The sequence below is a fragment of the Podarcis muralis genome, chromosome 8 (assembly GCF_964188315.1).
Source record: "Podarcis muralis chromosome 8, rPodMur119.hap1.1, whole genome shotgun sequence".
Lineage (NCBI taxonomy): Eukaryota > Metazoa > Chordata > Lepidosauria > Squamata > Lacertidae > Podarcis > Podarcis muralis.
Genome location: NC_135662.1, coordinates 37,058,539 through 37,129,988, shown reverse-complemented (window position 1 = coordinate 37,129,988; position 71,450 = coordinate 37,058,539). Strand labels below are relative to the sequence as shown.

Here is a 71,450-nt window from a genome sequence, read left to right as displayed (position 1 = left end):
GTGTTCTCCGAACACACATTCCTCACATTGACACCCCTACTATGACTCAAAAGCTCCACTGGAGACCCAGATATGTATAGTATTTCTTGTTATTTTTGAGCCTATAAAAAAAGGAAACATTTTCTATACAAACCATATTAAGCAACAGTCATAGTTTCTCCCAGCCCTCATTATTCCTCCTAATACATTCCATTGCCATTATTGCATGAAATTTTTTACCCCTGTGGGGACCAAATACACAAAAAACATTTTTGTTCCACACATTCATAGACATTTTAATCTGTACTTGAAATCAATGTCACTTGCAGGTTGTAAAACACCAAGTCCGACCCGCGATTGGTCTAAAGACGGGCATGTCACATTCTTGTCAAGAAGCTCCACTTCAAAATAAGATAGCAATAAAGTCAAAAATTGTTTAATTTCATGAACGGCCAGTAATCTTCCAGGACATTTTGCAAGTCCCATTCCAAAAGGCATATAATAATATTTTAATTTGCGACCATTGTGGTAAAAAGTGGTCTTTTCCTTTCCATTTTCCTCAAGATAGCGGTCATACTTGTATGTCTGCAAAGAAAAGTCCAAAATAATGCAGTTTTAAACTCAACATCATTTAGGAAGCATAGGACGATTTCAGATTTGCAAATGAAATATTAATGTGTGTTCATCTTCCTTAATACTTTAAATTGGATTTGTATACGAGTTCCTCCAAAAGCTTGAGTTGCCAAATGATCTACCATTCTTTTTCAATAAAGATAAAATAAATTCATCTCAGTTAATTATTGAAATACAAAATAAATTACAGCTAGCAGTTCTGTAATTATTAAAGTATTAATCAACTCTTTTGTGCTCATGAAATTGGAAAAGGAGAGGGAACATTTTTAATCATAATTTTTTTACCAAAGTTTCTGCTTGTTTGGCATACAACTGCTGCTGCTAAATGTTCCTTCCTTGCTTCACTCCAGAATGCCTCTTTTAAAGAGCTCTGGAATTCATTCAGTAAAAAAACAGCACTTGTGTGCAATAAGAGGCAACAATATTGATGTCAAGTGGTTGGCTGCAAGCACTAAGGCAATTCTGCTGATGTGCGCAGCTTTGTTTTGAAGCTGTCAATTACTCACCAGGGGATCAGAGTAGATTTCTGGATCAAAATGCAACAGCTGGGGATAAAGAGCTATGGTGTCATCTTTGCGGATATTGTAGGAGTTGCTGCCTAATTGCAAAACGAAATCTTCCTTAGCAACTCTGACTGTCATAGATGCACTGGAGAGCCTTATTGCTTCCTTGATGACACTATCTGTGTAGGAAAGAAAGAATGAGGAACCTTCAACCTAGATACAGTATACACAGGTGTGCTGCTGCTCAGATTGCAAAATTCAAAGTAATGTGATGGACACAAATAAAAGAAAGTCATTGGGGAGAACAACAAAATTCCTTGGAATTTGTATGCTTCCACCAAACACTATTGTAGTTAGAAAGAAACTGATTGTTGTCACATATTTAGGATAACGTGACTGCAACTAAGAGCATTAGAGAACTGATCACTTTCAATCGTATAATGGTTCCTAAATATTGGCATATGTTATTTTACCGTTAGTATGTAAAAGAGGAGGATTCAGGTTAAGCAACTATACCTAATACAGGCATGTCATCCAGCTGTTTCCGGTTCAAAGAAATAGGTTTCCTGGTCGAGTCTATCTTTATTTCAGCATTTTCTAACACCCTTTGCACCTCTTTAATAGCTGCTTCCATTGCTTTTGGATTCCTGAAATTTAAAAAAAAGGAATACTGAAATCATAGTACAATTATCACTATAATCTGTTGTTGTTGTTGTTGTTGTTGTTTAGTCGTCTAGTCGTGTCCGACTCTCCGTGACCCCCTGGACCAGAGCACGCCAGGCACCTCTGTCCTCCACTACCTCCCGCAGTTTGGTCAAACTCATGCTGGTAACCTCGAAAACACTATCCAACCATCTCGTCTCACTATAATCTAGTCCATGCAATTAGTGCAAGAAAAAGAAAGTGTGAGTCATTGTCTGCAGGTGTATCCAAAAGCAGGGGAGAGTTGCAGGCAGGCCTGAATTATCAAGGATGGCATGAACATCTAGTTGTTTCTTGGAGGCTTTGAGAGATCCAGGCTGGGATTGGCTGCTCTAGGTACCCTGACCCTAGCACTGAATGTTGTCTTTCATACCAACTCAGTATGAAATGACCACTTTGAACCACACCCTCCAAACATGTAACACCTACCTAAGTAACTTGCTTTTGGCCGAACCCTCATGCCCGTCCCCAGTCCTGGGAAATATACAAGCAGGACATCAGGGCAATAGCCATCTTCAATTACAGTTGGACCTCGGGTTATAGACGCTCCAGGTTACAGACTCCACTAACGCAGAAATAGTACCTCAGGTTAAGAACTTTGCTTCAGGATGAGAACAGAAATCGTGCAGTGGCAACGGGAGGCCCCATTAGCTAAAGTGGTACCTCAGGTTAAGAACAGTTTCAGGTTAAGAACAGACCTCCGGAACGAATTAAGTTTTTAACCTGAGGTACCACTGTATTTGTTTGTCCCCAGAATCTAGTTTTTAGATGTGCATCACTTCTGAACATGGAGCTACCATAACTAAGGACAACTCTGGGATAGCAGAGGGAGAGGTAAAAAGAACAAAAGAAATAAAGCTGCAGTCTTCATCCCACTCACCTGGGAGTAAGCCCCATTGAATTCAATAGGACTTACTTTTGAGTAGACATCATTAGGCTTGCACTGTCCATCACCAGTGCAGGGAAATGCAGCTCATTAGCAGCGGCATGTCCACCATGTTACTTTCCATCTGGTAAATGGTAAGCCAAAGTCTGTAGCATGGGAAATGTAGCTACTTACCTAATAAGATAGAATGAAGTCCAAAAGGTTGCAGGTATTGTGTTAGACTGTGAAGCCCACAGAACTGCAAGGTGGGTCTTTGCTTTTTCCTTTTCATCAAAAGTGGAGAGAGTATCATTGAAGAACATGCGGAGGGAAATGAGCTCAGAGATGTTGTGTCTTTTTTTAAGGGTCTTGTGGAGCAGAGCATCAGCCAGCTTCTCTCGTGCACTGTGGGCACTTTTGAACAGGTGGATTGGTAGGCCTGCCACAAGGGCCGGAAAGACTTGGTCAAATGCCTTGAAGTTCTCCAGGGTACGGAGGATAAATGCTCTGTGGGCTTCTTGGTTGGCAGAAAGGCCCTTGTCATGGCCCACTGGGTTAAAATCTGTGCCAAACAGTGTTAGAAACCCAGCTTCAAACATCACACGGCAGCAGAATTCATAAAGTTTATCAGTTACCCAGTCACTGGAGTCAATTCTCGAAGCATTTGGTTCTACCATGACATAGTGCAGGTTTTCCATCATGGACTCAGCAAGAAAGGTTAAGGCATTACCCTGCAGGTTTCTGGTGAAGGTCTGGTGTATATTCTCAGTGGTGTTTCCATCATCTGGGTCAATACTACCATGTCCAAATGCCTGTTGTGAAAAAATGGGGAATGTTAAGTGCCACCCATCACAATTTATTATTTATCTGATTCCTTCCCCCTGCCCACACCACTGCCTGCTGGCATGTGAGAGCAAAATAGTTATTCAGGCAGGCAGGCACAGTCCTTTGCATCTCATAGGGTACCATTTATGAAAAGCATTCCAACTCTGAGGGCCTTTGTTGGGAGGCTGCATCCTGAGATACAGCTGAAAAGCTTCTGTGTCTAAGCAGAAAACTGCCTGCAGCGCTTTGGATGCTGCCCTAAGTGAAGAATAATTTACAAGTGAAATCAGAGGCAAAATATTTTCTCCATAATTTAGTACAGGAATAGCAGTCATTAAACATGGATGCTGATGGATGTTGGCAGATAAAGTATGACCACTTAGAACTCCTATCCAGTATCCATTTAAAGCTTTGTAATTGTCTCTAAGAGGAGTTGGAAAAGGCTGTAGTTTTGCCAAGGAGGATGGCAAAATGATATTAAGTACTAAAGTTGAGAGTAATCCTAAATCTTTTCTTCCAGATTACGAAATCCATCATCTTAATAGCTGTATGGTGAAGACGGTTTATGTTTTACAGAGGACAGTGAAGCCAATTAACCGTCCAAACTTGCTGTTTCCAATACTGAGCAATGTACACACACACACACACACACACACACACACACACACACACACCCTGTAGAAATGTACTTCAGCCTTCATAATAACATTCCAAATTTCATAAAAGACAATAGACAAGGCTTGGACACTGAACCAGTAATCCAGAGCATACTTGACTGGAAATAAGTACCACTGAGGGCACCCTCTTTTCCATGCTTACTTTGAAGAAAGCCCTACTGGACTCATTGGGCCTTAATCTAGCTCAGCGTGGATGGAAATGGAGTCTGAATCAATCAGATTTAGGTCATGGTAAGACTGATCTGGTGAACTGTTAATCTGTGCATTGTTGCTGCCAATATGTATTCGTTTACTTCAAATTAAAATAAAATTTACCTAGACATCAAAACAAATCAATTCATAGCAACTATATCGTAAACTAATATCTATTCCAGCAATCTGTGGGTCACAATCCTATACATGTTACTCATGAGTAAAGCCTAGGAATTTAAATAGGGCTTGCTTACTGCCAAGTAAGTGCACAAAGACTGCAGCTTAATTTTCTTAAATGGACCAATATTGATTCATTTAAATATGTACTTAAAATCAATTTTCATGTACATTAAGGAAGGATTTAAGGCTCATTGTCGAGACAGTTATATTATTGAGATACGGATATTAAGGGAAACTAATTACAACTTAATGACTTGGGCTCCACTTCCAATTGCACTTTAAAAAGGTAAGAAGGATCTCCCTTAGCTCCATTAGGATCTGGCATGGTTTGGCAGCCCCAGAAACAAGAGGAGAAGGAGGAACACGGAGGAACAGATGGGGAGGAGAGAGGGCTGGACGGCTAACATGACTCCACATGAAAAAGAAGGGGTAGAAGATCGGCTGGCTCTCTCCACCATCCCTCTCATGGAGCACAGAGCCTCAGCAGGGAGCTGGGAAGATTTGACCAGTCAGGGACAGAGGCTGATCAGAGCAAGGTGACATTGAAGCTGGAGACAGAGGGGCAGGACACAGTCTTGTCTCCAATAACCAGGTGCCACTATCATAGGTGGGATCAGGCACATCTGCACAGATGGAGCATCCATGTACAGACGTGGTAGCATCATAGTGTGAGATAGTCTTGTGAGAGAGCTCACTCCAGATCTTTAAAAGTTGGTGGGAGGAGCACTTCAACTGTCAGGGCACATTCATAGCTTCCATTCAGTTATGAACTTCTGGTCTCGCTCGTGTATCTTGGAAACTTGACTTCTGGAGCTTGGGCTTGCTGCCAAGCCTGCACTGTTACTAGTCTGAGTAAAGACCATTTCAAGTAAGAGTCAATTTCAATCTGGTGGGTTGGGAACCTCCAGGCCCTAGGCCAAATTTGGCCCAGCAAGTGCCCCATTTTGGCCTGTGATGCAAACTATGTCTCACTTGTAATGTAAGCTCAAATTTGCTGTTTGGTGGCACAGTTTTTATATTGGGTATTTCTCCCTTCTTGGGGCATTTTAAGTTCAGTAAGCTGATATTTGTTTAGCTTGCTCTGTTGTTTTAAGATGCCCAATACAGTGGTACCTCAGGTTACATATGCTTCAGGTTACATATGCCTCAGGTTACAGACTCCGCTAACTCAGAAATAGTACTTCAGCTTAAGAACTTTGCTTCAGGATGAGAACAGAAATCGTGCTGTGGCGGTGCAGCAGCAGCGGGAGGCCCCATTAGCTAAAGTGGTGCTTCAAGTTAAGAACAGTTTCAGGTTAAGAACGGACATCCGGAACAAATTAAGTACTTAACCCAAGGTACCACTGTAGTCTATTTTTGTACATACTGTATTTTGTTGCTGCTGCTTTTATTTCATATTCCATAGTTCTGGTGTCTGTATAGATGAAGGATAGACCATGAATATTTTTAACAGGTAAAGTTAAATGCTACCTTTGCAGAGATTGCAAAATGGAACTTTTTCCAGTCCAGGTGTCTTCCATGTCCCATCACTGTATGATATGAAAAGGGGTCAGTGAGAAAATGAACATATTTTCCAGCCAATTTGCAAGTAAAAATGGGACCATATTTTTTTTGTCTTGTCCTGAGGAAGTTGAGAGGATTAGCGCCAAACTGCAAAGCACAGCCAAGATATGGCAGTAGCCCATTCTCCAAGGGTGGCTCACTTGGACGTCTGCAAAAGGCAATATATACAAGGTGAAGATTATGGCTGTAAATTAATATACGACCTTCAAATCTGCTGCGCAAGAATCTATTTATTACACACATCCATCACTGCTAGAAGGAATTGCCCTCCTCTGAGTAATAAATGCACTAAGAAGGCAGTAGATAACTGGCAAATAATGAGTTTGGTACAATACAGAAGCTTGTTATAGCCCTGATAATGAGAATGCATCAGACACACTGTAAATCAAATTTGATGAAATTTACCTTTGCTTTTAAACATATCACTTCTACCTTGTTTACTCTTGGTTGGTGTGTCTTTTTATTTTAAATACAAATTGTAGTTCATGGCAAAATATGTTTACCTGGATAAGTTTTATTACCAAATGAATATTACAGAGCACGCATGTGTGTTGGGCAGAGTTGAGATATAAATATGTATTTTAAAATTTATTTTCTATGTGAAAGAAGCCACCTCTGAGAGTCTGCTAAGCCCAGACTTGGCAGCTGGTTTGCTGCAATAGATGCAATATCTGTTTGGTTTGAGTGCTCTGTCTTGTTTGCTCTTTGGAACAATAGATCTACTAGTATTGCTGCTGTGTGTGCGTCTGTGTAGAAATCAAGCCTGCCAGCTTTAACTGTGTTGACTGTTCTGCATATCTACTACTCAACTACTGCTCTGATTTCAGAGCGAAGATTCTCGTGCAAAAGCAGCTGCTTGCATGTATAGCCAATGCACATGTCCACATTCACATTTTATTGCTAATTCAAGCCTCCTTGAACAGCCTGGTTGAATCTTTAGAAGCCTACACAGATGTGTTCTCTCCCACATCCAGTCATCAATAGTAATGCACATGTAAAACAGCAAGTAGGGAAAATTTAATGCAGTATTGTGGAACGTTACTGTGATCATTAATCTCATGGGCAATCAAATAATCTGAACCCATCAAAGAAAGATAAACGAATTATTGTTGGCTTCTTTCACACTTAGAGCTTCATATTTGAACCAAGGTTGTAATTTGGGGCAAGGAACGGAAAGCACATGCTGAATTGCTAAGTCTTTGGATATATTCCTCCATTTGGATGTCTGCTACAGATTACATTTTAGTAGTACAACTTCTTATCGTTCAATAGAAAGCATACACAGATAACATTCATCTCTCTCTCTCTTTAATCTAACGAGCAAACAACAGAAACAGTATAATGACAATGTAGGAAAAGTCATTAAGCATCCTGTTTACATTATGCAGACCAAACAAGCAACAGTGCTAGCCACTTCTGATAAATTAGACACTCTTTATTCCAATTCACATAATTAATTAGCTGACACAGATACTGTATGTTGCATGCATTTGTTCCTTTTCTTTATATTTATTATGTGCCTAATTTAAGTAATTGGGAGCATCTCACCTTTTTTGGAAAGCATGTACACATAAAAAGTGAATCATTAAATAAATAAATAACCTAGATACCACTAAACCAGACTGTTTTTCTTAAACATACTAATTTTATAAAATTATACATATGTTATATAATTATACACATTACTAATATATGAAAATATAATATATATCATTAATTTTAATTAACAAACACAAATGTTAATGTATTGTGATTTTAAACAGAGAAGAAAACTTCATGAAATAATGTATGAAAACAATCCTTCTTACCTCCTCCTTATTCCCAGAACAAGCCATAGCATTAAGCACAGAATCACCACTATTCCCCATATCAAAAGCAATGAAACCATTTCAGACAATTATAGTGAAATGTCAAGTATGGAACAATGATTTACACTGAAGCCCGAGACTGATATAGAAGACGACAAAGGGCCACTTTTTATATTCAGCAGGAACACCTATTCACTTAACTGTACTTAAGTAACCCATGTAAGCTATTAATTAACCATTTCTGGACAAAATTTCTGTGCCTGCTGTTGGACCAAAATCTATGTAAAGACTAAGAGAGAATTGGATTAGATATCTGAGATGGTGGCCTTGAGCTGATAACCACAGTGTCAGTGAGTGGCCAAAGTAATCAAAGAGCTTTAATAACTGATAATGTAAAGGTCTCTCAGACATGTTTTGATCTATTATGTAGATTTAGCAAGTACAGTTTATAGTTCAGTTTTAGCTGTAAGTGAATTAGCTGTTTAATGACTTTACCTCCGTTGTGTTGCCAAGTTTTGATTTCAATTTTTTGTTGTTATGGAAACAGGAGTGGCTAAGGATAAAAGTGATAGGTTGGCATGGGTCCAAGATTCAGTTTGATGAGTCACAGGAGGAGCTTAGCTGAATTGCTGATGCACTGAAATACCAAAGTCATTGCTAGATTAATGCTGATGCAGGAGAAAAACATTCTCATGTAGCCAATAGTGCTTATCCTGTTGAGTTTGTTCAGCTAATTTTTTCTGATTAATTTCTGGAGGTGTAGTGAAACTGAGGGACGCGGGTGGCGCTGTGGGTTAAACCACAGAGCCTAGGATTTGCCGATCAGAAGGTTGGTGGTTCGAATCCCCGCAATGGGGTGAGCACCCGTTGCTCGGTCCCTGCTCCTGCCAACCTAGCAGTTCGAAAGCACGTCAAAGTAGATAAAGTAGATAAATAGGTACCGCTCCGGTGGGAAGGTAAACGGCGTTTCCATGTGCTGCTCTGGTTCGCCAGAAGCGGCTTAGTCATGCTGGCCAATAAAGCGAGATGAGCGCTGCAACCCCAGAGTCGGTCACGACTGGACCTAATGGTCAGGGGTCCCTTTACCTTTACTTTAGTGAAACTGATGCTCATCACACTAGGAAAATATCTAGAAGCAACTAGGTAAATTATTATTACCATGAGCAATTCTCACTCCTTAGCATGCACAAACTTAGGAAGTGGCCATATTGTGGGGGTAAATATGAACCGTTTGACCCATGTGTGTGTGGGGGGGGGGGTAAAATAACAAAAGAATTGGATAGGTGCCTGGATTCAAAATGCGGGCTAAACTCACTGTCCAGCAGAAGAGAGCCACCAGTAGCACAGTTTAAACTCTCAAAAGTTTAGCAGTATTAGAACATGGAAATATAGGTTGTTAGACCCTTTTATCCCACTTAGTTGCATAAACACTCCCCTCTTTCTGCCTCTCTTGCAATGAACAGATCACACATTGTTAAGTAAGTTTAAAATTCTTTACTTACAAAACATTCCAAAGGTCAGGTTCATGCATTTATCTAAGCAGCAAGGAGAACACAGGCAGAATATACAGAAAGATAGCGTCAAACATGTGGTCTGAGCTTGCTTAGACATGTCTTCTTTGGTCAGTTACAAGACTGGGAAACTAAGATGACCTTAGAAATCCAAACCCAGGTGCAGAAATTGAAAATGTTGCTTTTAAAGAGTGATTTACTTACAAAAAAAACCCCATAAGCTTTACAGACAAGCTTTTTAGGAAGCATATAACCCTTTCCCTCACATTGGTTCCAGTACAAATACCACAACACACGCGCACACACACACACACACACTTGGGGGGGGGTCTGGGAAAGAGGAGGACTATTCAGTTGACTAAAGAGATTTCTAGAAGCAGAAATGCTTCTCCACTTTCTGCTTAAAGCTAAATAGCAATTATTGGTTGTTGCTCAATTGTTCACATCTGGGAACAGCACCCTAAGTAACTGAAGTAGTATTCCCCTGTCTTCGTCTGCCTTCATTTCCCACTTCCTCTGTAGTTTCACATGCATCTTTTTTCAATATTGTGAGCCCCTTTGAGTACAGACTCGCATTCTTTGTAAAGTACCATGTACATTATTTCATTTTAAATGTGTATATTGCCCTTCACTTGTAGATCTCAGGGTGGTTCACAGCATAAAAACACAAGCTAAAAACACAAAATCCACAATAAAAAGAATAAGAACAAAACAAGTAAGTAATACCTCACCCCCAACCCGCTTTCACAAACATCTTTAAAGGAGTATAGGGTGTTAATCAGCCAAAGACTGATAATGGTGCTAAATAAATAAATATTAATAATGTTCTTTCTGAGTTCCTTTCTCCCATGTTTCTGTCTGCTTGTAGCACTCCCCCTCCCCTTTATCTCCCCCTCCCCTTTATCTCCCCCTCTCTCCATCTCTTCATTATATATATACATATATAATGTATACACATCTATAATGTGTGTGTGTGTGTGTGTGTGTGTATTCACACACAGTGGAACCTCAGTTTTCGAGCATCTCGGAAGCCGAACAATTCGGAACCTGAATGCCAAAAACCCGGAAGTAATTGCTTCTGTTTTCAAACGTGCCTTGGAAGTCAAATGGCTTTTGGGGTGCATTTTTCATTTTTTCCCCATTGACTTTGCAGCCAGCCCATTGATCCTCAGTTGTCGAACATTTCGAAAGTCAAATGGTCTTTCTTCCGGAACGGATTACATTTGGCAACCGAGGTTCCATTGTATATGAGACAGTTACGGTTTCATAAGCAATCAGTTGAAGAGATATAATCTGTAAATATATGGTCCCCAATTATATATTTGGAGAATGATCCTTCCAGCCTATAGACCAGGTATAGCCAACAGGGTGTCCTCCCTATGTTGCTGTACTACAACTTCCACAAACCCATAGTTACAATTTCTCAGCCTAACTTGCCTCACAGGGTTGTTGTGAGGATAAAATGAAGAGGAGAAGAAATCGTGTCAGCCACCTTGAACTTTTTGGACGAAAGACAGGATATAAATGTAATAATACATAAAATAATAAATAACCCTCTACCATAGGCCATGGTGTTTAGAGTCGATGGGAGTTGGAGTCCAGTAATATCTGGGAGGTGGGGAGTGCAATATATTATACTCCTTTAAAACCCATCAAATATATACAAGGATTTACACATTACACATACCACATTTATTGTAGGGTGGAGATTAATAAGTGAGAACAGGGTACATATATGTGGGGGAAATGAGGACAATGAGCCAAATGTGTCATTGTTTCTGTTGTTCTATATTTTAAATAATAAACATTCCTTCTCAGGACTTAAATGTAGTATGGAAAGGGTGGACAGCTGAAAGTTTTATAGACAAAGGAATTATGTGTACCTCTTCCAATTTCCAGAGATTCCCTCATATTTTTCTTTCATTTTTTATGTAAATGAACAGCTATATTGAATATTCTTTTATTATTCAGTATATATATTGAATAATAAAAAAGTTTTTGAATTCTTCTTCCCCTCCAAACTGGCCCCTCTAGGTTCTACGAATGCATTTTCGATGGTTCCTCGATGAGATAATGAATACTAATGAAGCTTTTACTTGAAGTCTATTTCTTAATTCCCAATACACGCTCCACCATCTGCCAAGTGTGGCTTATATTTTTAAATGATTTTTACTTTTCATAATTAATTTCCCATTAATAATACAGAATAACTAATTTGCATCTGATTAAGCAGCATTTTATTATTTATCATTGTGTGTAATTCACATTATGTAAGTAAAGCATATTCATTTTCTCAAATATTCATTTTCTCAAATATCAAATAACACAAAACCCTAATCTCCAAGCAGCAACAGACTCCAGGGTTTCAAGCACTTACTCAGGGCACAACCTGAGTGTAAAATACCCCCCCCCCCCCAGATATTGCTTTAGTTTACAAGGAGAGCTCCAAACCCCAGCACAGAGCAATACATGTCTTTATGTATCCAGCTTCCAGCCTGCTTTCAGCGCACTTGCACACAACTCTCACTGTTGTTCTTTTACATAGCAAGTAGGTAAGGGGAAGTGGAAGAAAGACCAACTCATAAGTTCTATGGCACAGAGCAACTTCTTTGGATATGCTAAATTGTGGCACTTAACTAGCCAGTCAAAGCCATTACCTTGACAACGGAATTGGCTTGGCAAGCTTCAACATTATACATTCTACCCTCACAGATACAAGATCACAAGGTTTGAAAGGAGACCCAGAGTTTCATCCAGACTGCCCCCCCAAAAAAACCTCATAACACTAAACACTAATTAAACACAACTTTATTTACCTGCATTGTCAATACTTTAAGGACATTTCCACATGTTCCCCTCCTGTAATATCATCAACTGACAGATTAAAGAGCAAGTTAAAGGAATGCTGCAATTCTCTCTATGTGAACTGAAAAATCAATTTGGAATTTTACGTTATCAGTCATACACACACATATATCAAATAGCATGAAAAAAATTGGAAGATGTCAAGCTAAGATGCTACACACACCATAATACTAAAATATAATCTAAAGATTTCCAGTAGAGGGAGGCAGAACCCTAAGTGTGCTTTACCATCATTGATCACTAATTTTATTTCACTAGCAGCTATTGGCCTCTTGGTCTTTACACCACTGTTGCATTTCCTGTATGCAAGTATACAGTGTCAAGCAAAAGGGAAACATTGAAGGAAAATGCTTTACAATTTAACACTAAAGTATTTAGGAACAAAATTCCAGCAGTTAATAATTAAGCATTCAAAATTCACTGTGAAGAAAAAGGGAAATGAAATCCCAGTGTTGCATCACTTTCTAGTTTCTAGGATTTCCACTTTGCATACTGCAACATGTGACTGCTTGTGTTGTGCTTGCTCCAGCAGATGGAGCAAGAAGTCTGAAACAGCCCTTTAAAAGCATCCAACCATGTATTTTAATAGGAACAGATTAGCCCATAGCTTTCAGTTTTAATGCTGTGTACGGACAATTTGCCTCTGTAACTAGCAAAGTTGTATCACAATAGTTTTAATTTATAGAATGAAGGTTGGAAGGACCAAAAATACTGGAAAGACCAAAATGTTCCAGTGCAGGAACATTTTGGTTGGGATAGCTCAGTTGGTAGAGTATGAGACTCTCAATCTCAGAGTTGTGGGTTCAATATCCACAATGAGCCAAAGATTCCTGTATTGCAGGAGGTTGGACTAGACCGGGGTCAGCAACCTTTTTCAGCCGTGGGCTGGTCCACCAACCCTCAGACCATGTGGTGGGCTGGACTATATGGGGGGGGGATGAATTAATTCCTATGCCCCACAAATAATCCAGAGATGCATTTTAAATAAAAGCACACATTCCACTCATGTAAAAACACCAGGCAGGCCCCACAAATAACCCAGAGATTTTAAATAAAAGCACACATTCTACTCATGTAAAAACACAGATTCCCGGACCGTCTGCAGGCCGGATTGAGAAGGCGATTGGGCCGCATCCAGCCCACGGGCCTTAGGTTGCCTATCCCTGGACTAGACATTCCTTGTGGTCCCTTTTAACTCTACAAGTCTATGATTCTATTTTTCTTTTTCAGCAGTGGCTATGTTCAAACATTGTGGCAAACCATATCTTGGTGCCCTGCCGCATCTCCTTCTCGAACACAGACTTGAAAGTTAACTAACCTCACCCCTGTCCACAAGGTCATTATAGACAGGTGAACCATTCCGTATTGGTTTTGTTTTATCCTGCATTGTTAAAAGTCAAAGTATTTATTGTTTTCTAAAATATTTATACCCTACTTTTCTAGCTTCTTTAGTTTCATGGGCTAATTTAGTCTTTAATGTACACCCCACTGTAGTCTTTTGTTTCATGGTGCTACAACATACTCTCATGGCCAATCTTCAATAAAATGAAAGTCAGCTTCTGTTTTGGAAATATAGTTATTTTTGTTGCAGCCTGCCATGAAACATTGCTTGATATCTTCCAGATGCCCAGGGGTGTCTGGCGGAACTCTCACGGAAGCAGAATGCTACATTCTATGAAACATGACCTGATCTGGAAAAGCAGTGATGTTGTTCTTATAGTCTTATATTATTAGATTAGGTGGGTTACTTAAATAGGAAACTAATTAATACTTGGCCCAGTAATTTTTATCATACTATGTTGAGTATCTTTGGGAGCTGAACTAGTGAGATATAAAATAATCGATCGATCAATAAACATGAAGTTCAAACATGCAAACAAAAATGTTAAGAGACAGGGAAGAATGATTGCGTAATCCCATTACTGTGTCTTGAGGTAAAATTCCACTTGAGGTTTTAGTTACAGTAATAGCATGTTTGCTCTGCCCACTTCCTGATAGGCCTTTCCTGTCTTTGATTCTCTGACAGGGTCCAAATTCCTGTTTCTTTTTATAGTGATGCAGAAAGCAGCAGTAAGTGCATTGTCATGACCTGCTGTGCTTTTCCTTTCTTTCCTCAACATGCTGTAATTTCTCTGCTGTGTGGCAGATGGAAACGGCAATTCATGACTATATAAATAATAGTTTGTGGGTGATGAGAAAGCCACAGAACAAATGAGCTATCATTGCTCCTCTGTAATAAACACCGTGAAGACAGGTCCACAGGCGTTTAGGTGCAGCTATGGTTATAGTAATTTAATTGACCCACTTTCCTAAGTTAAACAGCATCCATAAGCCTTCAGGAGCAACCATCTCAGTCCTGAACCAGTGCTGGACATTTGTGGACAATTGGATGAGGGAGAATAGACTAGGATGTGATATAGACAACATGGAGGTACGTAATACTGGTAAGGGCAATGTCTATTTTTTTAAGGGGGTACTGAAAAGGACACAGTACTGGCACCTATTTTGGTGTTGTTGTTGTTAAATAGTGTGGCATTTCTTATAACAACTTCATGGTGAGTACCGCCACCTATTTTTCTAGGGAAAAAAGCACTGGGTAAGGGAATGTCATGCACCTGATAGAAGCATGTACCTGATTCATGGAATCTCTGTGATCTTGATCAACCAAAGAATCTGGGGGAGCATTGAAAACGAAGTTAATGTTGTTCTGAAGTGTATCTTCTTCCATCTTTGGCTAATAATAGTCCCCTCCCCCCTTCTCCCTGCCAAACTTTGTTACACTGGTTCATGTATCTGTATATTCCAGACTTGGTTACTACAATTCACTCTGCATGGAGTTGCTGCACATTTCCAATGTGCTGGGATGCAGGCACATATTCAAACCAGTTTGTGCTAGTTACTCTGGTTTCCAATTTGCTTCTAGACCCAGTTTGAGGTATTGGTTTCAGCTTTCAAACGTTACACAGCCGGGGATGTGAACACCTAAAGGACCTTTTCTTCTCAAATGAGCTCACTTACCAAACCAGATGGATATTTCTGGGAACCCTGGACTTAAAAATGTGGTATCCTACAAAGTCATTGGATTTCAAACTTTTTTCTCTGGCTACACTTTCAGAATGAAAATTTGCTCGTGCCACACTGATTTTTTTTTAATAGGAAATACATTGGGAAACAAAACAAACAAACAAACAAACAAACAAACAAACAAACAAACAAACAAAACAACTCCCAACAGTGGTTAAAAAGCTATCTATCCATATTCTGCAATAATTTTTTTATATACTATTCTATTATACTATACTATACTATACTATACTATACTATACTATACTATACTATGCGTTTCAATGTTCCTTTGACTGTCCTTGAATCTTCATGCCACACTTGCCATCCTCTCCTGGCAAACCCTTTGAGAACCATTGCAGACTGTATCACAGTAGACCCCCTATTCGGGGGGGAGGGGGGAATACATTCTCAAAAAAGAAAAGGAAAAGACCAGGGCATGTGGTGCAGCCTGATTTTGAATTGGCTAAAAGAAATGAAGTGAATGGGTGCAATTGTACGAAGTCATTATTCTGATGTTCTTGAAGTACGAGAACTGAGGGTGCATTCCGACATGGAGAATATTGGGTTAGTTTTCCTGTTTATAGAGCTAGCACTTCTGTGCTAACTTTCCTTTCACACTGCAGTTGACCTGCTGCTCTATGGAACTGTGGCTTTTTGACAAGCATAACAGCATCTTGCACTAAATTTCATTCACAACAGTGGGCGTGATGTGACATAACAACAAATATCATTGGCAGTGGTGTGCGGTCAATGGACTAGGGGACTAGGTTAGCCCCCTAAAGGGTCCAAGAGCACTCCTGCCACCTCCTCAAAGCCCACCTGGCTTTGGGAAGGTGGCAGCAGAGCTTCAGCATCCTGTCAAGTGGCCTGGTACCTCCTTCCCAAAGCCCAGGAAGCTTCTGCCCGTCTTAGGGAGGGAGGTGTGATGCTCACACATGCAATGTCTGCCCCCAACTCAGTCAGCCTTGCAAGCTGCTGCCTCTGGCCCTAACTGTTCCCCTACAAAAAAAAGTTCACCGCACACAACTGCTAACAACTTTCACTCACATATAATGCACATATAATATATGGGCAGCATTATCACTCTTTTTATTGCTTCATAAATAGAATATTTTGAGTATTCAGTTGAGTTTAATATTAGTAGTTTTAACAAGGCCTAGTTTTAGGACAGCATCTGAGTAAGCTAGCTTGAGGAACTGTAAACTTTTGTGTAATTCTTTTCATAGAATCATTATCTGGATTGTCTTAGTTATAGAGACCTAGGGTTATTTTTGGCCTTTTCTATGTATGAATATCCAACAGCATTGTTCTTTGTTTAACACTGTACAGTATTTACATTTCTCTCAGGTTGCTAAGTCACCTGTCCTTGTGCAAATATTTTCAAAGCCTACATGATAAACGATTGCAAGGAAAAGGTAGTGGAAGGTAGTGCAATGTCTACCTCCAGCCATTTTTGTTCCTCCACCTTTTCACGTTTCTTCCTGTCTTCTTGTACACTTAAGGCCAGGCCAAAATAACATTAGCAGCAATTTAATGGAAACAGAAACTAATTAAGAAAGCACAAACTATCCTACAGCTGAGTGTATTTTGTATAGGTTAAAAGGTAAAGGGACCCCTGACCATTAGGTCCAGTCGTGGCCGACTCTGGGGTTGCGGCGCTCATCTCGTTTTACTGGCCAAGGGAGCTGGCGTACAGCTTCCAGGTCATGTGGCCAGCATGACTAAGCCACTTCTGGCGAACCAGAGCAGTGCATGGAAACGCTGTTTACCTTCCCGCCGGAGCGGTACCTATTTATCTACTTGCACTTTGACGTGCTTTCGAACTGCTAGGTGGGCAGGAGCAGGGACTGAGCAACGGGAATCTCCGTCACGGGGATTTGAACCACCGACCTTCTGATCGGCAAGTCCTAGGCTCTGTGGTTTAACCCACAGCACCACCCGTGTCCCAGTTATAAGTTAGTGAGTGTATAGGTTAGTGAGGCCTAAAACACAAGTAATTACCGTAGGTTCTCTGTGACTCACAGCAACAGACAGGGAAGACTTATTCTGTGAATGGAGCTAGAACATCAAAACGTCCCTTATAGCAGTCAGACTATCTAGCCATTGAGCACAGTATTGCCTACTCTAGCAGCAAGCAACCCAAGGTCTCAGAACCAGCTCTTTCCTGCTTTCCCCAAGCTGGTGCCCTTCAGCTCCCATCATGCCTGACCACTGACAATGCTGGCTGGACCTCATGCGAATCCAACATCTCAAGGATGCCAGCTTGGGAAAGGCTGTATGATCCTGGAGATGCCAATGATTGAATCTGGGGTTGCTTGCATGAGTTCTAATATTCAGGTTGTCTCCCTGTCCCTGCGGGTAGATAGGGAAGAAACAAGTTTGGCATAGATCCTATTTGCATTTGTCCTTGATGTTTCTTGTTTCAGTGTTTCCAACTTCAGGCTGAAAGTCTAATCATACACCCAAAAGTCTCGTTGAAAAAACTGTGATTTAGCAAATTGAGATTTGCCTGCAATTATATATATATGGCATATATGTGTGTTATATTGTGTTCTTTTTCACAAGAAACAGCAGGCTTTTGTTGCCCACCTCATTTGCATGTTGTTTATATATAGAACACATCTATAAATTTAGCATGTAGCTAAAATCATTGAATAAATATTTACGCAAGCCTCCCTCAGACTGTGGGTTTACTGAACAGACTTTTAAAAATAAACCATCTACAAGTGTCCTGAATTCACTTTTGTGGTGGTAGAATAGTTCAAATGTGACATACTCAAACCACAAATGTTACAATGTGTCTGTGGTTCACTCAAGAGCTGCAAACTCATTGATGTAAAATATTTAACAGAATGCATTATTAAATAATGGGAATGGAAATAGAATCATCAGAAATTTCTTAAGCAAAGAAAACTAGTTTCAGAATCAGAGGGAAAGAAAAGGGGTGACAGGACACAATAAAGGAGAAAGAAAATATGTAAATAGGTATTAAATTGAATTCAACAAGACTTATAGAACTGAAGAGCATGTAAATACCAAATTCTTTCTGACCAAACATTCCCAATAGATTACGGTAGTTCAGATTTTTATCATCATGATGATGATGATGAACACTACAGTTTCTAGTGTGACAAAGATGCACTGTGTCAGAGGTTTCTGAAGGACAAGAAAGATGTTTAGAGATACAATTTCAAGTACTGATGGCAAGCAAGCTAGTTCTCAGGATGAGTCACCAGGAAGGCTGATCATAATGAAATAGTGCAGTATCCAGCAAAGTCATCCCATCAGCACAAGGACTTCCGACTGTGCAATGGAAATTCCTCTCCTCTCTGTGTACCCTCTTCCACATCTGTTCTGGAGAGTTGGGAGAACCCCAAGAACAGAATTGGCGAGTGCACAGGGAGAGGAAGCCCCATTGCATGATGGGACAATTTCAATGGGTACAAACCAGAGTTCAGTTTTTGTAAGAAAAATCCAGATTCTTCTAAGAAAAATGTAATTCTGACTGCAATATCCAGTAATGGATTAACATAAATAGCATTTTCTCATCACTTCGCCATCAAATACAACTGATATCTCCTGCACAAGAACATTGGTGCCCCAGAACTGTGATATAATTTGATCATGAAGGAGGTTTATTTATTTATTGAATACACTTCTACAGCACCTTTCATTAAATTGATTCCATGAATAATACAGAACAAATTAAATAAAATCTGCCATTAAATCTAGAGGACAGCAGTATCTACAATAACCAACAACCATCAAATGCTTGGGCCAAGAAGTATGTTTTTTAGCAAGCTGGTGCTTATCTTCTTTCCGAAAGGAGAGGATTCTACAAGCTGGGCAACAACTCAGAAAAGACCCTGCTCAATATGAACATCAGCAATCTGCAACACAACAGGAGGGCCTCATCCAAATCACTTAATGAATGGAAAGATATATCAGGGAGGCGCCCAAGTTGTTTAGGGCAGATGTTTTCAACCTTTTTTGAATCCACGGCTCCCTTGACCAACTACATTCTTTCTGTGGCACCCCTGTGGGACTCAGGAGCCCAGTTATGTCACCCCTTGCCTCCAGAGCTGGCAGCCTCTCACCCTCTTCAAACGCCCTCCCTTGTGGAGTGTTCCCTCAGCCTCCTCTCCCCTCTTCTTGGGAGTCCTCCGGGCAGCAGCTGCTGCCATCCCTGGTCTCTGAGCTGCCCCTCCTCCGTTGCCCCAAAGAGAGGTGGCTCTCAGAGGCACCATTCGCCTGCAGAGCCTACAGCCAGGGCTGATGCAATAAACAGCTGTGCAAGCCTTTGAGAGGCAGAGATGCAAGAGGGTGTCAGGAGGGAGGGAAGGAAAGAGGGACAGTGTTGCGCATGGCATCCCTGACCATCATTCAAGGCACCCCAGAGTGCCATGTCACACAGACTGAAAATCACTGGTTTAGGGCATTAAAAGTCAATCCAGTGGTGCCTCGCAAGACGAAATTAATTCGTTCCGCGAGTTTTGTCGTCTTGCGATTTTTTTCGTCTTGCGAAGCACGGTGTCAGAAAAGTTTTGGAAAAGCTTCAAAAATCACCAAAGTCCTCAAAAAACTCAAAAAAGGCTACCACACCGCGTACTATGAGTTGCTCCTCGAAGTCAAGTCGCAACTGTATTAACGGTGTTAAGAAAAAGGAAACAAACTTGCAAGACGTTTCCGTCTTGCGAAGCAAGCCCATATGGAAAATAGTCTTGCGAAGCAGCTCAAAAAACCAAAAACCCTTTTGTCTTGCGGGTTTTTTGTCTTGCGAGGCATTCGTCTTGCGAGGTACCACTGTAACAAAATTGTAAACTTGGCCTGGTAGTAAATTGAGATGCAGTATTGTAAGTATGAAATCAATTTTTTGTTTCATGTGTGAAAAAGAATTATCTAAAATGGCTATACTGTGGAGATGAACTGACATCAACAGTGGGCTGCTTCTAGAAATCCATGACCTTTTGAAATCAGCTGCTGTTATGAAAGTTCTTATTTGAATGATGCATAACACGCATGAAATTTGAGGAACTTTGCCGCTTGTCATGAGACTGCTTTATAGAACTTATGGGAAATTGCAGAACCTTAGTCACACTATTTTTCTAGTGAGTGAACTTGCCAAAGATAAATGCTGTTCAAAATATATTCATGTGATTCAAAGACCAATGTTGCTATAAGGTCCCCCCTTTCTTTATGTTCATGTACACCTTTATTATCTATAAAGCAAGTCCATCTCTACATGGGGCACATTCATCAGCTGAAGTGACAAACTGTGTGTATGAAAGAGCTGAGCCCCAGTTCGGCACTCCATTGGCAGCTAGACATTCACACAGGGCCAGCCCACCCATGAGACAAGCTGAGGTGACTGCCTCAGGCAGCAGTATCCCCAGGGGACAGCAGATCCTAATGTCAACATTCTTTCCTGCTTGTTCCTGATTCCTCGCCCCTTCTTCCCTGGTGGGGATGGAGCTGCAATTGTGCCAAAGTGTCTTGGGCCAGCCTTGCCTTAACACACATACACAAAGCGAGTCCCGTGCTTCGAGCTAGCTGACTTGTGCTGGGGGGGGGGGGTGCCCCACTGAGCCGAGCAGGCCTGATCAAACAAGCCTGCCTAAGACAACCACCAGCCCGTCCGCCCCCCTCCCGCCGCTGGTGGCGCATGCGCGCAGGACTCTCCGCCAGCTGGCTTGTGTTTCGCCCGACGCCGCCTCCTCTTCATAGAGGAAACGCCAGGACCCGAAGCAAGAGCCTCCGCCTCACAGCCAGCCTTGCGCTTAACGGTCCGGGAATCGAAGCCGTCGCCCTCGACTCGTTCGGTGAGCCTCTCATCTTTTAGGACGCCGTCGGGGGAGGACGCGGGAGAAGCGGGGCGGGCGGGCGGGCGAGAGGCCTGAAGCAGGCTGGGCCGGGCCCTCTGTTCTCCCTTGGCGGCTGGGCCGGGGGCGGCCCTGAGAGGCGCTGAGGGGGCAGCAGCGTCTCCCTCCCTCGGTAAAGCGGCGCGGGGGCTTCGGCCAGGCCCGTTTGAGACGGAAGCAGCCCCCTCCCCTCTGGCTCCGGCTGAGCGGGGCGGGTCATGGGGAGCGCTCTCTCCGTATGCTCAGAGGCGCGCCTCGGGTCAGAAAACGGGCTTCGGGAGGCGACGCCCCTGGTTTCTGCGCGGGTGTTTCGCGCCCCCCCCCCCACGTAACGGCGGGGGTGGCGGGGCGGGAAGCCTCGTCGGAAGCGAGCCCCTTTCCCCTGAGTCTCGCGAGGGCGAAGGGGGAGCAGCAGCTTGGCGGGGCTCCCGGGCTTTTGATCGGCGTTGCCGTGGGAGGGAAGGAGGGCGGGCGGCCCACGCGGACCTCCGTCTCCCTCGAGGGGCGGGGAACAAGGTTGAGATTGGAGGGGAGGAGTCGGGCCAATAAAGGGCAGGGGGTTTAGCGCGGGGGCGGGGAGGGTTGTCTTTTGGCTCAGAGAGCGAAGTTGAGGTCGGCGGAGGAAGCAAGACTCGGGTCCCTTCGGTTTCGTTACGTAGACTGTTTACTTTAAAGGTGGGAGAAGGAAGTATGTAGTCCTATTTCTGTGAGTGGCGCAGGGCTCTTTCCACTCATGTGATTTACATCCTCTGAAAGTCGGGATCTGTTTTGATATTCACAGCAAACCCTACAGGGATCCATCGAACCTTTATTTTGCGTTACAGTATTTAATACCTACCTTGTTCTTCATCTGCATGTGTGTACCCCACACAGATGTGACGACGACGACAACAAAACAAAGTCTTGAGACGTTTTGAGAACTTAACAGATTTATTGTGGCATAAGCTTTCATGAGCCACAGATATGTTGAATTTCGTGGATGTTGCATTCTAATGGGATGTACTGTAGTCCACAAAAGCTTAGGCCATAATACATTTGATTGCCACGAGACTCCTTGTTGGGTTTACTGCAGCAGGCCAACACAACTACCCCTCTGGAAAAATGAATGGGAATTGTTTTCTTTTTGAATTCTATCTAACACAGTCCTATATGTGAAAGTGTGTTTTCAGTTAGGCTAACTGTTTAGTATGAGTGTTCAGGATTGCAGCTTTAGAGGATCTGTGCTTTCTGTTCCAAATGTATACTTAGATGAAATACACAGTCTTTTTGAATGAAGTTGTACTTCATATTTTGGCAGACTTTTCTCCTGCCCATAACCCCACTTTTTCTCTCTCGATATAAATTGACACTTTGGCTGTATTTGTTCAGTCATTTTTTAAAATACGCAAAATCCAGCATCCTTCTCTCACAGCAGCCAACCAAATGCCTGTGGGAAACCTGCAAGCAGGACCCTGGGCACAAGAGCATTCTCCCATTCTGTAGCAACTGATATTCAGAAACATCACTGCCTCCGACTTTGGAGGCAGGGCATGGCTATCATGGCTAGTAGTCATTGGTAATCTTATTCTCCATGAATTTGTCCAGTCTTCTTTTAAAATCATCCAAGTTGATGGGCGTCACTGACTCTTGTGGGAGTGAGTTCCATAGTTTAACTGTGTTGCATGAAGAAGTACTTTATCTATGCCGAATATGCATGCACTCTTGTGATATGAGAGAAAGAGGAAACATTTTCTGCTTTCACTTTCTCCATACCATGTATAATTTTTTATAAGCATCTCCTTCATGTCATTTCTGCTCAACCTTTCTCTAAAAAGTCCCATATGCTGCAACCATTTATCATAGGGGAGTCACTCCACGCCTTGATCATTTTGGTTGCTCTTTTCTGAACCTTTTCCAATTCTACTGTTTTACTGATTAATTGATTGATTGAGGTTAGGCGGCCAGAACTGTCCACAGTATTCCAAATGTTGTCACACCATAGATTTGTATAATGGCACCATGATATTGGCAGTTTTAATTTCAGTTTCTTTCCTAATGATCCCTAGCATGGAATTTGCTTTTTTCATGGTCTCTGCGCATTGCGTTGCCATCTTCATCAGGCTATCTACTGTGACCTCAAGGTCTTGTTCCTAATCAGTCGCAAGTTCAGACCCCATGAGCATATATGTGAAATTTAAGGGGTTTTGCCCTGACACTTTACACTTGTTTACATTGAATTGAATTTGCTATTTTACTGCCCATTCATTCAGTTTGGAGAGATTCTCTTTTGAGATCTTCACAATGTCTTTTTCTTTTAACAACCCTGAACAATTCAGTGTTATCAGCAAACTTGGCCACTGTGTTGCTCACTCCTTACTCTAGATTGTTTATGAATAAGTTAAAAAGCATACGTCCCAATACTGACCCTTGAAGGACTCCCACTTTCTACACTTCTCCATTTGGAGAATTCTTCATTTATTCCTACTTTCTGGTCCCTGCTACTTAACCAATTATTGATCCACAAGATGACCTCTCCTTTTATTAAACAACTGTTAAGGTTACCCAGGAATATTTGGTGAGGTAACTTGTCAAAAGCTTTTTGAAAGTACAAGTACACAACATCAACCAGATCACCTCTATCTACATGCTTGTTGACACTCTCAAAGAATTGTTATATGTTAGATAGGACTCACCCTTGCAGAAGCTATGCTGGCTTTGTTTCAGGTTTGTTCTTCTGCATGCTTAGTGATTTTATCTTTAACAGTATTTTACACCAGTTTTGGGGGGGACAGACGTTAAGCTAACTAGCTTTTAATTTCTAGGATCCTCTCTCCCTGCCCAATCTGTTTTTTAAAAAAGTGTTACATTGACTACAGTCCTCGGGAATGGAGGCTCATCTGAGGAATAAATTGCATACATTTGTTAGAAGATCAGCAATTTCACAGTTGAATTATTTGAGAACTCTTGGTTGGATGCCATCCAGACCCAGCAATTTGTCACTTTTTATTGTGCCAGTAAGGGCGAGAACTTCATCTCTCGTCACCATTATCTGCCTCAGTTCCTCAGACTTGCCTTCAGTAAAAGTTAGTTCAGGCACTGGGACCTGTCTTGCATTGTGAAAACAGATGCAGAGAGTTCATTCAGCTTCTCTGCAATCTTACTATCCTTCTGTAGCACACCACCTCCCTAGACTCTCCTGCTACTAATATATTTTAAGAACCTTTTGTCTGCTTTCACTTTTTTGGTCAAAGTTTGTGTTCCTTTTTGTTCTCTTAATTTGGACGATACTTAAATTTTTGAAGGAAACCTTCTTGTCTCTAAGCATGCTGGCATCCTCTTGGTCCTTGTGGTACATTTCCAGATTTGCAGCTTCTAATATTGAGTTTCTAATATTGTGTTTTTAAACAACTTCCAAGGTCTCTTGCGGGGGCGGGCGGGGTGAGCGCGCACATAATCCAAGCATTTAGCTACTGGCTAATTATCTCCTAGGTTACATGCAAATCCTGAAATATTTTAGAAGCTTGGCTTTTAGTGTGAATTTTTTGTGTTTCTTTACAAACATAAGTTGTTAGTAAGGTTAATTGAACCAAGTAAACCAAGCCAATATTTGTCCATATCCTGGGGCATGTTGAGGGCAACTATCTTTTTGCTCCAACCTAATAGGGAAAGGGGAGGAATAATACTTCCTAATAAATGGTTGTAAAACTTATGTAGAAAAGAGTAGAAAAGTAGAAAGAGAGAATAATAGAATCATAGAATTGTAGAGTTGGATCAAAGGTTTTGGAATTATTAGTTCACATCTATTATAGTCATACCTTGGGTTGAACGTGCTTCGGATTGAGCGTGTTCGAGTTGTGACCGCGGCAACCCGGAAGTAATGGAGCACATTACTTCCTGGTTTCGCCGCATGTGCAGACGCTCAAAACGACGTCATGCGCGGAAGCGGCAAAACTCGAGCCACGCAGACGCGTCTTACGTTGCATTCAGGATGTGATTGGGACTCCGGAACAGATCCCGTTCGCATCCCGAAGCACCACTGTATACTGTCCCTTTGACTCCCAGTGCAGTCAGTTTGTATTGGATGAAAAGATGGAGAGGAGGGAATCTGTAAAATTAACCCAGTAAAAAGATGGATTCATTTGTAGCTCAAATTGACAACCTTCAGAAAGTGAGGATTCCAGTATGCAATCAAATATTCCCTTCTAGTGGGGTAGATGGGAAAAGATAACAACCTGAACTGTAAAATAGTGTTTTAAAACAAATTTCAGCCTCCCCAGTGCTCTTTCAGTACTCTTTCATCAATGACAACTGATAAGATTTCTGCAAGATACATTTGTGCCTACAAATGGTGACTAGCACTCAGAACATCTGATTTCTGTTGGACTGCTGAAGAGCTGCATATTTGCATTAGATATTGTAATGGAAAGTGCATGTTTCTAGTGTGATATTCATTCTAGGATAGGATAAACAACTATATATTAAAAAAACTGAGGCTCAATTTACTCAAGTGTAGGTGCAAAACATGCATGCGAAGGAATCCCAGTGGATACAATAGAGCCTTACTTTCTCCATACAGTCATACCTCATGTTACATTTGCTTCAGGTTGAGCGTTTTCAGGTTGTGTCCCGTGGCGACCTGGAAGTACCGGAAAGGGTTACTTCTGGTTTTCACCGCATGTGCAGATGCGCAAAATGACGTCACACATAGAAGCGGCGAATCGCGACATGCGCACGCACAGACGCGGGTGGCGTTCCTTTCAGGTTTTGAACTGGCCTCCGAAATGGATCTGTTCGCAACCAGAAGTACCACTGTACTTCTGTCAGTGTGAAAGCATATTGGTATGCATAGAGACAGCATAAGAGGGTATTGCAAGGAATGGAAAGGCTATTCTTTCCCCTGTGTCTGTCAAGAGTCTGTCAAGACTGTCTTGTGTGCCATGCAAGTTCCTTGTGCTGTAAAGCATAGGTAACAGTGCAGTCATATTGATGTTTACCTGGTAGTAAGACCTGTTGTATATTGCTGAACTTGTTTTGAGTAAGTTTGCATGGAATTGTGCTGTAATTTGCATGGTGCACAGATATGACTTGAAAAAAGTTAGTTTTTTCAGCATCAAGTAAAAATTTCTGAAGGATTAAAAACATAAAGCTATGCTAGGCAATTCTCTACCCAACTTGCATATAAGTGCTACTTCCTCGTTCATTTTAAGACTTTTTGTTTTATTTCTTTCAGGCTAATTCTGTGAAAATGTCGCTGTATCCTTCCCTGGAGGATCTGAAGGTGGACAAAGTAATTCAGGTATGTCAAAGTATATTTTATGGGGGAAACCAATGTTTGCTGAAGGTCAAAACAGTAACCATTTGAAAATTCTATTTCTGAAAAACATCTTTCTGTATATTCTAGACCAGCACATAAAAATATATTCTTGTATAAAGATTATCTTTTAATTACAGTGGTGCCTCGCAAGACGAAATTAATTCGTTCCGCAAGTTTTTTCTTCTTGCGAGTTTTTCGTCTTGCGAAGCACGGTTTCCCATAGGAATGCATTGAAAATCAATTAATGCGTTCCTATGGAAACCGCCTTCAGACCAGGTCCGGGGACAGTCTGTCCCCCGACCTCTTCTGAAGGCTGGGGGGGGGGGCAAGGGCTTTTCTTCCCACCCCCAGCATTTTAAAAAACCCTGGGACAGCGGAGGACTTCTCCGCTGTCTGGGGCGATCTTAAAATGCTGGCGGGTGGCATTTTAAAATCGCCCGGGACAGCGGAGGACTTCTCCGCTGTCCGGGGCGATTTAAAAGCCCCTGGAAAGGCAGGCAGGGGGGACAAAGACTTTTGCGAAAGTCTTTGCTCCCCCCCGCCTGCCTTCAAAAGCCGTCCGGGACAGCGGAGAAACGCGCTGCCTTTCTCCGCTTTCCCGGGAAGGCAGGCAGGGGGGAGCAAAGACTTTTGCCCCCCGCCGGCCTTCAGAAGAGGCCCAGGACCTCTTCTGAAGGCGGGGGGGGGGGGGCAAAAGTCTTTGCTCCCCCCCGCCTGCCTTCAAAAGCGGGAAGCGCTTCCCTGCTATCCCGGACTGCTTTTAAAATGCTGGCGGTGGGGAGCAAAGCCTTTCGGCCCCCGCCGGCCTTCCTGGACCTCTTCTGAAGGCCGGAGGGGGGGAAAGGCTTTGCTCCCCACCGCCAGTATTTAAAAGAGGTCCCCGGAGATTTCCCTATGGGCTTTCTTCTTGCGAAGCAAGCCCATAGGTAAATTCGTCTTGCGAAGCAACTCGCAAACGGAAAACCCTTTCGTCTTGCGGGTTTTCCGTCTTGCGAGGCATTCGTCTTGCGGGGCACCACTGTATGTGCATAGTTTCTGCTGTTATAATAATTATACTAAGTGTGAGCTCTGACAGTTTAGGCCTCTCCAAGTATGTGTGTGTAGATGGATGGATGGATGGATGGATATGCAGGCACCCTGTGAACCTTTCCGATGTAATACATGAATTATTTTTGCTGCTGTTTGAAACACACTCACAAATTGCCTTGAAATTCACTCTGTTTGAAAAGTAACTTTACCATGCACTATTTGAATGGGTCACAAATACAAAGCTTCTTAGGTGTATGGAACTAATTCTTTAGTATAGTTCTTTAGAGCCTGATCTGTTTTTATTTATCAGATAAATTTCCAAATTTGTATTAAGGAAACTCAGAAGTAAAGCAAAGGATAAAGAATAAAAGTATTTGTAGTACACATTCAATATGTGTTTTGATAAAAGTAGCTATTATAGAATAAGGCGTGTGTTTCCTCAGCATTATGAAGTCCCACTCCTCAAACAAAGTTACTCCTAAACAGGTTAAAAAATTGTTTTGAAAATAATTTCCCCATTTTGAAATTCACATACTTTTGTGAGCAAGCAAACGTTGTAATGTAACTTGTTACTCTTAACAACTGGAACATATTGTTTTGTAACTAAATATATATTTATGTAACCTAAAGGCATAATTAAAAGTTTTTGGCTATGCAACCCACATGCCTCTTGTATTATAGAACTATGTCTGTTTATAAACTTTAAAATGTTTTTTTTGTTTCACTTTATCTTCCTGTGCAGGCACAGACATCTTTTGCTTCAAACCCAGCCAATCCAGCAATTTTATCTGAAGCCTCAGCACCCACCCTTCAACATGGAAGTAAGTTACTTTAGTTCTAAGAAAATATGAGGTAGCAGAAGCTAAATATGTATTGCACCAAAAAAATACAACCTTAACATGTCAATAGACATAACACAAGTTCTAGCTAAACTATTTATTTCACTGGTGAGAGGTTTTTATTGATCTCTGGAAATGATAAGGATAGGCTGTATAAAGATAATTGCTTTAAAGAGAATTAAATGGAGTTGGGTGCTTGTAGGGTGCTTGTCAGTCTAAATCTGTTTGAATTACTTTTGCACGTGTTCATAAGGATTTCTGTTCCATCCTCCTCCTGCATTAAATGTGTGATTTTTTTTTGTTGAGGGGGGGGGAACCCTGTACAATATTGTTTAAAAGTACTTATGGAGCAGCCTGAGGACTGCCTTTTAATGAATGTTGTCTTCTTCTTACCTATAATACCCTTTCCAAGTGCCTAGAAAGTCTAGCTGCTGCTGCACATATTCACAATGGGAGCCTCAATTGCCCCCAGGAGCATTGGGATGTGATGACAGGGCAGGGGTGGTTTTTTTGCATATGTTGTTCCTGGGAGGGAAGGTATGTCACTGCTCCCAGTGGCATATGAAACCCTATTTTCAACACACCTGGCATCAGCTGTGCTTTGTGGCCGCTTGAAGCAGCTATTAACTTTTTTGAAAAAGTTTTTTTTCCCCTTTAAAGGCAGTCCTTGGGCTACCTTGTAAAATCCTTATGTGGATTTTCTAATCTGAGAGTTGCTGGTCAGTGATCCTAATAAGCTTTCAATATGTAAATCCAGTAGCTCCAAGTGCAGTGGTAACTGTCAGCATGTTCTAAGGGAGGATAGGATTGCTCCAGTCTGATACTTGACTTCTCACCTGTGAAATTAAGAATCATCTCAACAGGTTCTAAATAATAGTAATAGTTTAACATTATTTCTGTTTACTTTCTATAGACTTGTATCCCAAACTGTATCCTGAACTTGCCCAGTATATGGGTCTAAGCCTAAATGAAGAAGAGATACAAAGAAACATGGCAATGGTGCCTGCTGTAAATTCTCAGGGGGTAAGTATCAACCATATAAGTAGGACTAATTTAGGTTTCCTTGTGTTTTGTGTTTTGCTTAAGAAAAGAAAAGAAAAGAAAAGATAAGAAAAGATGCATGCTGCTTCTTTGGGGTTCTTTAAAATTTCAATCTTCTCCATATTGGAACATTATAAAAGCAAGAGCTGAAATATTAGGGGTGTGCATCCTCTCTGTACCCCAAATGATGATACAAATTGGGGTGATTCAAGTCCTGAGTCAAATTGTGGCCTTAATATAAGTCATAGCAGGGGGCTTCAAACCTTCCAAGAAGCACTGTTGCAACATTTTTTTTTAAAAAAAAACCACACACACCAGATTTACCAAGCTTTTCTGAGAAACTAAACCAAACTGACTGAGTAATCACCCAGAGCTTTGAGGAAAGTGGAGAGATGGGAGATACGTTGTTTGCTTTTAGTTGCAATGAATTATTTCCCAGTTTGCTTCAGGGCTGAAGGAATCCAACAACTTGGAAATAAACCCCCAATCTACAGATTGGTGTGCATCAAATGAGTCTGCCTTGGAAACCCAGTTTGTTGGATTCTGCTCCCATCAAGACCTGTGATCCTAAGGATTCTAAAATAATATAACTTTTATAAAGCACAAAATTGTTGTCCTGAAGTCAGTCATGGGTTTGTCCCATTTAAAAAAAGGCCTATACAGTGGTACCTCTGGATGCGAACGGGATCTGTTCTGGAGCCCCGTTCGCATCCTGAAGCAAACGCAACCCACGGCTGCGCGGGTCGCGATTCGCCACTTCCGCACATGCGCTTGACGTCATTTTGAGTATCTGCGCAAGCGCGAGCTGCAAAACCCAGAAGTAACGCGCTCCGTTACTTCTGGGTCGCCGCGGAGCGTAACCTGAAAACGCTCAACCTGAAGCACATTTATCCCGAGGTATGACTGTAAATGAGACTTGATTCTGCCAGTTTGTAAGGTCTACTTATTTTAAGGTCTTCTAATTCTCAGCTTGTTGCAAGCCCTTCTGCAGTGAATTACATGGTGGCTCCAGTAACTGGAAATGATGTTGGAGTTCGCAGAGCGGAAATTAAGCAAGGAATCCGTGAAGTAATACTGTGTAAAGATCAGGATGGAAAAATTGGACTTCGTCTTAAATCAGTGGACAATGTATGTATGATAAATCTGATTTTTAAATTATTATTTTTTTTAAAGTGACCCATTAATTTCAGCTATCTAGAGCTGAACACAGTCAAGTTGCTATATAATTGCTAATCCAGGTGTTAATTTTATGGCTGAATCTGCATGTTTCACTAAATGTTCTGTTTATTTTTATTTCTTTATTTGGTCATGTTAAAACTGTTAATCATATAAAATATTGTAAGATGTGCAAATAAAAATATAATAAAAAACTTTTCATTTAAAAACATCAAATTATTTAAAATAATCAAAATACAGTGTGGATATTTATCAATTTGGATCATTTCTCAACATGAGCATGTAGGAAAACAGATTTTAAGCAAAACATACAGGGTAAGATTCACCTAATGAGCCCCATCGACTGAAGCCATGCGCAAATACCATCTACATAAGATTTTAGCTTGCCAGATGAATGATTCCTAATCTAATACATACTCATAATGCTGTGCTGAAAGTATATGGCAGGTGTGGAAAGCTGCCTGCATGTGGCTGTCAACATGTTGCTGAACTTCAACTCCCATCAGCCTCAGGAAGCATGCCAAAAATCATTGGTATTCTTAAACGGAGCCCTTCCACAGACAATCAACTTTGCAGTTTACTCAACTTTCTTAAGAGAGTCTAATATTGGCTGGATATCTTGTTTATTAATTAATAATTATATTTCTAGAATAAAATGAATGTATGTGCATGTTAATTTAAACCACAACTGCCCCCCCCCCTTTTTAATGGTAGCTGTTGCCAAATGTGTATGTGATGCATGTGTTCCGTTTTTCACTGTGCTGCTCTTGCATGTTTTCTCTAAATGCATTGGAAAGATACTGGATGTTAATTTACTTTCATATGTGGACATATATTTGTGTTTAGGGTATTTTTGTCCAGTTGGTTCAGGCCAACTCTCCATCATCACTAGTTGGCCTGCGGTTTGGGGACCAGGTTCTGCAAATTAACAGCGAAAACTGCGCAGGTTGGAGCTCTGATAAAGCCCACAAAATTCTGAAGCAGGCACCTGGAGAGAGAATTTCAATGATCATCCGTGACAGGTAAACCCTCCAGAAATGTTACACACCTTCTTAGACATCTTTGGAGTTTCATACTTGTTATGGAGTGCCTAGAAGTTGAATGTGTTGGGTCCCCCCCCCCAAACCTCAGTTTCCTAGTGTGACTAGCTTAAGGTCAGGGCCTAAGGTTGTGCACACAAAGGTGTGTTAATATGCCCCATAGGTCACACATATCTGATTTTTCCATGTACACATTCATCTGCCCAAGTGCTTTCCAGTCCACACAAGTGACTGGTGCTTGATGGGATTTGCACTATGTGTTGTCTCCTCCCCGAAATTAATATTTACCCTCCCTCCCTGAGTTCCAGAAAGCTCAGGTCCATTGTGGGCATGTGTTCAGATATTTGGTTTCCTGTGCATTTGACCAATTTTATTTCCAAAATACCAGACATGCACAAAACACCTGATAAAACTATTGTTTTTTTTAAAAGTCATGGGTCATACCTGGCTCTGCCAGCAGCCTACCAAGTAGTGCCTTGCTAACAGAAGTAGGACGTGTGGCGATAGATAGCACCCAGCAGAACAGCACACACACACACACCACACACAAAAAAGCCCAACTGCCCAATGTGCTTCAGTATGTCTGGATTATACATTGGATTACAGTGGTACCCTGGTTCTCGAACTTAATCCGTTCCAGGAGTCCATTCAACTCCTGAAACCGTTCGCAAACCAAGGTGCGACTTCCGATTCCTGCGTTCAAGTGGAAGCCGCGTCGGATGTTCAGCTTCTGAAAAATGTTCGCAAACCGGAACACTTACTTCCCTGTTTGCGGCGTTTGGGAACCGATTTGTCCGAGAACTAAGCCATTCGAGAACCAAGTTGTTGTTGTTTAGTAGTTTAGTCGTGTCCGACTGTTCGTGACCCCATGGACCAGAGCACGCCAGGCACTCCTGTCTTCAGAGAGCCAAGTTACCACTGTGTATATTAACTACAGATAGGGAGAATCCAGATTGGATTGTTGCTTGGATGATGACAGTATCACATGGATGACACAAAAGGCATGTACACATGGGATGTATTGAATCTACTTTAAACTGCCGTGTCATAGAATCATAAAGGTAAAGGTAAAGGTACCCCTGCCCATACGGGCCAGTCTTGACAGACTCTAGGGTTGTGCGCCCATCTCACTCTATAGGCCGGGGGCCAGCGCTGTCCGCAGACACTTCCGGGTCACGTGGCCAGCGTGACAAGCTGCATCTGGCAAGCCAGCGCAGCACACGGAACGCCGTTTACCTTCCTGCTAGTAAGCGGTCCCTATTTATCTACTTGCACTTAAGGATGCTTTCGAACTGCTAGGTTGGCAGGCGCTGGGACCGAACAACGGGAGCGCACCCCGCCACGGGGATTCGAACCGCCGACCTTTCGATCGGCAAGTCCTAGGCGCTGAGACTTTAACCCACAGCGCCACCCGCGTCCCTAATCATAAAGGTAAAGGTAAAGGTACCCCTGCCCATACGGGCCAGTCTTGACAGACTCTAGGGTTGTCATAGAATCATAGAATTGTAAAATTGGGAAGTGTACACAGCCTAATACCTTTGGATACAGGTTAGTGATGTAGGACATTAAGTAAATACTCCAAACAATAAACTGTGAACATTTTTCTTACAGGCCTTTTGAGCGAACTATTACCATGCACAAGGATAGTACTGGGCATGTTGGCTTTATATTCAAAAATGGAAAGATAACTTCAATAGCAAAGGACAGTTCTGCTGCTAGAAATGGACTTCTGACAGAACACAACATCTGTGAAATAAATGGTCAGAATGTAATTGGCCTGAAGGTGAGTAACATGCAAGATAACACACACTCAGCAAGTAACGCATTTTGAAAAGTGGAAGTGATATTGTTCTAAATGGGCAGAAGACACATGCAAAAGCTTATCCATATAAATTTATTTGATTGATAGAAAACAGGACCTGCAATCCTGTGGTTCCTGGGAGTGTGTGTCAGGGGTCATTGCACCTTCAACCACCTTCCATGGTTCTCTGGGGAAGAGAGATTCAACAGCAGCTAAAGCATCCTGATCCTTTTGCCCTACAAAGTATTCTTGCTGCTAGACCTGCATAGATCAGGCTCTCTTCTTTCAAAAAGGTTGCTGGTTCCTCAGGCTAGTGAAAGGAAATTAAACAGAATTATACATTCACTTCCCTGTTAATGACATTAACACATAATTTTTGTCTTACTAGTTGTTCTGCTGCTTGGAAGAACCAGTAGTATGAAGGCAATGACGGCAGCAGTGGGATAAGCTGTGGGTCTGCTATAGGTGATTAAGTGAGAGCTTAGACTTTTAATTTAGCAAACTACATTTCAGAATATAGTCCATCTTTTTATGAAAGGGGTTGTTTTACACTATCTACTACCTCAGGGCATGGGGAACCTATGGCGCTTCAGATGATGTAGGACTCCTATCAGCCCCAGATGGTATAGCTAGTGGTCAGGGGTATTGGGAGTTGTAGTTTAGCAACATCAAGAGAGTCACACATTCCCCAGACCAGCTCTACCTGTATATGTGTATAGAATTTATCACCTCAATAGTGCTTAAGACAGCTAATAACAAAACTATTGTGGAAGCTACATCCACAATAACATTCGTAAGTGCCAAGTTTCAAGTCAGAATTCATGACTTTCTATCTTGCTTCATAGGATGCCCAAATTGCAGACGTACTAATATCAGCTGGAAACGTCGTGACCATCACTATCATGCCTTCTCAAATTTTTGAACACATAATCAAGAGGTACGTGTAAAATACTTCTCCATTTAAATAGACTAACAATCTCTTAAAAGAATAGGCATGCTTTGATTGTAGGATCTTCAGAATAAATAACAAATGTAATATGCATGTGGTGTTAAACTCTTATACAAATGTGGCTAACAATGGCAGAGAGTCTGAAAATCTTTTAACTATACTTGTCAAGCTGCTTCCTGAAATTTCAAAACGAAAAGGCAAATTTCAGCTTAGAATGAAGCTTATAAATGCTTCATACCATTATTGATTTTAAAGTGTCATTGGCACTAAAAGTAATTGTAGGAGTGAAGGAATGTAGAACTTAATTTTTTCTTTTGCTGCCCAGAAATGGGTTGAGAAGCTGCTGCAGTAAGCTTGCCCTCAGCTTTTGAGTTTACAGCATATGGTCTTGTGCCTTGTAACAAATGACTCAAATGTTGCACTCCTTGCTGTGATAGTTTTGCAGCTTTGGAATTAATCTGCTTTTTACACATTGTTAAAGATTCATTATTATTTTCAGGATGGCTTCAAGCATTATGAAAAACCTGATGGATCACACCATCCCTGAAGTCTAGAAATCTGTTTTTGGGTGCATCTGTAATGAGAACTACGCTAAACATGGGCTACTTAGTCTGCAACTTTTATGTTCTGCACATGAGCCTTTCTTTAAGCCCAAAGCAGATATACTGCCTTGAGTATTTACATTATTATGGCTGGGAATGTCACAATCCAACATATTACCTTGCTCAAACTATGAATTTTGTAGCCTTATACTTGTCTCACAAAAATCAGTATAACTCTTTTTCATAGAGTTATACTGTTTAATTCAACACTTTATATAAGCCATTGGAATGAAAACTAATGTATCTTGTGTCTTTTGCTATCTGTGATCCAAGCACATTGCTGCCCTTTGTACTTTTCCAGACGAATTAGTTTTTCTACTACCTTCTTCTAGGAAGGATATTTACATTTATGACTTGTAGTGCTTGTTAACTGCTGATTTTAGTGTTTACAAAGCATGCCAGTTAAACTGAGCATAACGTATCATTCCATAGACATTTTAAATAGCACAGGTGAGCATTTAGGTTTTGTCTTACTGCTGCTCTTTTACAAGTTGTTCTAATGTGCTTAAATTATGTTGCCTTAACCATGTTAAACAGAAATAAAGTCTGAAAAACAAGGTTTTCCTTTTCTAACTATACTGATGAAGGTCCCTAAATTTCTTTCCCCCTCCCCCTTCAAAAGCCAATAACTTAATTAGTAGCGGAAAGGGGGGTGAGCTGTCTTGAGGTGTGGATCCTAGCTTGGAACAGTATGTACAGTAACATAATTCATTTTACTTTTGAGAGAGTGTTACCTTAATTTCTTGCCTTTCTGAATTTTATTAGTTTGTGTACAGCTATTTGGCAACTGACATTTTCTTTGAAAGCTGCTGCTTAGGACTTTAAAGCTTTCTACAGTGGTTGAAGTTGTTTACATTGCTGGTCCCTATTACACAGCCATTTCAGTCTGCTGGTGAGGAGTTTTAGAAGGTGGGATTCTATTAACACAAAGGCCTTAACCCCCATTTTTACAGGTAAGAATGCTGCTATGTTCCTATTAAAAAGTACTTCTCTACATAACTGAATCCCGATGCTTTAAAAGGAGCATTAGAGCAGGGCTTGCAGATGCCGTTGGACCAGCCAGCAGTCCACATCTACATGGTCAGAGGCCAGGAATGATAGTTGTAGTCCAGCATCTGAAATGGCAGTGGTTCATGCTGTATGTAGCAGCAAGGATACTAGTAAAGAGATGTTTGTAATGATCAGGAATAAATTCAGAGATAGGATACACTTGTATTTTGGCTAAGGCCTGAGGTTTATCTCCATTTTGTGGAAAAATATAGACAAATAATGTTAAGTTGATTACTGTGGTTGCAAGTTAGAACCGCTTTGGTTACTGAAAAATAAGTCTTTATTTGACAAGCATTACAGGCAATAATAACATTCATAAGGAAATACAAGTGCATACTGTAGTTCAGCATTGTAATATTTGCAGTTTTCAACTAGACAGTGGAGCTAGACCCAATCTCAGCTCTTTGAACTTCAGCAGGCATTGCTACTTGCGAAGAAAGTCCTTTAAAAAGTTCACTTTAAAATATCCATATGTGTTTGAGTGAGAAGGCACTTCTTAGTATTGCTGTTTCCAGAACATGATTTGTCTGTCTTCCCCTCCTGTGATTATGCTGCTGCATCGTTCATTCATCCACATACATGTTACAGCACCTAGGAAAGAGACAGGTGTACATCAGATACTTGTTTCACTTACCATTTATTCTCATCTTTAAATCTTGGTCTTATTTGGTCAATGCATTGCTAGATTTGCCCATAATCATCTAGAACTGCACTCCACACTATTGCAGCTATGCACATATATTATACTCATAGGCCGTGATCCAGAGAGCATCAAGTCGCACATCACTGCAACCAACTTTCAGGTGCCATTTCAGATTCTAGGGCCACAGCTATACATCCATATTCTGATGAATTCTGGCCCTTTGTTTCTCAAGCTGTTGCAATGGAAAATATGAGCCAGCTCAGTTCTTTAATACTTCACATTAAGTTCTAAGGTATAAAACAGAGCCCCAGGGTATGATACATTCAAACACATCCTAACCAGGATCAACATATTAACCCACTACTTAAAAGATTTCAAAGTATGCTTGCAGATTTTTAAAAGTTGAGAATTTCACACATACCAGTATGTCCTGCAATTCTTTCTATTATCTTCCCTCCAACAATATCCCAAACCAACAATTCTCCTGATTGACTTCCTGATAAGACGGTGTTGCCATCCCATTTGAAACATCTGCAAAAAGCAAGTTGTTAGATCACAAGTGAGTCAGACAATGCTACTTAACACCAACCCTCACCCTCGTTTTTAGCCAAGCAGCTGCTGTGTGCCCAAGTTCAGGAAGACATTTTTATAAAGACACTGATAAAATTCTGTATCTCATAACCAAAAGAATCAGTTTTCAAATTACATTTTTGTAATCCACCCTGTGCCCGTTAGATGAGGGGTAAACTATTACTATTTGTACATAATTTGCTTTAGGTACCCATGTATAAGAAGGTTAAACCCATTATAAATACACTTGGTTACTCAAGAATGCAAGTCAAATTTTGAGTACTTGAAAGATTCCAAATGAGAATACTTTAGCCTATCCCTTTGAGATGAATAGACTACTTAATTTTGAGTTCCTTGATTGGTCTTTAAGAAAATACTTTTTGCCCGTTCTGCAGTTTGCTGTGAGCACCACTGTCAGAATCAGAATTGTAGAGGTGGAAGTAACCTCAGGGGTCATCTAGTTAACCCCCTGCAATTTAGGAATCTCAACACATGGTTTCCCATCCAATCGGAAACCATACTGGACATATACATTAAACCCTTTGAGCATATGCTACACACAAAATTCATTCTTATGTAAGCATCCATGCATGCATGTGCGCACACACCATCGCATAAAGTGATGGAGCTCTTTGGAGTAACTTGATCTAACACAGGAGCAGCCAACTTAATGCCTGCTAGATGTGCTGGATTACAACTCCTACCATCCTTGTCTATTGGCCATGCTGCCCAAGACTGATGAAAGTCACACAGAATCTGGAGGGCATGCATGTTGATGGATATCCATGATTCTACTGCAAATCCCTATATGAAACAGAAGTGCATTCCAAAACTTACCTTTGGGGTTCCTCCGAGCGCATGGAAGAGATGATCATTCCAGTTTGCACATCTGTCACTTTAAAGTAGCCATCTTCTCCTGTGCTTAGTAGGTGCCGGCTATCTGTGAAACAAGGTAACTGCTCTGGATTATTTAAGCCAACCCCACAAAATACATGCAGTTCATTCCCATGCATATTTAAAACAGGCCCCATTATGTTCTATGGATAGCTACTAGTGAGCAAATCCCATTGCATGGCACCATATAGGCTGCAATGCCAAAACTCAACTCACATGGTGCAACAGGAGGCTTGTTCACATAGTACACTGAACACAGATACAAGTTGTCTTGACACATGAACAACTGTTTATATGAGTGTACATTGATTTGTACAGCTCAATGGTTGTACACAATAAAACAGACTCTACACTTGAACATTACATGGTAATAACTGAGTGTACAGTTCCAGTATTGTGTTTACAGTTTCATTAACACTATACTTGTTCAATGTTATGTATGAATACCCTTTCATTAAAATAGGCAGCTTTATCAATTACTTGCTTGAGTAAACAACAAACCATCTCCTAGGCATCAGCACAATTCCTCTTAAAATAATCTAAACTAGCAGTGTTTTATTATTATTTTTAAACTACCTTAGGCAACTGGATGGGTGCTTATAAATCCAACTTAGCTGGTGGCTTGCTTTACCAAAACATCTCTACATGACTTGGCAGAAAGGTTTCTTTAAGCAAACAAAATTATTTGGATGGCTTTTTTGTTTCAGGCCAACAACGCAATACAAATAATTTAACATTAGGATGTTTTGGTAGGCAAGCTGCTCCCAATTTTCATGGGTTACTTCATTTCCGGTCTTTTGTATGACTGCAGAGTGAGGGTGGATACACACTAAAATTACAAAGCCCTAATCAGAGGGGAGCAAGTTGGTTGCAATCCTACACACACCTTACCTAGGAGTAAGCCCAACCGAACACACTGGAGCTTGCTTCTGAATAAACATGCATATGGTCACACTGGATATATCAATTCAATACGAATGTCTCTGAATTATCTCGCAGCAGACTGAAGTATTTTTCTTCACAATGTATATATTTTAGAAGACATTAACACATAACATACCGGGACTAAAAGCAGCATCAGAGACAGTCCCTGAATGGCATGGAAGTTGATGCAAGATAGAAGCAGTAGTAACATCCCAGATACTAATGGATCCTTCTTTTGTTCCTGATGCCAGCAGGGTATATGCAGCATTCAAGTTGATTGTATTTACCTAGGTAATTAGGCATATGTATGAGATGATTAAAGAAGTAACAAGCACCATGAAGCAAGAAAGGCAAGTAAGCAAGCATCTAAAAGGCAGCCAGTCATGACTAGAGCACTTAAACATTCAAGGCAATATGCACAGTGGCCTGGATCCTATGGTCTTATAAACAGTCAATGTAATGGCTTTATTGTAATGTATTTTTTTGTTTTTATCCTTTGATTCTTAATTTTTTGTAAGCTGCTTAAAGACTCTTGTAGTGAGATGCTAACAAGTCAAATAAACAAATCTTCTACATGGTTCTTTTTGGCAATGCTTCGGGGAACTATTACTGAATTCTCCTAGTGTTACAGATCTATATTCCAGGAATACAAGCATAATTTGTTAAGATGCAGATAACTGCATTTTCAAAATTTAAGCTCAACATGTAAATGATTAAAAAAATTATACATTAGTTTTTCTTCATGAAGATACATTGCTGGGTTAATCTAATCTAGATACACTTGTTTTATGTATTAAACAAGTCCAAATATACAGACACTGCCAACATACCTATGCTGAAATCATCAAGAGGAGTGGCTTTCATATTGCTTTTTGAGACCGAGATTGTAAACCCACAAGAATCTGTTGTCTCATTCTATGTAAAGCAGCAGATATATAGATGGTAGTATGTAAAGATAATCAAACACAGACCATTCTCCACAAGTGGAAAACTGAAATCAAGTTTTCATTTAAAAACAGGAAAAAGGTTTCTCATATATGTGTGTATGCATGTGCACATGTGTGTGTGCCCCTCTTCCTACTTCCGGTGGTTTCTCAAACCTATGTCTAAATAATCACTGGAATATGAAGAAAGCATCACATTTGCATATTGCTGTTACCAATTCTGACCTTTCAGGCAATGGCAATACATCTTTAAAATACGCCTTCACACAGACTTCCCTCCCGCCCCACCCCCAAAATTTGTTTTGCTGAAGTTTGAATTGAAACAAAATATATGTGCACACAAACATCTTTATACTCACACTAACATCATGTTCCAATTCAGCAAGCAATTCAAACCGCTTCTTGGTGCCCAGTAAGTCTGCAGGAATGCACTGCCACACCTAGAACACAAATATTTGAGCTGATGTAAGCTTCTCCTTTGGCCAGATATGACAATTTAAGTAACCTAAAAGTACGAGCTAATTTGTAATTTTTGGGATGGAGAGCTTGTGGCTTTCCAGATGTTGCTGGACTCCCAACTTCCATCGGCACCAGCCAGCACTGCCAGTTGTCAAGGATAATGGCAGATTAAACCAACAACATGAGTCAATGGTGTAATGCAAACCAAGCCTTACGGTTGGGGGAGTTGCATATCTTTGGCCTGGGTAAGAGGAGACTGATTGATATTTGAAGATGGCTATCAAATCTCCTAAGGGGCTGTCACACGGAAGCTTGTTCTCTCCTGCTCTGGAGGATAGGACTCAAACCAAGAAAGGAGATTCCAATTAAACATTGGGGGAAATTTCTGACAATAAGAGCTGTTCGATGGTGGGAGGTTGTGGACTTTCTTTCCTTGGAGGTTTTTCAGCAGAGGTTGGATGGCCATCTGTCATGGATGCTTTAGCTGAGATTCCTGCATAGCAGGGGGTTAGACTAGATGACTAGAGACCTTGGGTCTCTTCCTCTATGATTCTATAACAGCAGCATCTGGAGGTTGCCCAGCCCTGTTTTAAAGTCTCAGCAACAGCAGCATGAAAAAAATGGGGAAAATTCATGGATGAACCACCCAATAAGCACTACAGGAAATAACCACCACATAGAGATTATTTTAAAATGTTTAGCCCAATGCTTTGAATCTAGGGATTCAGGCAGTTCTTTTGCTAATTACCCTACAATGGTGATCCTACTGTATTTACCCCATGCTTTTCTCACTACTTCTAAATAGTTGGAACAGTCAGTCTTGCCACCGCAGACAGGTGACTTACATGGACAACCAGAGCTGTTTCTGACAAATTTAGGATACAATGGCAATCCTTGCTCAAACAATTAAAAGCTTTCATCACAACAAATTCATATCAAGTGGAAAACTCTACGTACTTTTACAGTTGAATCCCAAGATGCAGAATATAAACGATCATTGTGCCAACAGATCTTGCTGACAGCATCATCGTGTCCCATTAACGTATCCTGCCGCCTTGCAAAAGCTATTGAATAGAAATAGCTAATAGAAATAATAAAATAGATATAAATATTTTAAATAGTTTTATTTCAGAGCACACATTTTTATTCAGTTTATTTATTTATTTATCAGTCCACGTTTCCAACTTTGAAACAGTGCTTCCAATATAAAAAGGCCTTTTCGGTGGTAGCCTCCCAGTAATGGAAGTCACCTCCCCAGTAAAGCAGGTAGCAGGTGAAATAGATTCATTTTTAGCTCTTTAATATAAAAGTATAAAGTAGCTACCAACTGGTACTATATACATTTGGGTACAAGGTAAAATTACATACATATTGTTGTCCCATGAAGAACATACGACAGTAGTATCGCCCGGTAGGATTAAACAAGATGACAGAGCCTATGACAAAAAGATGACAATGTTCAGTTTAATGATAGACTTGCAAGAACACATTAGTACATTACGAGCCCGTCTCATCGCAAGCACCATCTGTATCCTAGGAGCTCATGATCTGATTGTGGAGCGGAACAAACCAATTTTGCTATTGCAAAAAGAAAAGAAGAGAAAATAAACACATCTGAACAAATATCTATTACCAGAAGCTTATAACACAATTTGTTTGTGTGCAGAGACAAAGTTCTAAGGTAATGAAGCAACAGAAGGAGTGGAAAACATTTTAAGCTCTGTTGCACATGCATGTTGGTGGTGCACACAGAGGTACAGCACACATATTCTTACAAGCCTCTCCCTTTCCCACCCCCACTATATTGGACTCCTGAGTGATGCTCTTCTGCCTCCCAAGTTAAAAAGCGAATGGTCATTAACAGAGATTGCCCAGCCACTGATTCATCCAGGGTGGCGAGAAGAGGGAGGTGCCTCCTTTCCCCAGAAACACACTAACATACACATTCTCCAGCCTCTGTTCTCAGAGACTCTACTGCAGCAACTCCAGCTGGTATATCTGAATGAAGTACTTGCCAGTCACTCCCCAACACCGCACCCTGCCGCTATCGCCTTCCCAACGCTTCTGTATCAAATGGTACAGCTTCAGTGTTCAACAACAGAGTACACAACACAAAGCATCCAGAAGATGCTACGGGAGCCTATGACCTGAATCTTGTTGGACTCCCAACTCCCTATTTTTCCAGATCTCTTGTCATGCTGCCTGGGGCTGATGAGAGTGGGGAGTCTTAACATTATCTGGTTGTTATGAGTTGCTGTCAGAGCATGGAAGGAACCTGCAAATGGACAGGGAAAGCTGCAAGATTGACTGCAACTGTGGTAAATATCTGTAGGTTGACGAGGGGTTAACTGGGTTGGGTTCTATTCCAATCATGTGCCCTGCTGTAGGCAGCAACAATGATTTGTGGGAGGTCAGCTTGCTCTACTCAGTTTTTTCTTCCTGCCTAGATCTGCTCCATCGTCAAGTGGGGGACAACACAAGGTGAGAAGCACATATGGCTGTGCGATGTTCAGTTGTGAGTTATAGGTTTACTACACAATGTCTGTTAAGAGTTGGAAGTAGCTCTTTAGACATTTGAGCAGCAAAAAAGTCCAATTATAGCATACCTGCTAGAATTAAACTGGTAAGCTACAGTAGATACCCCGGGGGGGGGGGGGGATACGTAGTAAATTATGGAGACATTCCGCAAGATCAGCTGCAAGATTACCATTATACAAGCCTGGAAGCACTCACCATGTTTGAAAAGGATATACTCCGCTGCAGCATTTTTGATTCGGCAGAAAACATCTTCAGGGTTGAATCTAATGCAGATTTTGAGAGAAGAATGGAAAGCAGCACCATATCAGTGATTTCCAAATTGTTTTATCAAATCACCAAGATACAAAGATCCCATCAGCAAACTGCTGGAGTATATTTCTGTGCAGAGCCAGACTGAGCCATGTGTGAGGCCACACACACACTGAGACTACACATGGAACTGCTGACACATGCAAAATTAATCTTTGCACTATGCCTTTATTTCCTTTGCACAAGGAATGTATCATGGTTCCCCTGAGGTAATCTGTCCCCAGTTACCAGAAGAACAGCAGCAGAGTGCTGCGGGCAGCCAAACAGCCACCAGAAACAGCAGCAAAACTTTTTTCCCCTATTAGAGGAAACCTAGAAAAACAAACTTTGGCTACCCTGTCTTCAATGGTAAGTCCATCTCCCACCAAAAAGTTAATGCATTTGCACCTCTCCCTGAGAATCACCATTGAGCTCCACTTTTATGGGGCTGAATGGTGCTGCAATGGGGAGGATGTTTTGCCCAGCCCGAGTATGAACATGAGTCCCCTCCCCACAGGGGCATTTTTTCCCCCTGTCCTCTGGATTGTCCCCCACGTGTTTTCTCCCCCCCCTCTCTCTCTCCTGTGACTCTGAGCCACAGATCAGGCCAGCTGTCTGAGCTTTCAAAGCACCTCTGCAGGTGGAGAGGCTGCCTAGAGCAAGGAGAAGCTGCTCTGGAAGGGATGTGCTGATAACAGTGTCCTTTCCTGGCCAGTTCTCAGAACAGAAAGGACACTTTCTTTTTAGCTACATAAATATCAGCACTCAGAGATTGATTTTGCTATTAGTATATGTGCCTGAAAACTTGCATAGATCATCCTGTTCTGCATAATTTATGCTGTATTTTTTCTCCCGTCATGGGGAGAGGCAATAAACAATGTGGGATACTAAAATTCAATTGCCAACCTTTTAAAACGTTGCTTTGTAGAGCTTCCCCAGCTTATGAAATGTCAGTAAGCATTGATGTGAACTGTGAACTCTGTCACAGTAATCAGAGAAAGAAACATGATGTGGGATACTTTAAGAAAAACATCAAAAGCTGATTTAAAAAAAAGAAAAGAAAGCCAGCTTCTGAACGCATACCATACATACCCTGTGCTTTTTCTGCACACAACCTACAACTCTGACTTAAGGCTTCTAGGAATATAGTGTGAAAACCCCCCACAAATACTGCTTTTACAGATCATAGGTCTCTGCTGAGTCTATTCAAAGAGGAATTCTATGTTGACCATTGGAAAGGGGCTACACAGTGTCACTGAATAATGTTCATATTACTGAGGCTTGACAGCAGCCAGCCAAACAACACGACTCACCTTGAGATGTAGTGAAAATAGAAGACTGGTTGGAACTGTAAGGCACAGCAATTCCAGTGATTGCCCTGTTCAAAACATAGCAAGGAACTGTGATTAATATCTGGCAGTGTAAACCTAATCAGGTCTACTAAGTATTAAGTCCCACCAAATTCAATGGTTAAGTGTGCTGTTTGCATCCGAAAATGTTGATATACTTTTACACAGTTCTGGAATGGCATAAATCACAAAATTCCAGCAATCTGTTGCCCAAGACACCCCTACTGAGGCAAGTAGAATAGTCTGATGTCAAACTAGTAAGTCATCTGTGCTTCCTGATGGTGGCAGGCTAATGCTGGTATGTCAGCCATAACTATGTTTGGTATCTGTGCTGGCTACGCATTTGTTTCCAGGCTCATCTAATATGCTGGGTTTGGGCTTTTAAAGTCTTAAGCTGCCTGGGTCTAATGCGCTTAAGATGCCCACAAGGCTTCTCTTTCCAAATAGGCATTGCCTTTTGAAATCAATATTTGACAGCTGCTGCTTTTGTATTATTTTCAATCTTGTAACTGAGTATCGTTTTTTAATATTTGATTATTTAAGCACTTTAGTTTCTGTATATTTATTTGCTGCTCTGAATATTTTATAAGAAGTCAGGATAAAAATATGCAGTAAATAAAAAAAAAAACCAACTGATATCAATAAGGACAATCATGTCATTTAGCCTAATCCTTGCATTGCACATCCACATATTTGACCCCTGTTCCAACAAAGCAAAATCCCCCTCCCTCAAAATATTGCGTTTTTCTTCCCATTGACTAGGCTGCACCATGTTCTACAAGGTTCAAAGGGTTTTACTGTCTCATTCTAGCCCCCTCCTCTGTATGCTGTATGCTACAAAGTTTACCCTCTGTGAATCTTGTGTTGCCCATCTATCTTTAATCTGGTCATGTGGTTCCAAGCAAGCGTTATACTTTCTTCTGTTAGATCTTCAAAAGATTCTTCACCTGGAGAAACTAACAGACAATAAAATATGTCAACTAATAATGCATCCCTACCCCCCCCCCAAAAAAAACCAAATACAGTAGCAGGGAAGAGATATATTACAGATTTCATATAGCAAGCCAACTACAGTTTATTCAGCCTCTTTCACATTCCCTTCTGTCTCTACGTTGCCTCCTAAAGAGCACTTTATGATACCCTAGCAGTTTAACCAATGTGGAGTGTGTGGTGTGAGACATGGTTGAAACAACGGAAGGCCACACTAAGTTAAAGTGCCAGAAGAGCACCAAAGCTTAAAAAGTAGGCTGAAGCTTGAGGCATCAAATTAAGAAACTGTGGTTTTTTTCCTTCCAAGGAAGGGCCAATTTATCTCTACATACCCACTTCCCCCCGAATTGTAATAACGGCATGCAAAAGCCCCTTTCCCACTCTGACTGTTGGAAGGGATTTTTGCAAACTAATAAGCCACTATTTTTCAGAGTGTCTGACCTAAATCTTTATATTGAACTTGTTGGACAAAGAAACACAATTAAAGTCAGCTGCATTATCAAATACAGTACATAGACCCTCAGGGCCCCGTTCCAACTCTGCAATTCTATCATTCTAACAGCAATATCTGTAGCCCCACCAAATTTACCTGGAGACTCAGGCATCGAAAAATCGTGACTGGATGCTCGAGGAAAACTTTTGAACTTCGGGATAATCCTCCGAGGATGAGGGATTGTAAATAACTGTTTTGGAGTCTGTCCAAACTCTAGGATTTGTGTCAACAGTGCTACTCGCTCATTTGGGTCCATAATACTTCATGGAAAAAGAGAAGAGAAACGTATGGATATCAAATTTGGTTATACCACATTAATCCATCAAGAACAGGAAGTATCTATAACTCCAGTTTATATGTTATGACAACGACAGGCATACATTAACCAGAACTGCTTTTTCTCTTACTTACTTGTGTACGCAAATGGATTTTATATTAACTCCCCAAATATGTCATGCATGTATGCAGTAAGCATCGTTCCTGCTGACATGCACATCAGATTTATGGACCTTACAGAACAAAAATGGAAGCCACAAGACAATTGTTCAAAATAGCTGGCAAAACTACTTTATCATGAGTACATTGTAAGGCCTTAGAGAAAGAAATTATGCTTGTAATGAGCTGATAGGGTACAATGTTCCCATTTTCATAAGCATTTTTGCATTACCAGCTTATGTACACTAGCTTCAGTGTGGAGTTCCTGGGTGTTCAAAATAGAGGTTCCTGGGAGGTTAAGACGGTAAAAGATAAAGGACCCCTGAACGATTAAGTCCAGTCAAAGGTGACTATGGGATGCCTTGCTCATCTTGCTTTTCAGGCTGAGGGAGCCGGCGTTTGTACACAGACAGCTTTCCGGGCCATGTGGCTAGCATGACTAAACTGCTACTGGCACAGAGGACCATGATGAGTGCGAGAGCACACGGAAACACTGTTTACCTTCCCACCACAGTGCTCCCTATTTATCTACTTGCACTGGTATGCTTTTGAACTGCTAGGTTGCCAGAAGCTGGGGCAGAGCAACAGGAGCTCACCCAGTTGTGCAGATTCAAATCAACAAGTCCAAGAGGCTCAGTGGTTTAGACCAGGGGTAGGCAACCTAAGGCCCGTGGGCCAGATGCAGCTCAATCACCTTCTCAATCCGGCCTATGGACGGTCTGGGAATCAGCGTGTTTTTACATGAGTAGAATGTGTCCTTTTATTTAAAATGCATCTCTGGGTTATTTGTGGGACATAGGAATTTATTCATATTCCCCCCCCCCCAAAAAAAAATATAGTCGGTCCGCCACATGGTCTGAGGGACAGTGGACTGGGCCCAGGACTGAAAAAGGTTGCTGACCCCTGGTTTAGACCACAGCGCCACCCACTCCGGTTGAAACAAATCAGCATCTCCATGCTGAGGACAGTGTGCAAGTGGATACAAGGATGGCAAGGGGTGCGGGCCCAGTGCTCATTTCTGGCCAGTTTAGCCAGCCAAGAAAGCTGCAGTCTAAGTGATTCCATGTGTTTCTTACTGTAGAAGCAGGAAACTTGCAGCTTTTCAACTTTTCTTTGTAAGTTATGATAAATTATTTTTCCCTATCTGAAGTGCCTGAAGTGCTTAGATGCCACCAGCTCTGTGGTACAGGACACCTCACCAAGTGTTTGCAATTACAAGTGGGACCTGCAATGCAATGTTGCAGTGCAGAGTGCCTCTTCAAGCGAGCTAGCCATGCCTTCTTCCATGATACTTCCTTCTAGGTTTTGTACACTCATACACTCTGACAGTCCATCAGCTTTCTGTGGCCAATGAGCATCCTCACTGGCCTATTCGGTGGGGTTTCCCAGGAATTGGTTTGTTTGCTTAACTTCTACAAACCCTGAAGATTTCCCAAGCCTGCTAATACCTTCCTTCTATGCATGGATGGTGCTGTTTTGGCTACTCCCAGTACATATGCCTGACTTTTTAAAGAATCCAGCAACAAACAGGCCCATTCTATCAAGATACATGCAAAAAGCTCATCACAAAGAAAACTGGTATGAAAACATTTTATGTTGGAAGAGACCATAATATTTTAAATTAAAACTGGAGGTAATCTTCCCACCCAGTCCTTTACCGTTAACTCAGTTACCTGTTCAAGTCTACTCCTCCTTCATAGGTTAATGGATGAAATACTAAAAAGAAGCAGAGAGCAGACACACAAAGTGAAAATGTTTCAGATTACAGGACTGTTGGTTCAACAAAACAATACTACAACACTGTCATTCTCACAACCCTGTCACCTCACACATAGTAAATTTCAACTAAATTGATTTTTTCAAAAATTCGCACATCTGGCTTTATTATGGCTATAATTTACAGCATACATAGAAGAATTTCCTAACTGATATGCTCTGCACACCGTGTTCCTTTATGAAAAACACTGAGATGACCACCACAGAGTTTAACAGTTTAAAGTAGCCATTTGCATTTTCTTTTTATAAAAGTGGGGTAGGGGGGAATCACCGTTCTGAGCTGCAATGGCCTCGTTTCCCTTCTGCTTGTAGCCAAACACTAAGTCAATCCATTCATGGAGATGCTCTGACACATACTGGCTTTCTAAAGCGTCTTGGCTCTTCTGGAGAAAATCCTCAGCATCTGAAAGAGATGGTGCCAATGTTTCCTTGTTAAGTGAGAATAAAACCCCCACTCCCTCTTCCCCCTCAGCTTTGTTTAAAAAGAATGAACTCACTAGAAGCGTTAGGTGATAATACTAATCAGCACAATCATTTTTCAGGATACAACAACTTTTTATTAAACATACCCAGTGGAATCCTTTTGGTGGCCTTGCAGTAACAGAAGGATTTAAAAAAATGTTTTTATTTATTTTCATGGTACAGAAGATAAATTTTGAGAAAGCAATTGTTACAATGAATAACTTGTCCTGACAAAATTACAAACTTTTATCATGCCATGTGTTAAAGTTTCATTTGATTGCTCTTTTTGATCCAGTGGACACCTGGAGGGAGGGGATTCCGGCCAATTTGCCCATCGTCTTCCCCCCTCCATGTCACCTTCCACCCTGATGGTTGCAGGTGGGAGCGGGAACTGGCAAAAACTGCCTTTTCTTCTGTTACTGAAGTCATCAGCTAGATCAAAAGATCCTTCTGAGAGTGCAAAGGCACAAACCGGATTTCACCCATTGTATTTAAATTATGAAAAGAACTACTCTGGATACATGGGAGAAGGAATGGTACAAATACACCGACTATGTCCTAAGCTCTTGAGATGAATGAAAGCGGATCTCCAACGCAGAAGTGAGATTATTAAGTGCTTCCAAAATTCTATTTACCAGATGCCCAAGGGGGAAGTTCTACATTGTCCACAATCTTTCCTCCTTGCGTCTTCCCCAAGTCCAATTTCAGACTATTCAGTAGGAAACTGGAATCATTTTCATAGAACTCAGGAATCAACTAAAAATAAATAAAAAGTGTGGAACAAGATTGTGGTGTTATTATTATTACTGCTGCTGCGGTACTTAAAAACTATAATTGGTGTTTCCAAACTTAGCACACAGGGGGGGAAATATTCATATTGGATGTGGTCACATAACAGACTTCAGTGTTTCAAAAGGTATCTCACAGCTTGACTTACGTTCGCTGCTCTGGGTTTTGATTTGAAAAACGAAACAGAAAACCTACGCATCAAGCAGAACTGGATGACTCAGCTCCCTTGCCAAGTACAGACCACCACTTAAGAGGAAACAAGCATCAGCACTGGCCACTATCCAGAACCTAATTGGGTCCCATTCAGCATAAAGGCTGCCTTATAAACATGGACTGGAACTGCAGATTGTGGGCAAAATATGGCAATGCTGCCAAAGACTGCATCCCTGGCAAGTTCTTCCCGTCTCCTCTGCAATATTTAGGAACACTTATTGATGACACATTGCACAAGTTTCCCACTATAGTTCACTGGCCAGTAGGGAAAAGTATAATGCAATGCCACAATACAGGTATGTACTGCTACAAATTGCGGAGGAAAAATTGATGTCAAGATGCCCTTATATTGCTGCTGGTTTGCGCTCCAGGCTTACCTGGTCATAAGCAGGCTCCTAACCTAGATCCTGGAAGTGCACTCAGACCTAAAAATAGATTCCAGGTGGCCTGCATGGTTTTGCCAGTGAACCTACCAGAATCTAGTAGATTAAAGTAGTCTAGAAGGCTTATCATAAACAGCAGCCTACACATAATATGTCAAAAGACACCACTGAGATCATGAAGGTGCTCTGCCAGGTTTCAAGTTTAAGCAGCTGCGTTCTGCCAACTTGGGACACGTGTCCATGTAATTCAGTATTATTGTCTGACTACAGATCAGTCATGAAGACGTCCCACATAATCTGATCCTTCTAACCAGAAATGCTGGGATTCAACATAGGACCTTCTGCATTTAAAGCATGCGTTCTACCATTGAGCTGTGGCCCCTTCCCAATGGTTCTGATAAGGTCCTGAACTGATTTATTGTAAATTGTTTCTGGATTCTGTACGTTTAAAAATGGAATGCTGCAAGCTCTCAGTAGGCAAGAGAAAGAATGGAAGCAAGTTAGCATAAACGGAAGTATTGGAGGTTCTTTACCTCTTTGAAGTCTGTTGCTCCATCTAAACAGTTCTTCCAGGTTTCTGCAATACTGGATATGAATAGCAGGAGAATAAAACAAAAATAAAAAGTTTCAGATATGTCTTATTTCAGAGCAAGATTTTGGTAGCAAAATAGGTTATTTATTTATTTTATGTCACCTAATAAGCTAATCTTTTAGGAGCCAGTACTAACTTAGATACTCAACAAAAACACAGCAATGCCATTAAAATACAAGAAACAAACCTGTTGAACATTCTGTCAGGATGATCGAACTTTCCATTTTGTAAGCAAAGCATGTATTCTGGTGCTGTGGAAGCAAGACAGCTCAGATATCACACCAGATGAGTCAAGCTTGACGACCACAAACTCAGGAGAACCTTGGCAGGTGACTTACCAACTCTGACAAGATAAAACAGAACGTAACCTGGTGACGAGTAGTGGCTCCCATACATAAACTTTGGTTCTGGCATTTCCCGATAACGTATCTATCAGCAGAGAAAGAGAGAGGGAGAAAAATTGCTCAGTGACAATTTCCTTTGGTGGTTTGTTAAGAGGCTGGGAATCAGGTCCGGCCCAATACAATTTGGCGCCTGAGGTGAGCCACAAAATGGTGCCGTCCCCAGCCAGGGAAGAAATATGAGGGGTGTACGTGAAGCTCTACACTGGATACAGGGGTGGGAGGTGAGGAGTTGGCAAATCCAGCCTCCAAAGAACATGTTGAAGTTATTGCCACTGAGGGAGCAGCAGCGGGCGATGCATCCTTGGAGGCCGGAACTGCTGCCTCTGTGCATCCTGCCACTCTTTGTGCAAATATCAAAGCATGTCAACATTGGGCAAACACTTAATGCTGCTTAGATCCTGCAGTTTGATAGGAAGAGGTGGCTTAACTGCTTTGGGTAGACAAGGGAAGGGAAGGGTCGGAGCCAAATAATTCTATATACTAAGTTGCAGTTCAATAGGAAATACAGTGAACTTTACTGAAACATGAAATATTTCTCATCCATTATAACATAACTGTCCATATTTAGAAATGCACTAGATCGACTGTGTTTTTTAAAAAAATACGAAGTGTAAAAAATCACAGAAAACAAATACATACCAACAGTCTTTCCAGTCTTTCTTTATTTAGTGCACCTACTGGCTTACTGAGGTCCCGAAAGGTTTCTGGCTTTGTCAAGTCTACAAAAAAAGTTCAAAAGAATTAATCTTCTGCAACAACTAAACAGCAATGGCCAGTGATTTTTTTCTCTCCTTTCCAGTGCATTTGGAAAAGTACTACCATGGCAAATCTTACCCAACTGCCAACTTTCTCATATTAGCCCTTAATCTTTTAAAATCACAACTGCAAGTTTCATTTTGCAGGAATTGGGACAAAACAAGACACACATGTGTTCACTAACATTCACTCACTGGTTTGACTATGAACGGAGAATAAGGATCCACTTTGACCACCAAATGGAGTGCAGTGGAATGGGAGCAAAAATATCCCTCTCTCCCGCTTTCTCTGCTTTTGAAGACTCTCCACCCCACCAAGTTGCTGGACTCCTGGAATCAGAGCCAGTCTAGAGAGAGGAAAGACTGAAGCAGCAGAGTACCTGAAGATAAAGGGAGGAGGGCAGGAGAAAGAGGGCAGATTCCACTTTCATCCGCAGCATACTCCATTGAGTGAACAAAGGAGATCCCCACACTTCTGCTTTTTGCTAAACTTGCCCTCAGTGGTTTGGCTATGCATGCGTACATCTGGGTTTGCCTCAAGTTTACCAAATCAGGAAGGCGGAGAAGTCAGATACCCATTTTACTTTTGGAGCCATTTTAGTTCTGAATGGTAGCCTGTCTGTGAAATTGTAAACTCAGTTATGCTTCCTTCAATACCTCAAAATAGCATTTGTATTAATCAAGTTAACAGTTCTCCAAAATGGTTTGGCAATTGTTGTACTCTTCCTGAGATAAGCAAATTGAGGCAAAGGCAAATCTAGCTTAACATACATGCTTTGAAAGTTATACACACAGGTATCCCCAAACTGTTGATAATGATCTCAAACTCCACTGGATTTTGTGCAAGCCTCGCCGAATGAACAGAGGCTATGCAGCAATGTTTATTGGATTACTCAAATTCTGTTTAGCTCCATGTACTATGATCATTAGCATTTGACCCTCACCTTTTCGTTGATTCAGTTTCAAATTTTCATGACACAACCTGCATATTCCTTATATGAAGTACACTAAACCACTGAATGCCGAGCAACCACTTAACTGAGTGCTATGCACCACTGACACCATGGACATATGAATGCAATGCAACGAAGAGGCTGGAATAAGAAGCAGCCTCTGGCAACGCAAGAATCAGAATTCACAAGAAGCATGCTCTGCACCATCCCACGACATTCGCTCTTGAAAAAGAAACTAGCAATTCCTTGCTCTTGTTCTTCTACACAGGTTCTTACCCAATTCTGAACTAGAATAATCAGCTATGATCCATGGAAACACGGGATACTGGGAGAGGTCATTGCAGCTCCGATCAGCCAGATTGTTGAGGTGAAGGAGGTACTGGTAGTTGGAAATATGGCCTCGTTGCCATTGTAACATGTAACTCTCTGCTGTGTGCTCTGTAACATGATTCTCTAGACACCAGACAACAGAGAGCAGAGGAGAGATAAAGGCCACTTTAAACGACTCTTCTGGAAGCATTGCATACCTAACGGGCATAACAGGTGCACTATTAGTTTTCTCTACACTAATCCTTCAAGGCATCTAGGGCTTTCAGTCATCACTCATGAAGCAAGGCAGACCACTGGCCTGACAAACTGTTCACTGACCACCAAGATGAGTAGATTAAACAATCTCCCTCAAATTCACTAGCAAGTCTTTCCTGGTCTTTCTATAGCATGTGCGCCCAGTTATGAAATGGGGGCAGGGACGAAAGGAACCATGACAGTGAGAACAATATATTGTCGGACAGCGATTCCACTCCCTTAATTTTTTTATTTTTTTGCAAGGGCTTCACAAAGTAGCATTTAAGGGGAGCTAAAGAAAGCAGACACAGATAGGCTGAGATGGCAATACTTAAGGACAGAAGAGAGAGGGATAAAAGGCTACAACAGGGAACAGAAGCCCGGGGCAGCACTCTTGCAGGACAATACAAGTGAGGAGTTCTGTAGGTAGGAACATGTTTGTCGGTGATGAGTAAGGGAGTTTTTCCACTTTCATATGTTCATGGATAACAACACATGACAACTGCAAATAAATATTAGGCAGGCTTCGCATTATCAAAGTTTTTAGCTTTGTTTACTAAATACAAGTAAAATAAACATGCTAATTTTGATCATTCTCTTAGGTAATATGCACTGGGGGAAAATTGGTTTGCACTGGAATTTTTTCTGATGCATACTAACCTAACCTGCATTTAAAAAAATCAAATGCAAAATTCTCTATGAAACCCACATTACTGTCACTTACCCTGCAACGTAAGGCAGCATTTGACCAGTTGCAAATGTCCAATTGCTTTCTACTACTTATCCTACACATTACTGCTTTAAGGTGGTCTCAGAATTTTCAATTCTAGATCTCCACAAAGCCAAAAACAACTTCTAATTCAACATGTTAGCATTGATTTCATTGCAACTTCACATTCATTCCAAAATAATACACACTTAACTTTCCCTCAAGTTTAAATCTATACCAAAACAAAAAACAACAAACAAAAAAAAAAGGGAGAAAAACTTTATCTCACACATCCCAATTTGCCAAACAGTTATTTATACCTAAATATGTTGCCATGAAGAAATAGGCATTGTCTCTGTCCTGAGTGTTGTAGAACTTCAAATAGATGTCCGAACACAAATTGTTCTCAGTGCAAAATACTTCGAGACCCTTTCAAAATTGGAGAGAGACAGAAGTGAAAAAGTTCATCAGGCAGCTTTATAATTCAGGATACTAGCACAGTATAGTTCAGGTGAAACAAAGCCTCTGGTATTTTTGTTGTTGTCCTCATAATATTAGAAGCTGTTTGTCAGAGGAATACAAGCTATTCTCTATACACCAATGAAAGGCACAGCATATAACGTAGTTTTAAACCTACTATGCTTTTACTAGAAGGGCAATTGTTGCTACTTTCAATTTTTTTCTGTCAAATTTTCTCTGCCCAACACATTTGTTCACAAGAGCTATCATAGGTTTTATAGAAATGTGCAAGACAGATATGAATGTTGCAACATGATATGACGTGTTTTAATCCATGATAGGACTTGCTATGCCATAAACTACTGAGCAACTGCACTGTAACCAGGTACCTTTATTCCCCACTCATACGGCTGACACAGATAAGCCAACATGAATGTCAAACTGGAGCCACAGTTTGAGGGATGGCACAAACAGTGTTCTTCTTGGAATGTCAAGATGCAAGTTTAAACAACGAAGCACATTTGTGCGACCAAGGGACAAGAGTAAAATTTAATCTTACCAACGGCAATAGACCGTGCCTTCTTTTATAGATACGTCTGACACTATGCAGCATCACCTGAACCACCGGCTTCTGTAATGAAATGCACAGAACAAAAATATATATAATACTCCCAATTTTCTGCATGCATTGTTTATAGTAGTGGCGGGGCTGCCTTTCCACCACTCAAGCTTCTGGGGGCCACATGGGTGGGGCCTGAGGCAAAACTAGGCAGAGCAACAAATGTGAATTTGGGCTTTGTACTGTGTAATCTAGGTCTTTAATTATAGAATCATAGAATCATCTCTGTAATGTAAGAATACGCAGCTGTCCCATATAGGGATTGAACCTGAGACCTTGGTGTTATCAGCACCATGCTCTAACCAATTGAGCTAGCCAGTTCAAGCAAGAAAATACTATTTAAGGACTCATTTGAAACAGGCAAAAACACCCAAGGAAGCTGCAAAGCAGAACTGGTAAGGGGTGTGGCCCGGGAAGAAAGGCGGTGGGTGTGGTCTGGGAATTCCCAGAGGCCTGGCAGAGAGGCCTTGAGGGCTGCTACTGACCCCCGGGCTTAGGTAAACCTTCTCCATTTTACAGGATTGGGAATTTCCCTCTATATTCCATTGTTATCCAGAGCCGATTTTACATGCAAAAAATAAATAGTTGAATTTAAAAATCAAATCAAAATCAAAGCCTATTAGTTGCAAAGGAGTTGCATTTGTAATTAATTACCTAGGTTACCTATATGCATTCCAAGAAAGGCCAACTTGAAATAGTTTGGTGGATAAGCTGTTTGTTGGCTGGGGGAATCAAACTTGTGACTAAGGATTAAGAATTCATTTCCACCGTTTTACACAGACTCCAGATCTGACTGTAATTTATGAAACACCCAATGGAATAAGAGAACAGCTCACTACACATACTGATTTGAAAATGAAGAAACAAGACAGCACAGTGTGCCTCATTTATAAGGAATTGTAGTATTTTATAGTTTGCTAACAGTCTCAACTTCTTTAACATTCTGGTTGAATCGGTGAACATCAACGACAGACAAATAAAAAGTTGAAGGTAATGTTCACTAGTGAAGCATCTGAAAATGGGACATTTCTAAGTGGAACCTGAAATCTATATCCTAACTTCAACCAGTAGTAACCCAACTCACAGCTCAAATAGAAGTCAGGGGTTTAGGATTCCCCACCTCTGCACACTGCAAAAATATTCAAAGGGTGGAGGAGAGACAAGAAGGGATGAACTTCAGTAAGCCACCAGTGAGTGGCAGAGCACTATTTGCCTCCATAGTGGAGAACCTTTGAGACTCCAGATGTTGAACTCGCTCCCATCAATGCCAGCCAGCATGGCCAACGATCATGCATGCAAGGCATAGTTCAACAATATCTGGAGGCTCAGAGTGTCCCCACCCTTGTTCTGCCTGAAATACAATGCCTGGTATGATTCCCCAACTGGAAATTCAAAATGGGCACAGTGACAGCTTTCATTGGAGAAACTTAACCCTGGCATGTGAATTTTGAATTATGGAGAAACAGAACTGAGAAGCTGGAAACTTCTGCAGAGACTCAAGTTAGAGATCCATCCAGGTTGCCCCTGATGCTCACTTGTGTGGCTCATAGGAAAACCTCACATAAGCACTTTGAGACACTTTAGACAGTTATTTGCTCATGGTTCAAAGAACAGCAGGATGGAAATTTTTAGTGCAGGTTACTTACAGGGTAGCCATTAAGAGGCTGGAAATACAAGTTTGCATCAGTGATGCATACAAGTCCTGGATTAGTCACCAACGGAGTGACCATTTCAGCTTTGCATTCCATATGCAACGTTTCAGAAACATTTTGAAATCTAGAAGAGGAACAAACTACAATTATTTTGTTCAATGCAGGCACCTGCTAAAGGTTAGCTGGGTTATTTCACACCTCTTAATGTGTTTTTTAAAAGACAAAGTTCACTTCAATTTTCTAATTTCTATTAACAAATAATAATTCTCTTTACCTCACCTTTATAATCTGCAATAACCTGAAGACTCCTCGGCACATAATGCATTGCAGAATTTATAGAATATTTTTTTCTCCTTTCAGGATAAAACAAAGCAACAAGGATGCCCCACATTTTTCACATTTAGGCATATTTGGACATTTTCTCTGGTCTCAATAACTGAATTATTTTACTCCAGCATTCATAAGAAATTTGTAGAACTTAAAAAATATTGAAAGAGGGAAGGGGAACAGGGGAACTCCTAGGGCAGGCTTCCTCAAACTCGGCCCTCCAGATGTTTTTGGCCTACAACTCCCATGATCCCTAGCTAGCAGGACCAGTGGTCAGGGATGATGGGAACTGTAGTCTCAAAACATCTGGAGGGCCGAGGTTGAGGAAGTCTGGCCTAGGGTATAACTGGTTAGGGCAGCATTAAAGGAAGCAGATGACTCCTGCTGCTAGTACACTATTTGCCTTAAATCATCCTGTGCAGATGGTTTCTAAAAACAGGAAATGAAATTCAAAAGCAAGGAATTTTTATGATGTGAATTATTTATATTAAGCATACCTGTTCTTATCAAATGGTGTCCTGGCCAAACGTGACTGCAATATAGCAGTTATCTAATTTGAAAAAAGGAAATAATACATTACATTTTGGACATGAACCTAAGACATTAGTTTCCACTAATACAACATCCATAGTATATATTTACCATAGCAGCCTGGTCCCCCAGTTTGTCCAGGTGAGATGCCCTGTACAGCTGTTTAAAAATAAAAGCAAGAAGATTAAAACAGAGTTTCTTTAGATATATCTAATGCACCTGAAGTCCCCAGGGATAGGTCAGGCCTATAGAAAAGCATTCTGCACCAGATTCATTTCCACCTCCAGGCAAGTGTCTGTGGAACAGCTGCCCCCACAACCACAAGAGTCTCTATTTAATACCTATATGAATCCTCTGGGAGCGGTCATTATAGGTTTGAGGGCAAGGCAGCATCAGTAAGCTTGTGACACTCAGCTTTATTTCTCTTTAACATCTGAATCAGGAGACATTGTCTAGTCCAGGGACGGCCAACTCCTAAGAGACTGCAATCTACTCACAGTTCAGGTCAAAGTTGTTCAGCTTTTTTTAGGGAGGAAAGTCCTGGTTTTTTAGGGGTTCAGGGCAAAGTTGCAGAGCTTTATTAGTGAGAAAGGGGGAAAGCTGCTCACCGAAAGATCGCTAAGGAAACAATCAGCCTAAGAAAACTCCGTCTTCTGTTCTGGAGATCGTGCAACAATAGAGGACAGGGCATGGCCGGATTCTATTTTACCACCGCTAAGGAAAGGGAGTCAGCGATCTACTGCGATCTACCAAAACCTCCCAGAGATCTATCAGCAGATCGCGATTGACATGTTGGACACCCCTGGTCTAGTCCATGGGCCAGTGCTTGCCTGCATCTTGGATGCAGTGGTGAGATGGACGAGGAAAACAATCTGAGATTGAATCCTGGTAAGAATGAGGTACTGAGGGTGAGTGGTCCCCATTTCCAAGAAATTGGCCAAGTGCCTATTCTGGATGGGGACCCACCTTCCTTGGAGGTTTGAAGTCTGTAGATAACTTCTGGATCTAGCTCTGTCAGTGGAGGCCTAGGTAGCCTCAGTGGCGAGAAGTGCCACATACCAGCTGAGATTGGCATGACAGCTACGGCCATTTCCTGGACCAGGAAAGCTTGTAGTTCAAGATTTGGTTATGGACAAGAACAAACTTGAGCCTTTGCTGAGGAGGAACTATTTGCACCTGTATGAGCTATCTGCTCAATTTTTTTTTACTACAAAGGGGATTTTATGCTCCTTTGTAGGTACCAAAATAATGCACAATTGCCATTTGCCATCATGTCAAATTGAATTCTCACCTGGTGAAGGGTATGCAGAACATCGTCAACTTTCCCAGCAACGTCCAGTTGAAATAGGTATTCAGTTTTACCCTAACAAAGAAAAGTGAACCATTAAAAATTACACTGAAACCCAGGGGGCACACCCACTTGCCGCACTTTTAAAGAAAAACAACTGTTAAAATAGGCAAGGACTACAGCTCAGTATGATGTCATACACATAAATACCCCTTTGCAAGTAACCTGACATGAAGCTGACTATACCATTCAAATGTCAGAGAATGGAAGTTTCCGGATGAGAAGATGTACAAGGGACTCATATATCAGCTTTTTGCACTTCATGCAATAACAGACAGAATGGGGAAGTTACAAATATCACCTTGTGGGTAACATGAACTGCCCTTAAAACTGGTTCTAACATATTTGAAGGTTTTTAAGGAGAGGTTGGGTGGGCATCTATAATGGATACTTTAGTTAAGATTCCTGCATTGGAGGGGTTGGACTAGATGACCCTCAGGTCCCTCCCAACTTTATAATTCTATGATTTCAATTCAGATAAAGCAGGTACCCAAGTCACCTTCTATATTTCAGTGTAATATTTTTATTTCCCTGAACAGCAATATAGGATCTACACTAGCTGTTTTACCAGCCCCTAGTTTCTTCAAACTCTTTCTCATGCTTGCAGTATTTGGTGAACAAAACAAATGCCTTTACAAACACCATTCATCTATTTCCCCAAGAACATTTTTTTTAAAATAGGCACCACCATCTGTTTAAATTTCATATTGTAATTAATAAATTAATATATAAAAATTCACAAAGGCAAGTGCCATCTAATGCTACATATCTGCGTTCTCTCTCGCTCAAACACAAGTCTTTGCTTTCTTTTAGTGAACTTCCTCAAATAACTTACTGCTACTGTTCTTTCAGGAACAACAGGCTTTATGACGTTAAGATATTTGCATGCAAGGAGCAGGGTAAATATATACTCACTCTTTCCATTTTAAAGGGTGCAATGACATTTTGCTCTTTCGTAAGAAAAGCCTAAGAAAGAGGATAGTTTATTGAGTGCGCTTTTGGTTTTTTGAATTTTTAAAAAACTATATTTAGAATAAATTTTCGTATTTGTCTTTCTTCATTGTTCCCCAAATGCTACAGTTTTCAGTCCTTAAATGTCCTCTCATCTTTCTCTTTCGTAATGTAAAATTACACCCATGTTTCAACATCTCATTCCCCTCCCCCCCCCACTTACCAAACCCGATTGTTTTATTATGTTTTTATAAGTGTGGGAAGCCACCCAGAGTGCTTGGGGCAACCCAGCCAGATGGGTGGGGTATAAATGTATTGTATTGCATTAATTATATTTATTATAATTAGCCCTCCTTGAATTTTTCTCTTCCTATTACTTGAAATGCACCTCCCATCACCTATCTTCTTAAAACCATTTCTAAAACCCATCTAATTCAGAAGTTAAAATTGAAATAAATTTAAACAAAACTTTTAAATCATACCTTTCCTTGTCAAGAGACCATCTCAACAGCTGTTAGCCAGCTGGTTATTTTCCTCTTGAAGGCTCATAGCTCAGGGGTGGAGCAACTGCTTTGCATGCAGAAGACTTCCATGTCAACCCCCAACATCCTGCCACTCCTGCTCAATCTCCTCCCACCTACCATCTTTGTTTTTCAGTTATCATCGTATTAGAAGACTTTTAATGGTTACATGAACTGCATTTTTAAGATAAGCCATCTTACCTGTAGCTCTAATGTGTGCCCTCCCATTATTCACAACCACAATTTATCTGATATCTCTGTTCAAATATATTTTCTGTCAGGTTTATTCAGCAGCAGAATAAACTCATTTGTATGTCAATGTTACCTAACAGCTAACACCCTATCATTAAAAACATTGCTATGGGTAGATTTCCCCACAAATTAACATGATGGACTGTGATTGCAATATACTATGTATATGTATTTTTTAAGCCACACAACAAGCAAGTCCCTTGTTACGCTGATTTTCAACCAAATGAGTTTAGGTGCAACAGAATCCTAAACTAAATGAGTTTAGGATTCTGTTGCACCTAACCCTTTACTAAATTCTGGAGAATGAGGAACTTACCTGATTGGATAAAATAGAAATCTGTCCAGGGAGTGCCCTAAAACACAGATGTGAAAACCAATCACCACACCAATTAAAACCACAAGCTAAAAAGAAAAGGAAAAATTATCTATAAACGCTTTCAAAAAAATCACATACCCTGCATAGAAATCATTTGTATCACTATCCTCTGGTGCTTCTATTTTAATGCAGTCTCTCAATGGAATCTATATGAATTTACATAAATATACATTAAATTATTTTGTTTTGAAACTGAAGCAGACCACAATCCATTGTCATCACTTACTAATGTACTTACTTTAATAATGGGGTGGCTTATTTCATCAGGTTCAAATATCACTGATTTTGAGCAGATTTTTAATGACCCCCTGATTTTCCTAAGAGTTGAAAAAACATTTAAAAGTTATTGCAGAATTCTAAGCAGATGTAACACCATAACTTCTCCAGTCTTCTCAGTTTTATGGAAGTGCTATTGTACCTTCTTTCTCTGCCATCCTTGTTAAAAATGTAATTAGCTGTATGCTGTTCGAAGTAGTATTCCTCCAGATTAAGGAGTAGCAAGGAAAACCTGCAAACAATAAAAGCAAAATTATTTTTTTTTTGACTATCACAGCACTTTACTCTTTACTAAAGGAGTGAGGAACCTGTGACCTTCCAGGTGTTGTTGAACTACAGTTTCTAAGATCCCTCGCCACTGGCCATTTTGCACAAGTTCCCCAGCCCAATTATTCAGAAAATATTTACTTTGTCCACAGCTTTCATGCAAACATGAAGAAAAATGTTTTTAGAGAAAGAGCTAATCTATATTTTAATGGCATAACTGTTTCGTATGCATTTGTTAACACACACACACACACACACACACACACACAGTGTTACCCCTGGGGCAATGGACTTCATAACTGTGAAGTCCTCTGCTAATGGGGGATGCCAACCTCTGGCCACTCTCGAAGACTTGACGAAATATACTTCAGACCCTCAAATCACCATTAGCAGCCTTGCGCTCTCCTGATATCTTTTTGCCACAATTGCCATCAGCCCTAGCCAGCTACCACATTTCAGAAGGAGCTGGTGGGAGTTACAGTTTTAAACATCTGGAGGACACCAGGTTGGCAAAGTGTAATCTAGAGAACAGAGCAGCTCCCAAAAAACAGGAGCAGGGCCATCCTTCAGTCACATATACAAAATTAAGCCAGGCAAGTCTGTAAAAAAAGAAAAGCTTGTACTGTAGTTAACCACTATCTATGATCTTCATAGGTGGGGAAAGTCTATTGTCCTTTTGATCCCTTCCCATTATGGCTGGTAATATCTAGTACAAAGGGCTTGACTGGATGGGCACAGGGTATAATTAATGCAGTCATGTGAGGGAAGTAATTCCCACTGCCTTGAAAGAGGCAGAGGTGCATCTTCCTTTGAAGAGGTCTTCTCTGGATCCAGAATCATAGAACTGCAGAGTTGGAAGAGACCCCAAAGGTCATCTAGTCCAAGCCCCTGCAAAGGTCCATTCTGTCTCCTATGCTATTCAAGATCTATATGAAGAAATTGGGAGCAGACACATATCTCTCTCCATTCCATCTGACTCAGGAGATGCTGCAGAGCTGTTAGAATTGTCTGAATCCTTTGCTCTTGTCTTTCTTCTCAGAGGTCAGATGGTGTCCCATAAACACTGCAAAGCTCAGCTTTGGATAATTTGAGCAAGAGAAAGCAGAAATTGAACAACATGGGTTTATAATATGACTGAAGCTTCTCTCACTTCTAATCACAAGATGAATAGACAATAATAATGCAAGGTACTGAATAAATCATTGCATGGTAACGAAGAGTAGCTTGCAGAGAATCACTAAGTGGCTCCTCCATTTATCTGTGTGGTGAGATGCTTATCCTCTCTTGAGATTCTTGGGAACAAACACCCTATCAAATTACTTGAGGAATTATTCAGCACTATGTTCCTAAAACACTAAAATGACCAAGTCTTACTACCAGTTGAATTATCATCTTGCCACCCGGTGATCATCGTTCATTAAATTTGCTTCCATCAACAGACATATCATTCCGTTGCAAGAAGATGAATTATAATGACAGGCCCATTAACACCAATTTCAAATAACAGAACTATTACAAAAGTGGCAGTAAACATGTGATAGATGAGATTACATGAATTAGTCTTAAGGCTTGTAGAATCAGAAAGGTGAAAGGTAAGGAAGTAAGCAAATGTTGGCCAAGTCTGGTCTAACACCAGACCTCCTCCCAACTCCCTCTCCTCCCCATGCTGATCATATTGAGTTTCAAAAGTCCAAGCTGTACCAAACTACTTCAACTAAAAGCAAGATATACACCAATGGAAAACATGCATGGATTTTAGTGGAACCAATTTCCAACCGTGCTACTTTGCCTGCAGGTAAACTCAATTAAACGAGGTACACTTCAATAAAAGCTAGGCTGTGGATTGGGCTCGTGGCTTTAATTTAAATGTTTAATCAATATGCAGACTCTAAAGCTTCAGTGAATTATGAAATTATCTTCATCCATCAAGTCTCCTTCCTTTCTAAGGCCTAATTTATCATGAAGTATTATTTCAGATCTGAAAATTGGACAAATCCAATCCTCTCTTTTTAAAGCTGTTTAGTATGAGCCAATATATGGTACCTGCACTTAGGGCCATTCTCAAGATTGCATTCCAGTTCTGGCTTCTTAAAGACATGCGTTATAGAACCAGGTGAAAATACTATGGAAGATGAAGTGCATCAGAAAGGTAAAACAAATATGATGAACTCCCTTGATTTAGTTTAGCCACATTATTTATTTAAAAAGCAGATTATGATGGAAATTTTACTTTCTATACTACCAATTTCTTGTCATATGTCTTGACAATAGATTTCTGAACTACTGTTCATGGCATTCGGTATGGATGATGAAGTGTGCATGTACACCAGCCTTGTATTTAACGCACATACCCAATAGCCATTGGCAATAAGGAAGCTCATGCAGCCCAAGTGAATGGATAGGCAAAGAAGGGACAAAACACTTTGTCCCTCCTCTGCACCCAGCAGGGAAATGTAGCAGGCTGCTGGAGGAGGGATGGAGCTCTCCATCTCTCTTCTGCCAGACTCCAGCAAGCAGGAAATATCCATGCCATATATATAAAGGACAGAGCTTCCCTCAAAGAATCCAGGGAACTAACTATAGTGCCGGGTGTTGGGAACTGTAGTTCTGTGAGGGGTAAATTATGGTTCCCAATATATATTTTTTCAGGAAAACGGTGGAAGCCATGTACTTTAAATGTGTGATATAGATGTGACCCTATTCAGTTTTGTGGGCCTGTTTACAAGGCTGGTGAATGCATGCACACACACTCACATTGTGCTTTGCCTTTTAAGGAACAAGTGGCACTACAGCTGCAACACTCAACGTGAAAGAATAAGCCGTTGAGATTTCTAAACAGGAAGCAAAGCAGCAGCACAGACCAGTACAAGTTTATCTGAGCACAGCACAATCGTTTTTCATTCAAACCATAAGCATAAGGGAAACAATGACTGCATAATATTCTCAGTTACATAAATATACAAAATGAAGAACTCCATTGATGGATTTAATAAAGTAAATCTCTTAACAAAGTATGTTTTTCAGGATAGTATTCACTGCACTTACAGAATTTCCAGGTCATTTTAAAATTTGCTTTTCCAGTTAAACTACCAATCATCCATAGCAAAAAAACCCTTTAGGGTAGACTGAGATAAGGCTACCTGCAGCAGTACTTGGGCCTCCAAGAAGTTCTGACTCTCTCTATCATTAGTTGAATGAACATTCAAGGACGCAAGGACAGAACAACCTGCTGTTATCAGGCCAATGGCCCATTTAGTCCAGCATCCTGTTCTCACAGTGGCCAACCAGATGCCAGTGGGAAGTTTGCAAACTAGGCAGTATTCAAAAGCATGATGTCCCTGATAGTAGAGAGGTGAAACATAGCAAACTTGTCTTCCACCCACTGTTTCCATACCATGAAAGGAACAGTAAAAAAACAAATCTGCACATTGGACTGGAGAACAACTTTCACAAGGATTTGAGATTATAGATCAGGCATCCCCAAACCTTCGGCCCTTCAGATGTTTTGAGACTACAGTTCCCATCATCCCTGACCACTGGTCCTGTTAGCTAGGGATCATGGGAGTTGTAGGCCTAAACATCTGGAGGGCCGCAGGTTGGGGATGCCCATTATAGATGCATGGATCCACATCCTAATTCAAAACAATGCTAAGTTACACTGACACAGCAATTGGCAAGTCATCCTCTAATTGCCACACATTGGCGCATGAAGTATTAAGGAAGCAGCTAGGATCAGGGGTTTCATGGGGTTTCAGCAGCTGACCACTTTGCGCTGAACACTGGGTGTTGTTTCTTTTAAGCAGTCTGTTGCCAAATGTCCATCCTGCTCAAATATAAAAACTTTCCTCCGCCAGCAACCAGATCTTGAAATATTATGATTAATCTGTCAGGAAACAGAACACAAATTACACCATCTGGCAGTGATAATCTATCGTTAGTGATAATGTAAGAGATTTAGAGGGGAAAGTGTGGTAGCCTATTATCATAAAAAAAACACACCTGTGTACACCTGCAAAGAGCAAATACACACAAAAAAGTATTCTAGACTAATAGACTTATTATGGTATAAGCTTTCATGGGTATAACCTGTATGTGCATGCTCACATGCACTCTGAAAAACTGTATACCAACACATTTCTAGGTGATACTTATTACTATTGTTTATTAAATGCTCTCACTGCAAGCAACTCAAGGCACCTTTACCTACAAGCTGTACATTTATTAATATGAAGTCAACTCTTTTGGGTTCCACCAGGGCTATAGCACCACCACTACCTTTGATTGCTGTTTTTGTGGGTACCATCAGGGGGAAGAATGATTGTAAGGGCTCCCTAGGGAATGCAAGTGAGCACCAGGGATGGGAAGTGTGTAATTTTGCCCCACCTTTTATTGTGAGTTTAAACTGGAGATACAACAGCAGAAGTGCGAGTGCTACTGCTACTTAGAAAAGGCAGGGTAGCATATTTGACGGGTAGGGCTAGTAGTCTCTGCTTTCTTTCTTTAAGTGTGCTGGCAGTTATTATGGACTCTCACATATTTTTATTTTAGTATGTATTTATGTTTTAAGAGCATCTTATCTGATTGTTCCATGCTGCTTCAAAATGTGGAATTTTTGTTGTTGTATTTTTTTGGCATGTTTTATAATACTGTAAACCACATTCAGACTTCTTTGGGGCATAAAGCAATACAGAAAATAAATGTTAACAGTGTGTATATACGGCATCTGCAAATCTCAAATATCGGATTTAGCTTGCCAAGTAAGAATTAAAAGGACAACCCTCTAGGCATTTGTGGCTACACAGACTCTATTAATTCCAAGGGCACAATTCTTACAGAGGTCTGAAATGTTGTTGCATGGCCTCATGCTCTCCATTTGATGATTATGATTTGAAAGTTCTTCATTAGATATTATAGGTTAGGTTATGGATGTACTGAGAGCAGACTAATTCTCTGAGTGGGCATCATCCACACAATAGTAGGGTACATGCCATGGCTTGGGGAACCCCTAGGTTTGAAGAAGTACAAAAATATGTTGGAATGGTTTTTCTAAGGAGGGACAGACAGACAGACAGACAGACAGACACATGATAAGGTGGGTTAAGCATGATCAGTGGCCATAGGATGTTAAAGGGGAGGAAATGAAAAATGATGTGTGGTAGGGAATGGAAAGGAGCTTTCTGGAAAAGGGCACAATTGGTTAGCCCCAATGCAACAGGCTGTTGAAGGTCGCATATGTATGAAAGATATACAGCTGGCCGGACAGTGCCAGTGCCCAGTTCATCTTAGGCACTTGGTGACCTTAGGCAACCCACAACCCTTGCAATAGGAAGATAGTAATGCAGGGAGCTGTTGTAAGATCATAAATGTAACAAACACTTGAAATACATTGTAGAAAATGCAATTAAACTCTGCTCAGAGCATTTTACTTTCTATACTCTTAAGATATGTAAGATTTCAAGCAAAATAAGAAAGAAATTTCCTTCAGTCCTAAAAACTTTCATTTAAAAAACCCACAACTGTCAATAACTTATGGCTCTTTCCAGAAGAGATCTACTAACTCTTAAGCAGACAGCTAACTTACTTTTCATAATATTCTAGCTCCAGCCTACCTATCCTTTTCTTCCTCAACCATTTCCACTGCCTCATACCCATGTGATATTTCTTCTAAGGTTGAGCAGCTGGTGACCTCTGTGTTAACGCTAAGAATGCAGAGATGCTTTTGCATCAGAAGCTTCATCTGTGAAACATTTGCATGTGACCAGTGCCGCCTCCTCCTCCAGCATGATTGCTCAGAAAGGAATTGCAGGGAGTATTGGAGTCTTCACACAAAGGCATTCCCCTGCGTAGGTGGGGAAACCACAAACAGTGATGCCAAAGCTACAAACTGCGATCTGCAGTGAAAAATCCCCCTTTAGTACAACTATGGGATTACCCACAAACAAAACACGAAAAAGCAAGCTTCAGCCAGAGTACAGATTTTCCCTTTAGTCTGCACAGATTCAAGGAAGAGAGTTTAGGCAGCAGTCTATTCAAGTAGTCAGTAAGAAGCAAATGTGGTCCTAGGAAGCTGATTACAGAGTCAGACCATTGATTTATCTACTTAAGCATCTACTTTAAGCAGTAGCTTTGCAGAGTTTCAGACAAGAGTCTCTTAGAAATGGCTCCAATGGTTCCAATTTCACCTGGCACAGAAGGGACTTTCTAAACCCCATCCTTGATAGCCCACTGCATTACACAGTGCTTCTTACCTTAAGCACTGAACCACAGAGGGAGCGTTTGAAATTCGCCAGGCGCCAGATGTATTTTGCACCTATCGGCCATTTGCAACCAAGTGAATATGCCTGGGCGCCAAGATGGCACCTGAGGTCTCCATCGTCTGGAGGTGCATGCCTGAGGATCCTTAGATCTTGACTACAGTGGTGCCTTGCAAGACGAAAAGAATCCGTTCCGCGATTCTCTTCATCTTGCAGTTTTTCGTCTTGCGAAGCAAGCCCATTAGCGGCTTAGCGGATTAGCGCTATTAGCGGCTTAGCGGATCAGCTGATAAGCGGCTTAGCGGATCAGCTGATAAGCGGCTTAGCGGCTTAGCGGATCAGCTGTTAAGCGGCTTAGCGGATCAGCTGATAAGCGGCTTAGCGGCTTGGGAAAAAGGGGGGCGGGGGAAGGAAAAAAACCCTGCAGGAACTCACAAGACATTTTCGTCTTGCGAAGCAAGCCCATAGGGAAAATCGTCTTGCAAAGCACCTCCAAAACGGAAAACCCTTTCGTCTAGCGGGTTTTCCGTCTTGCGAGGCATTCGTCTTGCGGGGCACCACTGTATTTTCACACACTAGCTACATATCCTGTAGAAGTCTATCTGTTATATTTTATCTGCACAATCAAAATGAATTTCAGGAACCTAAAAGTCATATAGAAAATACAGTAAGGCATGATGCAAGATACAAATATGGAGGATGTGTTTATAGTTAAAGAGCTAAGATATATGTTTGTACTTTGGGGTAACCTGAAGTTTGTACAGAAGTATGAAACATATTAAGCTTGCTTTTTAAAAAGAAAGTGGAGAAGAGGAAGGTGCGGTAAGGGAATAAATTATTCCATTGTACCATTTTTTATTATTTTCTTTAGAAAAACATCATAGATTAAGCCTGACTTGGAATTACACTATGTGCTCTGGAAGCCTTGCATCTTAAATAGCCAAAGCATGTTTTTAAGGCCCATGGAAGTTAGTGGGACTTACTTGCAGGCAAAATCACATACCTGGTGCTGGGAACAGAACAATGTTGCATAGTAGTAAAAGAGACACACAATTAAGACTACAACTGCGTTCAGATTTGGAAGTCCCATTAAACTTTCTAATGCAAAATATCATGCTGCAACCCCCTATCATTATACCATATGCTGCCAATTATACAAGCGGGACCTGCAACAAAGAGTTGCAGTATGGAGTGCTCCTGTTTAGGGTCCCACCACATCAGCTGACATTTATTTAGATATCTACTGACTGCCCATTAACCATGCCCTGTGGGTGGTTCACAAACAGTAACACAAGAGTCAAAACTTTAAATATTAATAGAGCACATAAATATTAACACGATAAACATAAGATCATTCTAAAACATAGTTTAAATCCAAGAGAAAATACCCTACCCTCCTGTGGTGCAAGTGGGTGGGTCTGGCTGTTAACTAGAAGGCTGGTGCTTCAAGCCCACCCAGGGACAGCTGTGGGCAGGATTCTTGCATTGCAGGGGGTTGGACTTGATGACCCTTGGGGTCCCTTCCAGCTCTACTATTCTAAGATTATTATTTTTTTGTCATAGTATCTCAGGTATGAGAAAATCCAGACTGAGGGAGCGGGAAGTGCAGGAAGGCAGTGATCTGGAGGTGAATGGAGAATTAATGGAGGTACAGAAAGTTTACTATCCCCGTTAGATGACAGTATGTATGAACCCTAAGTGCCCATTTGTGCCTGATTCTAACTCCTCGTTCTCCAACTAGGGCACACTATGGACCCATCTCCCTGACCTTACCAGACGGTACCAAAGCCCTACCCAAGTTCTTGGCTATGGGAATAATTGTTTCCTCTATTCATCCATGAAATGTTGAGAGGGTACAATCAATGCCAATGTTTTGGCCAGTATGTGCAATGAGGTCCTAGAATAGCCGACAAGCATTGGGCAAATATTTTCACACTTATGAAAAAGTTAATATACAATACAGCTAAATGTCCTTAGCCTAATGATTCAATCTATATATCACCTATGGAAATGAATCCGATCCTCTCATGCCCCTCACCCCAAAAATGCCTGTCTGTGAGCCATGATCCTAAGTTTATAACACAAGTTGCAGCAGCTACTCAGTGAGGAGGGGAAATGCATTCTGCACATGCTCAAATGCTTCACATTCCTTGCATGACAGTCCCGGTTACGGAAGTCAGGTCTGGCACTAACTAAAGCCGGGGAACAAACTGATCACATCTGGAGCAATACAAACACTCAAAAGCTCCCAGCTACACCAGCAAATACAACCGAAAGTTCATTGGCCTGGCACTTTTTACTCAAAGCACCGCCAGGAACACCCAAACGATAGAAAGTGAGAAAGTTGCTCTTTTTTCGTAAGCAGAAAAAAAGCGAAGGCGAGTGGGCGGAATTTCGCGGCCGGGGTTTGCGCACGAGAAAGGAAGCCTATTCCAAACACGCCGCGCCATCCGATGCCCTCGCAAACGCCTCCCCCCACTTGCTTTCGCCGCACCTTGCGCATCCTTTGCAGCTCTCGGAGCCGAGCCGGCAGCGAGCAGGCACTGCGGTGCCCCAAGGAAAGCAGCCCCGCTCGACTTCCGCGTCGCAGGGCCGCCTTCGCAGCAATGCAGGACCAGCGGGCGCGACGCGCCCCTCGCAGCTCTGCCCAAGCGGGCCGCTTTCGCTCGCCCCCAAAGGAGGCAGCCCTCCTCGCCGCCCCCTCGCATCTTGGTCGCCCCCCGTCGGAGCGGCGGGGAGGGCGAGGCCTAACCGTGGGGCAAGGACCGAGGTGGCTCTTCTATCGCAGGCGTCCCACCCTCGCCAGCCCGGCTTGAGCTTTACTGGGACTCCAGGGCGCTTCTGAGCAGCCGGCCGGTGCGCGCATTACGCCCGAGCCGCCCCCCGAGCCGCCCCGCCAGGCTTGAGAAGGGCGGCCCCGCTCCCTAACAACGGGCCGGGGGAGGAAGCTCGCCCCGCCGGGGCGCTTCACGCACCTCTCCTTGGAGTAGAGCTGCTGCTGCTCCTGCCGCCGCTTCCGAATGAAGGCCATGGAGGCGAGTCGGCGCCGCTTCCGCTGGGCAGCTCCTTGGTAGCGCGCACGCCGCGCGCTCACCGCCAGGGGCCCCGCGCAGCGCCCGCGCCGGCCATTTATACTGCAGAGGCCGCCGTCCCAGGCGCTCGGCTCGGGCTGGGCTGCTGCCAAGCGTCGCCTGCCCTCTCTCGGCCGCGGCGGGCCTCTCCGCCTCCTGGGCCGCGCGCGGGGATTTCAAGGCAGCCACAGCGTCGCGCTCTCTCTTGGCCCTCGGAAACCAAGAGCCCTCCGGTGGGGAAAGGCCGGCGGTGTCTCAGCTGTCGCTGCGCCCTCGTCTTCCCCCTCCGCCCTGGCCAGTGACTTTAGGCCCAAGAGCTGCGCTCTCCAGAGCAGTTGGGAAGAGGCAGGGAGTGATCCTGCGAGCGCAAAG

General features: G+C 41.5%; 3 protein-coding genes across 5 annotated transcripts in view; 1 reads left to right on the top strand and 2 right to left on the bottom strand.

Annotated features, from left to right (window-relative positions):
• CYP7A1 (cytochrome P450 family 7 subfamily A member 1) overlaps nucleotides 1-8,114 on the bottom strand; it is an 8,981-nt gene extending 867 nt beyond the window's left edge. Inside the window, exons 1-6 of the mRNA XM_028736890.2 lie at nucleotides 7,928-8,114; nucleotides 6,027-6,267; nucleotides 2,878-3,494; nucleotides 1,632-1,762; nucleotides 1,119-1,294; nucleotides 1-564 (exon numbers count right to left, since the gene is read on the bottom strand). The exon at nucleotides 1-564 is cut by the window's left edge and continues 867 nt beyond it. Of these exons, the coding sequence (XP_028592723.2) occupies nucleotides 265-564; nucleotides 1,119-1,294; nucleotides 1,632-1,762; nucleotides 2,878-3,494; nucleotides 6,027-6,267; nucleotides 7,928-8,007 (1,545 nt within the window). The 5' untranslated portion in view covers nucleotides 8,008-8,114 and the 3' untranslated portion in view covers nucleotides 1-264. The remainder of the gene's footprint in view (nucleotides 565-1,118; nucleotides 1,295-1,631; nucleotides 1,763-2,877; nucleotides 3,495-6,026; nucleotides 6,268-7,927) is intronic.
• Nucleotides 8,115-21,032: 12,918 nt separating this feature from the next.
• Nucleotides 21,033-35,554, top strand: SDCBP (syndecan binding protein). 2 transcript variants are annotated; one of them, XM_028736888.2, is made up of 9 exons: nucleotides 21,033-21,188; nucleotides 26,437-26,502; nucleotides 28,292-28,370; nucleotides 29,302-29,411; nucleotides 30,399-30,557; nucleotides 31,452-31,627; nucleotides 33,257-33,428; nucleotides 34,292-34,383; nucleotides 34,895-35,554. In XM_028736888.2, exons 2-9 carry the CDS (start codon nucleotides 26,452-26,454, stop codon nucleotides 34,947-34,949), a joined length of 894 nt encoding a protein of 297 aa, XP_028592721.1. In that variant the 5' UTR covers nucleotides 21,033-21,188; nucleotides 26,437-26,451; the 3' UTR covers nucleotides 34,950-35,554. The 2 variants fall into 2 exon arrangements, with proteins under 2 accessions (XP_028592721.1, XP_028592722.1); XM_028736889.2 differs by lacking the exon at nucleotides 21,033-21,188 and adding an exon at nucleotides 21,880-21,902.
• A 733-nt stretch (nucleotides 35,555-36,287) lies between these two features.
• NSMAF (neutral sphingomyelinase activation associated factor) lies at nucleotides 36,288-71,192 on the bottom strand. Of its 2 annotated transcripts, none has more exons than XM_028736887.2 (31): nucleotides 70,983-71,192; nucleotides 61,629-61,718; nucleotides 61,449-61,527; nucleotides 61,289-61,356; nucleotides 61,151-61,187; nucleotides 60,026-60,076; nucleotides 59,054-59,125; nucleotides 57,874-57,921; nucleotides 57,729-57,781; nucleotides 56,899-57,028; nucleotides 55,193-55,264; nucleotides 54,495-54,603; nucleotides 53,178-53,354; nucleotides 51,833-51,912; nucleotides 51,128-51,218; nucleotides 50,977-51,040; nucleotides 50,731-50,782; nucleotides 49,448-49,568; nucleotides 48,622-48,753; nucleotides 48,248-48,290; nucleotides 46,236-46,399; nucleotides 45,504-45,603; nucleotides 44,621-44,685; nucleotides 43,215-43,282; nucleotides 41,850-41,917; nucleotides 41,439-41,562; nucleotides 40,382-40,462; nucleotides 39,215-39,365; nucleotides 38,098-38,200; nucleotides 37,112-37,221; nucleotides 36,288-36,638 (listed from the first exon to the last, which is right to left on the bottom strand). In XM_028736887.2, exons 1-31 carry the CDS (start codon nucleotides 71,036-71,038, stop codon nucleotides 36,544-36,546), a joined length of 2,754 nt encoding a protein of 917 aa, XP_028592720.1. In that variant the 5' UTR covers nucleotides 71,039-71,192; the 3' UTR covers nucleotides 36,288-36,543. The 2 variants fall into 2 exon arrangements, with proteins under 2 accessions (XP_028592720.1, XP_028592719.1); XM_028736886.2 differs by having other exon boundaries at nucleotides 45,504-45,612; nucleotides 70,983-71,176.
• Between the last annotated feature and the right edge of the window lie 258 nt (nucleotides 71,193-71,450).

Excerpts from the sequence above, each read along its gene's own strand:
- SDCBP (XM_028736888.2), top strand. The coding sequence starts at position 26,452 with ATGTCGCTGTATCCTTCCCTGGAGGATCTGAAGGTGGACAAAGTAATT. Across the intron at positions 26,503-28,291 it reads AGGTGGACAAAGTAATTCAG|GCACAGACATCTTTTGCTTC; the intron begins GTATGTCAAAGT and ends CTTCCTGTGCAG. Across the intron at positions 29,412-30,398 it reads CTGCTGTAAATTCTCAGGGG|CTTGTTGCAAGCCCTTCTGC; the intron begins GTAAGTATCAAC and ends TCTAATTCTCAG.
- NSMAF (XM_028736886.2), bottom strand. The coding sequence starts at position 71,038 with ATGGCCTTCATTCGGAAGCGGCGGCAGGAGCAGCAGCAGCTCTACTCC. Across the intron at positions 61,719-70,982 it reads CAGCTCTACTCCAAGGAGAG|GTTTTCCTTGCTACTCCTTA; the intron begins GTGCGTGAAGCG and ends TATTGTTTGCAG. Across the intron at positions 48,291-48,621 it reads GGCCATTGCAGCTCAGAACG|TATTTCATCCATTAACCTAT; the intron begins GTGATTCCCCCC and ends GCTTCTTTTTAG.